This window comes from Erpetoichthys calabaricus, chromosome 1, assembly GCF_900747795.2.
Source record: "Erpetoichthys calabaricus chromosome 1, fErpCal1.3, whole genome shotgun sequence".
NCBI classification, from domain to species: Eukaryota; Metazoa; Chordata; class Cladistia; order Polypteriformes; family Polypteridae; genus Erpetoichthys; species Erpetoichthys calabaricus.
Window position 1 is genome coordinate 52,754,199 of NC_041394.2, and position 72,089 is coordinate 52,826,287.

The 72,089-nt window shown below is 37.8% G+C and overlaps 1 protein-coding gene across 1 annotated transcript; it reads left to right on the top strand.

The window, feature by feature from the left end:
• The first annotated feature begins 14,543 nt into the window (after positions 1-14,543).
• On the top strand, positions 14,544-51,597 carry chmp7 (charged multivesicular body protein 7). Its single transcript, XM_028799472.2, has 11 exons — positions 14,544-15,185; positions 18,362-18,638; positions 27,996-28,167; positions 32,454-32,639; positions 34,678-34,811; positions 34,959-35,007; positions 40,421-40,540; positions 45,093-45,191; positions 45,390-45,450; positions 48,162-48,392; positions 51,300-51,597. Exons 1-10 carry the CDS (start codon positions 15,095-15,097, stop codon positions 48,389-48,391), a joined length of 1,419 nt encoding a protein of 472 aa, XP_028655305.1. The 5' UTR covers positions 14,544-15,094; the 3' UTR covers position 48,392; positions 51,300-51,597.
• The last annotated feature ends 20,492 nt before the right edge of the window (positions 51,598-72,089 follow it).

Consider the following 72,089-nt stretch of genomic DNA (forward strand, 5'->3'; position numbering starts at 1 on the left):
TGTGAAAGAAATTAGTTTATTTAGCCCCAAACAGTATTACTAGGCTATAAGGCTTTTTGGAGTTTTTAAGGCTCTTGTAGAGTAGCTCAAAGTCTTTCCTTTAATGTAAGAATCTCTTCCAAATCTTTTTCTCTATGTGTTCAATTCAATTGTAAGCAAATTAGGCACCCGTCAAGTCACTTCTTTGGCTGCAGCTGGATAAAAACTGACAGCCTTTCTTCTGTTAGCTCCTTAATAAGATCCTGGTTGTTTATCTTTCCTGAGAAAATACACAGCCATTCTTTGGGCATTATGAGTTCCTTGTACTATCCCCAGATTTCTCTCTGTGCCAGTAGCCTAAACATCATGAGGAGGTGGAGTGAACTATGATGGTAACGCACACATTTTAGGAATGTGAGAACAAAAGAGTACTTTTCAGAAAATGCACTTGAACATGGCAAGAATGTAACCAAACTGGTAGTGGGTTAATATTGGCATGCGTACAGAGTCCAGTGAAATTCTTATGTGTTAATCAACATGCAACATGTTGCCACTCATCAGCACCATGATTAGGGAGTATAACAACCTTACCTTGAAACTTCTGTCTCCCTTACTTCAAAACTCTGTTTTCTTTACAGAAATTTCGGTAGGGTTTTGAGGCAGCAACGCTAGCTATGTGCCACTGTGCCACATCCTGTTCATCTGATGTAGGCAGCTCTTTGGACCGTCTCCTGCTTTGTTTGTCTTTAAAACTGATGTCACATTACACAACTTCTAGTTGGAAGGGATGTGAAACTTGTCGACTGCAATTGTTTATCTCCGTAGTATGTCAGATTACATGACTAGAAATTGCAGTTTATCTTACATTAGCTGAATGCATAATGACTTTCCAGTACAATATCACTTTTCCAAAGAATTACGAGCTCACCCTTTTCTCTGACAGACAGTAAAGTGCTGCCTGACTGAGCCGGAGTGAAGGATTTACAGGAACAGCAAGTTCAGCCTAAATCTCTGCCCTCCTTTTTTTCCAATCTGTCATGGTACGTAAAGCATTTGACATCAGACAGAGGAGATTCTCTTGTGTTTGTCAGGTCCAAACCAACTGCGTTCCTTAAGTTTTGTAGGCATGATATATGTATTGTAAGCATTCACTGGTTCTCAACTCTCACATACACAAGCCAACCCCTATGACTTAAGACAAAGTCAGACCTGTTAAGGAATAAGTTTGGTATTTTTCAAGTCAAAGATATTTCTTCACAAATAAGGTAAATATGCATTTCCCATGAAACATTGTGTTCTAAAGTTAAGCTTTTGTTTATAAATATCTGGCCAGCACTGGTGCTTTACAATGGATGCTAATAGGGCCCAACTGGAAAATAAAAGTTCAAAAACTAATTGATAAAGCAGCAAAAGTTTCAATGTAAGAAAACATCAACACAAGTCTGTGACAACAAAAGGGATCTGGAAATAATCATTTTATCACATATTCCTAGTACTATTTTTCTTGTGATAACAATCCGTTTCCTATTCGCTTCTGTGAGTTCTCACAAAGATACGGAAGTAAATCAAAACAAAAATCGCCATACGGTGTGAAAAGTCTGCTGTGATTTGGTCTTTCAAAGCGGAATCACATAGTGGGCGGTTCGAAGATTATTGCGGGAAAAGACAGACGCTGAGATGGCATGCACAGCTGGTCTTCTTTTGAAATAGCTGAAAATAGGTGTTTTTTGTTCAAAAATGACATTTAAATTATTTTACAAAGTGTATGTAATCACAAGACACAGATCAATATTAAACAACTGACTTGGACGCATTTGTTACGTTTTTAAGCTTTTGTTTTCTTGTGAAACTCCATTAGCCAATGTTGTAAAGTGCCGATTGGGGCAAAAAAAATGTAAATTTAGAGAAAACACTTAACTTTCATGTGGCAAACTGCGAATATCCCATGTTTGTGAAGGAATAAATGTGACTTGAAAAACAGCAAACTTACCCTTTAATCCGACATGTTTGATTTTGTTGGGTCAAGGTGCAGACTGGTTGGACTGTGTTGCTACGTATTGTCAGGCTATTATTCTTTATTCATTTTTTTACACTTTCCTCAGTAGTTTTTGGGAATTCTTGGTGGCTATTCTGGGGTTTATATAGTTGAGGAATTTGATTAAGGCATTTATTTAATCTTATCTTAGTTCCTGACTAAGTTTTAGTTCTTTAGCTTCTTATTGTGGTGCCAGTTTCTGACTTTCACATCTCCCATTTCTGAAACAATGTATCAGAAAACAATTTTTGTCTATTAAGCTTTTCAGTTATATTGTCTTTTGACTGTCTGCTCTAATAAGGATGGGTTCATTCTAATATCCAGTCTCGAGGTCGCTATTGACTTGGGATGAAATATCTGGTATCTCTCTATGCAACTTAATATAGGATAATCAACTGTAATGTCCCAAATATGGACTTACTCATTTTTAGATTAACATGTATTCAGCTACATACTTGATATGCTTTTCTATTTTCGTACACTTTAAAGCCTTTGTCTAACAAAGCATTGCCAGCATAACCTGATTAGTAATACAAGAGTAACCTTCTTGTATTGGTGTGCTCCGAAGATATCTTTGTTTAAATCATTTTCTTATACATTGTTGAAGTCTGCAGAACCTTTTTATGTAAGTTGAACCCGGGTCAAGATTTATTATTATCCCCATCAGCAACCTCTCAGAAGTATTCAGGAATGTCCTTGTGTGACATCATTAGTGTGGTCCTTCAAAAGGGCCATTTATGAACTGTTCCTGTATCCATGCTTTGCATAAAACTAAAAGACGTAATATGCACTTCTCTGTATTTTCATTCTCGGTTTTCTGACTTTCTTTGCAGTTTATTATTCTGGCTCTTTTCTCAAGTTTCTAGTTTGGTGAAATATCAGTTTGTCTTTTTGGTTTTGACCCATTTTGTTCTCGTTTCATCTCCTGTTCCTGAAATAAAATCATTTTGCTTGAGCAGAACACAGACTAAACATCTGGTGGTGATGGAACCATGCTGCAATTGCCTCCCACCCTCTAAGATTATGTAAAGGAATTTGGTGACTACAAAAGTAGTAGTGTAGTGTGACACAGCCTTAACGTGCCCAGGTTCTTCAAATTTCAACATGACAGCTTGAACAGCACATCCTGAAAATCTGGTCTGTTGTGCTATTGTTTCACTGAATGTAGCCTTGTTGATTCAAACCAATGATTTTCTGTCTGTTAAAGTGTCTTGGGTTAGCCATTTCCAAACCTTTACATGAAGCATCTCAGTATTTGTGGCTACCCTCTAATATTAGCTGGAGGGAGTTTGTGTGTTTTAATTGATTTGTGTTATTGTGGCACTGGAGACTGGTGATGTGTATGACGTTGATTGGACATGCAGAGACCAATTTCACATACTCTGCACACTTAACACTACTACTGCTCCTACTGCTAAGGTGAAATGAACATTCTTGGAAGGAGCTGAGGCAGCTGGCTGAAGTGTATGGGTGGACAGGGAAATAGTGGCGTACTTACTGTTTAAACCCATGTCCACAACAAATCAATTCTTTCTCCTCATCTTTCTTTAAGCATTCTCCAAGCTGATTATTATTTTACTAGTGTGACAGATGGCCAGCACTTCTGCTTTAGCACTCCAAGAGCCTGGGTTCAAATCCCAGCATTTGTTGTGACATTTACATTCTCTCCCCTATGTCTGCCTTCAGGTACTCCTAAACTGAGAGTGAGTGCGTCCTATGATGGCTGCTATCCTTCCCAGAGGTGGTTCCTGCCTTGCACCTTATGGTGCTGGGATGCCCTGAGACTCTGAATTGGATTAGGATGAAAATGAATGAATAGATGGATAATTTTATTAACCTACACTAATTTGCTGTGCTTTGACAGAATCGCGTGGAGATTTTGGTTAACCAGGGATGTGGACTTCCATTGTTATAGTGGCTTACAGCACGGCAGAAAACAATTCAACTGAAAAGCTAAAAAAAATGTGGTTCTTCTTTGATCGCGCACATTTTACGGTAAGACAACAGTTCAATTTAGGGGACATTCTTTCAAGATTCACATCAATTGTTTAAATGTCACAGAAATCCAAAATTACATGGTGAAGTAAATAAACAATAATTGTAGTGTAAAAGTGTGGGGAATCCCAAATTAGCTCTATTGTCTGTAACTAGAGACAACTGAGACGAAAATTACAGATGCAAAAGTTTGCTGAAAGAAAATGAAAAATTCTTTAGAAGATGCAGACTTTTCTGTGGTGCCTGGTAGGGCAAGTCAGAGAGGAACATTACAGAGCGTTGGCTTCCACCACTTCATCCCCTGACCAGGAGTTATTATCTGGTGTGCAGTCAGTCTTTATGCTTGATATTTGACATCATGCCTTATAATAAAAAGCAAATAACTTTACAAGAGGCTGCAAACCACAGGATGAGAGTGCATAAAGTTGAGACATTTGGACAGTAAATCCAAGAAAGCGTTGGAAGAAACTGAGTGAATACAAACATCCCCACCTAGCAGCATCCACTGAACTGGAGGAAGCAAGTTACCAAAATAGGCGGATGATCAAAAACATACCATAAATAAAAGGAGGGCTAGAATCTGAATTTTTGGTAACAAAGGAAGTACATTGATTTAAAAATCCAGAGAGTGAGTTTCTTTGAAAGATAAAAAAAACACCAGTGAGTAGGACAGTGAAGTCCATCAATAGTGGTAAGGTTCATTTAGATCAAGGGTCCTCAATCACAGTCCTGGAGGGCCGCAGTGGCTGCATGTTTTCCTTCCAACCACGTTCCTAATGAGTAGACAGTCCTTGTTGATAATGAAACTTGGTATTTCATTATTTGGCTTGTTAGTGCTTTCATTCATCCAAAAGAAATTTTAATTGCACTGTAGAGTTTCCTTCTCTGAGGACATTACGCACGTGTTTTGTGGACCAGAACAGGTTTAAATTTAGCGCTCCTTCCAATTCCCTTCTCATTTATTTCTAAATATTTTTTAAGACTTCATGGTGCATATGCACCGGTTTAAAAGGGATCATGTTACCTGGGCAGCTGCTGATTTATTGCTTATCTGCTTTTATTATTAAAATGGTTAAGAAAATGGACAAGAATTAAAACTTAAACTCAGCTGCTAAAAACTAAAATAGGCAATTAAGGGTTTTGAACTGTAACAGTCAAAATAACTAAAATTAAGCCAAAATAGTATTTCTTTAGTAGTAAATAAATGGGTTCTAATTAAGAAATTGGATGAAGTGAAGACCTGCAGCTGCTGCGGACCTCCAGGACTGTAATTGAGGACCTCTGATCTACAATGTAACTAAAATTTGTCTTTGAATGAATAAATGAAAGTGCTAACAAAGCATATTGTGAAATACCAAGTTTTATTATCAGCAAGGATTGAGTTCTAATTAGGAATCTGGCTGAAATGAAATCCTGTAGCCACTGATCCTCTCCAAGACCATAATTGAGGACCCCTGATTTAACACTATTAGAAATCTGTGGCTACCAGATGCTGGCCGCTTTATTTCTTTTCTCTTGGGTTTTTATAACTTGCGTCATCCACTGATTGGAGAAATATTTCCATGTTCACCAGCACCATATGTGGTTTCAGTCCAATTCGCAGCTTTCTTTCCCTCAGCTGACAGAGCGGCAATTTACTGAGAAAAGGTAAATGGCCTAACAGCTCCCCTTGGTGGCAGTTTGGAATATTGTAACTAATTTCTTAAACTACAAGACAGTTGGACATCCATAATGTTGGTGGCTTGTGGCTTTAATTTCAGGGCCATGCAGGTGATCATTCTTGTATTAATAGCATTTATGGTAATGAAATTCTGTGGATGTCTTGTCTTAGATTATTAAATAATTTTTTGGTGCACTTTATTCCATGGATATTCAATTTGTTTGTTTCAAATATTTCTTCTGGAATTATTTTCATTGCTTTTTAACTACTGTGTGATAGCACTGACTACGAAAAACATTGTATATAATAAAAATAACTCATTGATCAGAAGCCTGGATTGAATTATAGCCTAATTATAAATAATATTTTAAGAAAGATTGACACCTCTTTCCCAGTTTTGATGTTGAAGTTTGATCTCTACGTGCTGGGAACAAGGCAATGAAATAAATTAGGAGGTTATCAATCTACTGACAAATGCTCCGTATGGCTCAATTGTCCTGGTAAATAACTACCCTCACCTTGTTCATGGAGGTCAGGAGTCAGAGTTCAGGAAATTCTAACTGTCCCATAGTTGTAATGGAGTTTGGATTGGTTAGTTCTGCTGCCTCATGAACTCGGCATTCAAATACCATGCCTGCTGGTTGTTGATGTACAGCTTGCACATTCTTCCTATGACTATATGGGTGCTTCAGTTTTCTTTCCTTCTCCACCATTTTGACTTTGTTCCCCATCCAGGGTTTTCTCCTGCCTTGCACCCATTTCTGACAGGATATATTCTGGCCCCTGTGACCCCACGTTGGATTAAGCAGGTTTATAACTGTATACCTGTCTCTGTGGAGCTGCAGCTCAGTCATTTGTAGTAAAAAGATGGTTTGTTACGGTTATTTCTTCCTTATTGTCAACCACCCATCTCCCTAACTTGCTTATCCAGGGAAGGGGTGCAGGGCAGCTGGCGCCTCTACAGTCAAGCACTGAGCACAGGGCAGGAAGGGGTGCCAGTCCATTGCAGGGTGAACACACACACACACACACACACACACAGGCCAATTTAGCAACATTCCTTTTTCCTATTCCCCATATTCTCTATGTTTCATTCACAATTTTTCATTTCTAAATCCATGATGCTGCTTGTTTAGCTGAATCACAATCTTCCCACATTTCAAAATGTTGTGTACACTCCTGAACTAGAGTTCTTTTTCTTTGCCTTTCTTTATTTATGTGATTACAACAAATTTAATAACGATAGGCCATTTTGCACAGCAAGCCTCCCAGTCCTATTCACTTACTGTAGATTCTCCAAAATAACACTGAGTTGAGATTTGAGGGTTCCTAAACTCCAAAATTACGGTTTGTCTACTTTACCTTGAGACTGTGGCCTCTATTCCCACAGCTGACAAACCTTTCCCTCTTTCCAGTGTTTTGATATCTTCCTTGTGTCAACCAATGCTGTACCAACAGTCGTCTGAGAAGAACCCTAGAATAAGAGAGAGCTCATGAAGGTCAGAGAGTATTTCAGAGTCAAAAGGAGTGTGGCTATCAGCAACGTCACTAGGCTTTAGGCAGCTGTAGCCCCTCTGAAATTAACGCTTTCTACCTTTCCACCCCTATTCAGTGAACCCACACTTCAGTTTGATAATCTTTGAAGCTGCATTACACTGCATCTTTGTAAACGAAACTAGAGGACAAAGAACCATAGATCCTGGCTGTGAATTATTCAACAAGAACACAGACACTGATGCAAACTGGTCAAGAGTGGACTGCATTCAAACATTAGAAAGTTTTTCTTCACACATAGAACACAGATCAGTGGAATAAGATATCAAATTGGGCTGAATGGTTTTCACAAGTCAAAATTGTTCTAATGTTGTAAAACACAGAAAGGTTGACAAACTGTGGTAGACAGTAGTTTTCGGGGCTCTTCAAATCTCAAACTAGTGACATTTTTGAAACAACTTGGATATGAATTGAGAGGCTATGTCAATAGTGTTCTTAAGAAGGAGAAATGGTCTGGACCGCCATTATGAAAAGGTTCTTCTCTCAGTGTACTACTAGAACATCAGCCCATTCTTCTTGTTTAGTTGAATCCTAATTTTCCTTTTCTTACTAGTGCATGTTCTTCTTATGTCAATGTTTATTTTTAGGAGCATAAATTCCAAGGTATAAGTTCTTTCAAGATAGAATACAGGATGTGTTGCTTTACACAAATAGTTAATGAAATCTTGAGCTGATGTTGAAACACTGACAAAATTTAAAATGCATCTGAAAATGAGATACTGGGACAAATTAGCTATTAACTAATTAAACTTGCTTAATGGACTAAATGGTGGCTCTCATTTGTCACACTTCTTATTTTTTACTGCAGCCTCTTCCTCATTGGGCCGGAAATTGCAACTGGCAACAAACAAAATATGGCTGACTCTTCCATCTTGAACTTCTAGTAAGGTTCTCAATCAAAAGACACGTACAATGATACCTATTGGTTCAGTAGTCATATCTTTGGGCTGTAATGGAGTTTCAGACATGTAGATTCTTTTAAGGAGGGTAGGAATACATGTCCTCCACACAGAGTCATGGGTTTAAAATTGATGAGTTGTCTTTTCACAGAATCACCAGAGAGCCATACACTGGGCTCACTAAAGTAATGTGATGGCCAAAGACAGATGAATCATGGTGACCTTGGGGCAGAAGTGTTGTCAAACTGTGTGTCAAGAAGGCCTTAACAATGCATTCAACTTTTTATTGAACAACTGAACAGAGGAATAGAGGAATAGTCTGTCTTTCTGAAGCTATGTGGTTCATGTAGCATATCGCTCACAGTGAGATGATGGCTTGTTAACAAGGATGTGGGAGCCCCAAAGGAACAAAGACAAGGGACAGGCTATGACATTAGCTACACCTGTGTTTTCTGTATTTGACAGAGTGGAGTCCTTAATCACAGATTAACACAGGATAAAAACTCACAGAGGTGGAACTATACTTAAAAGAACCCATTAGCAATGACTGCCATTGCTGTCTCGTCATCCTCCACTGCAGGTCCCCTTTAGTAATCTGTGCTGTTTATCTATTCCCTGATTATAACTGGCCACTAGATTCACTCAGGGAGATGACACAGCAGAAGGTACAGACCAGGCAATATTTTTGAATGAAATGCTTCCAGAATATGGTGTGAGGCACATTTGAATGCAACAAATAGGTAAAGGTTATCTCTACGCTGAGAAAAATGAAAGACAATTAAGAGAATAACCTGCTATTCTTTAATTTGTAGATAACCTTTACCTATTTTTTCTTTGTAGATACACAGTAGTAGAGCTTTTCTCTAAATGATTATAAATGTCAGCCACCTTGACTGACTGTAACAGTCAGTTTGACCATACAACAATATGTCTGAGGGATTTTGTCACCCATTACATGACTACTCATGGCAGGCCTGACAGTAACATTTTTAACAAGACAACATTTAATCACAGTTTTGCTTGAGATGTGACCTTAGCACTCTTCCATGTCACTGTAGGTATGATATTCTGGGATGTCATGCACATATAACTCCAACCCCTTGGTGGTCTGTTGCTTATCTGGTAGAGGACTTGCCTAAATTGTACCTGGATTGGCCACCGGATGCCATCTGACACTCTATGCTGTGTTTTTTACTAATCCTGTGGGCTTTATCTGACACTTACGACCACCTAAGTGTAGCTAAATCTTAAACAATATCTGGTTTTGCACTAAGATGTCACTTTTGTTGTAGTTTGATCACTCTTTTTGGGTGAAACATTTATTTTTTGTGAACTGTGCAATTGTTGAAGCATCTGATGATTACATATGTGGTAGGTAGGATGTTGTTTGTGATAGCTGCCTACCCAGTAAAGGTGGTGTCCATCATGGACTATTCATGTGGGGGCAAAACTATCCTTTACAGTCATTTTCTATAAATACCCCCAAAACAAGATATTATTTTACGAGCTCCCAGGTGACACCAGAACATTTAATAATTACAGTTTAAAGGGTACTTGGCCCAAACCATGCAGCTTTAGTTAAGGACACCAAGGACATTTTTATTCAGTTTGTGACAGTCTCTTGAATCATCTTATGCACACGCTGCACAGCATGCACAAACAGTAAGGGCAAGGACCACATCTGTTGTTTCTGAGCACTGAAACCCCCCAGTGCCATAATTTAATTGAGGATCATAAAGTTTTAACCTTCTTAATATTTCATTTTATGTATTTTTTAAAAATTGTATTCATTTTGGTGTCACACAGTAATGATGGAATTAGTTTTATCATTTTGAGCTTTGCTTGCTGTGACACCACACAAGTCATTTTTTGACTTTTGGTTTTGACTTTAAATTGGTCTTATCTTGTTGATCTGGTGGCTGATTTTATAGACTTCCGTGTATTGACGACTCCTCTGTTCTTGATGGTCCTTCCCATTTTGTCCTTATAGATTCTCAGCTTTATATAGGTAATGGCTGACCCCATGTTCTGACTTCCAAAGTTCATGCAAAAAGATTATTTTCCCTCAGGGATTAATACAGTATACCAAAAAAATAACCTTTCTGTCTATCTTTTAAGGAAAGAGAGAGAAACTGCCACAGTAGTTATATGCCATTCCAGCAACTTCTTCTGCTCATTCAGCAACAGGTGGGTGCACAATGGTATTGCTGCTGGTACAGGCAGCTATCTGTTTGCAGTTTGTCTTAAGAACTCGGTGAAACTGGGGGGCAAATGGTCCAGTGCAACATTCTACCAGCTCACCAGGTCTGCACTAGCAGAATAGTTCTGCTAGAATAGTATAATGTTTCTGTGCAATCAAGTCCAGCTCATGAGGTACAAATAACCAGCAGATGAAAAGAAAAGAAAATGCTTGGTTGGGCTCCCTGGTGGACACTGCGTACAAATTAATCAGATTATTTCAGTGATTCAAGATGGTAGCCATTTACAGACAACGTCATTGAGCCAATATGGACATGATACATGTTACATGCCTTCAGAAGACCTTTATATTATTGAACCTGCTTACTTTAGTTTAGGGTCATGAGAGTCACAGCTCACCATGGCAATGCTGGGGAAAAAGGCAGGAATTAGCCCTGGGCATGGTGCCAGCCTGTCACACAGCACCACATTCTTATTTTTATCCTGTACCTCAGGAGACTTATAATTGTGTACACTTGTGTTTTAAAATTGAAGGAAAGGATGGTTAAGTAAAATCACAATGGTCTCACAGTAATGAAACTGAACCAGCAACCATGTGCTTCAAAGTTCAGTGTTTTTTCTGATACACCTTTAGGAGCAATTGATTGAAACATCTTCCATTTGACCTAATATGTTCCAGTAATACCTTCCAGCACAAGGGTACATGGGAGACTTGGAAGTCAGCTGGAAGAAGGTTCTATGGTCTGATTTGTCCAAAATGTAGCTTTCGGCTATCAGACTAAAGTACCATTTTTGAACACTGCACATTATCAAAAACACACAACCCCCATCGGGAAGCTTGGTGGAGGAAGCATCATGTTGTAGAGATGCTTTTCTGCAGAGGGCTCTGGAAGGCTATGAGGATACATCGCCAGGTTTCACACAGTGAGGAAACTGAACCAGCAACATTGTGCTTCAGCTTTCACTCTTTTTCTACTACACCTTTGGAAGGTATTGATTGAAACATCTCCCATTTGGCCTAAAATCTTCTAGTAATACCTTTCACCAAAACAATATTGAAATGCCTAGAAAAATCTGTTGTGTGCAAGCAGTAGCAGACCACACCTGCTAGGACAGAACCTTTTAGGATCATCTGAGCATTTAACTGAATCAGTAGGTCTGAAACTTTTGTATCAGATATTACATCTGTTCTATATGTTGGCTTACTACTGCTTGGTGTGTGCTATTCACATTGTGTCATGCATCATGCCTTAGAGTATGAATTCATGAGGAGCATGCTCTGTACAAACAAATCCATTATAAATGGATGTTCTTGGTGTAGAGAAATTCATTTACATTAAGTCAACTTGGCAAATGATCTCACAACAATCAGCCACAGTAATCACACTACAACGATAAAGTTAGGAAGTAATTATAGTTTTTCTAAAATAACACCTCCACTATTTCTCAGCCCGAAATAAACATTGCATTGTGAATGATTGATTAATGATTTGCGATTCCATTTCCTTTTCTACTTTATATATTTGTTTAGTGTGACATATACTACATAATGCATTCAGTTGCTTAATTTGTACAGAAACATTTTTCATTTTAATATTGTTTGCACAATTTAATTTACTGTACTACCTAGGAGGTAGTACATAGTGTAATTGTTTTTGTAATTTTCAATCATTTAGACACAATTGCATTGGAAATAAGTAGATAGCTTTATCAAACGTTGTACTCAGAACATAGTATATCGAGGAAGTAATTGGTTAATCCTAAAAATAAAAGCACACAGTGACTTTGATAAATGTAAAATCGGAGCACATGGGACAGCATTCAGAAAATGGTCCATGCCCCAGCCGGTGGGTAATTCTAGGCAATTAGCTCATACCTCTGAAGTATATAACTTCAGAATCAGCTCACTTTATGAGTGCTAGGAACTTAACTAGTATATAAGGTAATTCAGAGGATGTACAGTAAAATATAATGGAGATAAGTTAGGTAACAAGAGTTAAGTACCAAGAGAGGGTAATAGAGAAAGCAGCCTTCACAATATCATTTCTGAACAATAAAAACATTGTTGTAAATTGCCACCTGCCTGGTAGAGTTCATGCTAAATAAAGCTGTAACAATAATATCTTTATTGAAAGGGATATGTAAATGTATGAAGCACCACAAAACAGTCATAAGAAAATAAGTTGCAGAAGCTCCAGAACTAAAATCATTGGATTCTGCTTAATAGGGAGTCACATAAGCTGATACCACAGCACCACAGTATAAAGTAGGAAGTAATTTTTTTGAATTGCTGAGCAGGCCTTTAGTACCTTTAGTGGGTGAGGAGCTCATCTAGTGAATGAAAGATGTGTTCTGGTTTAACTCATTTCAGTTTATTATACCCTATAGTACAATGTCAGTACACTATATAACAACTTAGTGCAGCAGACACAGGTCAAATAATATTACAATGGCAGTAAACAATTCAAACAATATCAGTAAATATACAGATTAATAATTTAAATATTAATTCACATTATTGCTTGCTGTGATAGGTTCCAGCTTCCTCACAACCCTGCTCAGGGTAAGGTGAGATTTTGAAAACGGATGGATGAATGAAGTATATATTAATATTAATATTAATATTAATCTGTCTTTCCAGCAATCCATTACCTGATATGCTTAGTTTGGGAGGCACAAGCTCATCTTTCTGAGTTGGGTGCAAGGCGAAAACTAAATACAACAAATAACATCCAAGGAATACAGGTTACTGTGCTGCAGAATAGATAGATAGATAGATAGATAGATAGATAGATAGATAGATAGATAGATAGATAGATAGATAGATAGATAGATAGATAGATAGATAGAACAAACGAACAAACAAACTTTACTTATCCCCAGGGGGAAATGTGGCTTTTTACAGAAGCTCTTAAAATAAACAAATACATAAAGCAAGAAAATTTAAAAAAAAAGTTCTAACTTAGCTGTCACATTTACAGTAAGGCATTCTGTAAGTAGGGTTGTCAAACGTCCCTTATAATAATTTTGTCCCCTGTCTGGTACTGACCTTTCTGGGACACCCAAATGTCCTGTATTTAGTTCATTTTCAAAATTCGTAATAAAAATACATTTTTACTACCTTTTTACGGTACTTAGTTGTAACTTTATAAGTAATTATACTTTCTTTTCTCAGATTCTCTTGATGAAAATAACCCAAATGTAACAAGGAAACTAGTGTTTTCTGCCTGTTTGCAACTTGTTCAGCTGCTATGGTTGGCTGAGGACAGCGACACTCTTACTGTTTTGCCCTACAGCAGCGCTGCTGTGCAGTTCTGTATCAGCATTGCATCATATAGTGTCGACAAAGTGTGTTGTTACTACTTGAAACGGTCCACTTTTTTTTCTAACTGCCTGTATTAAATAATAATATTTCTCTGTTAACTGTATTAAATAAATATTTTCAAATGATTTCACTTTTACAGATTTTTTTAGCATGTATTAAATAATTTTCAAATGATTTTACTTTTGTTTTCCTCATATCCCATTAAAAGCCTTGCTTTATGTTTTAAACTTATTTCTTTACTTTTATATAATATATTGGTCTGGGTGTGTAGGGGGCATGTATAAATTTATATATATATATATATATATATATATATATATATATATATATATATATATATATATATATATAGAGAGAGAGAGAGAGAGATTTTAATTTTATTTCTAATTTTCTAATCTGGTAACCCTATCTGTAAGGCATTTAAAGTATGAGCAAGCTTAAAATCATTTTTATTGCATGGGCGTGCAGTAATGCTGCATGAAGAAATGAGCTCTTCCTTACTTATTTTTTTTTTACTTATTAAAAAAGAAGCATAAAGAATACTTTGGCGTATCGTTACATTTATACATTTTTCCATTCTCGGAGATAACTTATAAACAAAATTTAAGTGAACACTATAAAAAATCATAACCTTCAGAATACTAACCCTGGGAATTAGCTCTCGTAACTGAATAGCTGCTTGTCAAAATAACACACGGCTGCGCATAGCGTTTCTATGTTCGTGGCGGAGCACATTTTTTAAAGGGCGGGGCCTAAATACTCTTTAGCTTTCTATTGGTTGTTCGCTTCCGTATGGTGTTTCAAAGAGCTCGTGATCATCCGTCATTCTAGCAGTTGATTGGTTCTTCTTACGCTTCCAGTTTACATACTTGCAGGGCTTTAAGTTTATCTATTTAATTCTTGAAAAATAAGTTGAATGATCCAGTGGTCTTATTGGGATAGGTAAATTGCGCGTATGTCGTAAGTAAAGAATGCACGTCTACTTACTGCCTTTGCAATTTTAGGCTTTTTAGTCACAAAGGGGAGGAGTTTTACCATTTTAATGTCCAGTTTCATTGGCTGTTGTATCCGCCAGTTATGCGGAACTGCAGTTTTACACCTTCTGATGTTGAAACGTTTTGTTTTTCGGGTGCACATAATGTAGTTTATTTTATGTATGTTTTTTTATTAAACATGCGAATCTTTTTACTATTTTACTAAAATAGTCGCTCACTTAACAGTTTAGTTTCGGTAAACGACTAAAAACCAAAAACCGAGCCCCATCGCAAGAGGTGAGGTGAAGGAAAAGCGAGACTCCCGAATGTAAACAAGAAATGGCCTTAAAGAAAAGACCTGTCAACAATGCATAGCTTTCGGGAACAGACAACTCGCATTCGGTGTCTTACTGTAACGTAAAAGGCAACTTTCAGCTGCCGGACCACATCTTTCTTTTCAAGGAGGATTTCAGAATGCAGAGGTCAGAGTTCAAGCCCCCGGCACAATCGCCTCCTCGCCTTGGCCCTGCCGGGCAGACTGGGACGAACACTTCGATCGAGAAAGGTAATCTAGTAGCTTCATGACACTTGTAAATGCATGCCGGTTATGATGTTGAAATAAACATGACCAATGTGGTACAGTATTTGTATTAAGTGTCCTTTAAGGAAAGCATTTCTTTTATTTGTATATTTTTTCTTATTTATTGTTAATGTACATCAAAAGGAAAACCGAAAGAAAGACAAGACCCTTAGCTCCCGGAATTATCATTTGAAAAGGCAGTATGACCTCCCCCCCCCCCCCCTTTTTTTTTTATCTTAAGGCTGTTTAAAGTGTTTCTCCGTGGGTTACATACATAACTATTAGGTTTTGTCATCTTCGCGTCAAGTGATTTTGGATTATATTAAACTATTAGGTTTTGTCATCTTCGCGTCAAGTGATTTTGGATTATATTAATTATAAATGGCTTAAATAAATTACGTAATTTCTTTGTCGCAACAACCAATAACTGAAAGACAATCTATTGCTTGCCAGGCAACATTGTTAGTAATTTGTCTAGATGTTACAGTCACATATGCAAATACGAACAAAAACAATCGACATCATCGCAGTTTTGTACAAGTCAGATGCAAACAAGACCATTGTGCACAGAAACAAGCAAAAAAAAAAATACAAAAGTGGTACATTGTGTAGATTTTAACACCTACCCCATATAATGTAGTCTTTAGAAGTAGACCTTATTTTGGCTGGATGGAGGTGTTTGTAGATCTGAGGGGATGAAGATGAATCAGTTGTTATTGAGCAGAGTGACCACGGAAGAAAGATATAAAGTGGTTTTTGCCCTGAGTGACCAGTAACACTTTTGCAATGAAAATAGTTGAAGTAAATAGTTAACCGTGTGAGTGTGGTCCTTAATGTGAACACCCATAAAGTAGTATAACCTGTATTTCATATTGAATGTTTTAATACCTTGTCAGCAAAATACTTGCTAGTAAAATCATACATCAGTTTTAACACCCACATAGTCCATGCATTAGTAAGTTCAAGGTGCTTTTTTAATTACTCGGCTGCCTATATTCAAAACTGAAATTTGGAAAGTGCTGACAAATCGTCATGGATGGCCTAGTGCAGGAATTCCCAAGTTTGATACATAGAACTTTTATTTTTTCATTATTTGGCATTTTATTCAAGCTTAATAATACATTTTAAATATATTATTATAAATAAGAAAACCCTCTCAGATATACACCAGAATGACTGAAATGAAAGAAAAGTTCTGACTTTGCAGTTGCAGTCACAATGAGGCATTTTCACAAATCACTGGATCATTCTTGTGTCTATCAACCCAATTCTTTAGTTGGCCTTTTTTCTTTTCTTATTCTGCATTCAGAAAAGTGAAGTATGATATTTGCATTAAAAAAATGGAAAACTTTTTTTATAGTTTAAAACACCATTTTTATTTCATTTCACCTTATTTGTATGGAGTTTGCTCCTTCAGTTTTATCCAGATACTGACAATTAGTGCAGACACAGGTGCAAATGACACTGAATGTTACAACAGAGCTGCTACTTCAATGTTTCATTCATTTGTGTGCTAATTAGACATACTGTACGTGACTTAATTAAAGCCGATGTTACATTATTCAAATTTTTGTTGTGGGTTATGCAAGATTTGCTGACCGCAATCATTGATTGCATTGCTCCACCATATCAGATTACATGACTGAAGATTGCTATGCATGTCTGACCCTAGTGCTGCTATTCCAGCACTTTCCTGCTTGGCCCTTTTTCTGACACCCAATTGCGTGCTGCATGATGGAGCCGGTGCTGTGCAAAGAGTTAACATGTACGGAGAGTTCAGCAGCAATCTTGGCTCCCTCCCCATCACCCCAAACCCCCCCAACCCCCCCAATTCTAGTATGGTATAAAAAACACGAAACATTAGACAGACAAGCTTCTTTTATGTTTGGAGAGGTCCACAACACCCATGCAGCTTGACAGAGCCAGTGCTGTATGATGGGTTAAGAGCTGGGGTTCATTCAAAGTCAATTTCAGCCCTTTCTTCCATTCTGTTAGTATGTAAAACACAAGACATCAGACAAACAGACTTTTCTTTTGTTTGTGAGGTCAAAACACGTGTTCCTTATTACTTAATGCTACATTTTATGCATTGTACTTTTGAATAAGCATTCATTGGCTGTCAGTTCTCATGTACGCAGAGTCAGCCCCCTCGACTAAAGACAAAACGTCTTTAACGTATATGAAAGTGAACCAGCCAGTAAAGTAACTTGCAAAAAGTACAAGAAGCATTATGTGTTTTGCCAGACAACTTTCTCTCACTTCTCTCAGAAGTGACACTTTGAGATGACAAGTAACACTCAATGTTTCAGTTTGCTGTGGTATGTATATGGACTGAGTACAATACACTTTATTTGATATGACACCTTTCTGCAGTGAACATCATCCTAAAGTTCCTTTAATTTGTTTTTCATGTTTTTAATATTTAGAGCACAGACATATTAAATGTGGAAATTTAACTGATAATCTTGTGGCTTACGAGTCTAATGCTGAAGAAAGTAGACCATACTATCTGCCTGTAGGTGGTCCACATTCTAAATGAGTAGGTTTTTGGTTTATAGCAGTGTGGTCAGTGTTTATAAAATGGCTGATTGACTTTTTGTCTATAACGGTTATTAAACTAAGCACTTACCAAGTATATAGTAATAATAATAAGCCACTTGTTAGATTTTAATTCTTAAAATCAAAATATATTTTAGAAAGAAAAGTCAAACATTGAAGATTTCATTAATTGAAATATTGGGCCAACATTCCTTATGTCACTTTGCAAGTTCTGGCCTAATTATTAAATGTTGGAATGTCTGGAAGCATTAAAATTGTACTGTGCAGTCTCGCCAGATTATTGATTCTGGGACCCTGAGCAAAACACTTAACATGCTTTTTCTAAATGTGTACATATAAAGTAAAATTCATTATTGAAATTATTATATAATGTAAAGTTTAAATGATATTATTTACAGGTTTTGTGTTATTGAACATAATTACAGTAGATTATGCTCTTGTATAGTACTATGTGGTTCACATTATGGCCATTGTGCTAATCTGTTGACTTGTCTTTTTTATTTTGCATTATTTTTTAAAAATTAATTTTATATGCATCATCATTGTCAACCTCTCCTGGACTTTTTTCACCAAAACTTTTTTTTTTGTAACGTTTCTGACAGAAGTGGGGAAAAGTCCCGTAAAGAGTGACAAAACAGAGTTCCCTCCTGAGTGGGAAGATGATGAACGAATGGGATACCTTTTCTCGGCATTCAAGCAGACCAGGGAGGTCAACAGCTTGGACTGGGATGGCAAGATGGAGTTCTGGTGCCCATTAATTGTGAACACCTGCCGGCAGCGAGGTGTTGTCAGTATCTCACTTGGAGAGCTCAATGACATATTCCGCCGTAAAGGAACTTCTCCACTAGGCTTGGGCACGATTTTGCAGGACATGATAAGGTATGCATTTCCAACTCGCACACTTAATTTTATCTCCTGTTTATTTTGTTAGGCCCCTTTAAGTAGGAGTGGGTGGTATAGCCAAAAATTAATATCGTAGTATAAATGAAAACTTTGATGATATCATTGGATACCATTTTAATGTATTTGTACACATTTTTTTGAATGAAGTTTATTTTTATAAGAAATGTATTAAAGATTAATTGTGAAAACATGTGAGCCTCACATGGTTCTGGTAGCAGGTATTCATCTCTTTGGCTTGAACCAATAAAAGTACAGTTTCTTTGTCACTCATGCAAATACAATATGAGACACAACTTTTTCCTGTCCTCTTTCACTGTTTCAAATCGCCAGCTTTAAGCATACATACATTTTCAAACTCATTTAATCTAATGCACAGTTTCTGTGGGCTGGAGGGGGCATCAATTCACCAATGCTGAAACCCAGATCAGTCTGGGTGATATTCTTAAAGAGGTAAGTTCACATATTACACACAGTACTAGTATTTTCAGTCAAAGCACTCAATTTACTTCTAAGATGACATAACTTTCCAGTAATTTAACAAAAAATGTATTTTTACAGTATTACGATGCCATGTTGCAACTAATTACTTAAAATGTTCAGGTTTTCTCTTATTTAATACATTTTATCCATAAAGAGTTGGTCAGCCTCCTCTTTTCATAGAAGACACTAGCTACCTTCATTTGGTAAATGACCAAGTGCAGCAGAAAGACTGAAATGTTCTGTTTTTAGAAGAATGTTTTGAACAGTGTTTGTTTTGATGTCTTTGTAATAAAAAATGACCAGTTGGTAGAGAAGTAATAAAGTCTCTCGTCTATAATTCGACTTACCAGTGCGGATGATATCGGGACAAAAACAAAACACTAAGACTGACACTTGATTGTAAGTATTTTTTGTTTGCTTTTTTTGTCTTTTTATAAAATTCAGCTGTTGAAACTAAAACAGGTATTGCTCAGACAGCACATGGCTTCTCTCTCTGGTAGTGATGAATCATTTGTAAAGTAATTTCTCTTCTTGAATGGCCCCTGTTGGTGAAGTCAGGGATCACGTTTTTATTTAAGGTGTGATCAATGGTTTTCCTGCCTTTTTAAAATCATTTTTTTAGAATTGATTGTTGGGAAAAAAAAATGATGGGCACATTCTGAAGCCCATCAAAGTCACTGTGATTTTTTTTTTTTTTTTTTCCTTCTTCATGTCATTTTATATCACCCATGTAACCAGTTACATTTTTTTTTATATAAATGAGTGGTGTGGTTATTAGCTGCTGCGTGTGGTACGGGGCATGGAATGGCGTAGTAGGGTTGGTCAGGAATGCTTTGGGGGTTTATTTCCCATGCTGACTTTATTTTTTTATTATTTTTTTTTAATATGTATTGCTTTCTTTTTGACTGTGTTAAATAAAACAAAAAATCTGGACACGATAAAAATGAGACAGGGTGATTTATTCTACCAAACTTGTTTAATTGGTAGCTGCATTAGCTGAAAATTGTTGAGATTTTTACTTTAAATGCCTGACTTGCAAGATAATGGGTAATAAAAACAAATAAGGTTACCATATTGCCATTTTGCTGTACCTGCAAATTGGGGACAAAAGCCAAACTGAGTTTTATTTAATTACTTATGTTATAGCAGGTATCATGTGCTGCAGTACATATGAAATCTCACACACCCAATCTATCATCCACAAACTGCAATAAAATATACATATTGCAGTGTGTGTGTGTGTATACTGTATGTATGTATGAATTAATATATATAGTGCTATGTAAAAGTTTGGGCACTCCTGATAAAATCACTGTATCAATTTACAGCTTGCTAAGCTTTTGAGGCAGCAAGTTCATTTTAACATATTTTATACCTTATGGAAACAGCAACATTTCAGTAGTGAAATATTTTTTATTGGACCAACAGAACCAATTTTAATGCGCATTTAAACAAAAATAGGCAGGTGCATAAATTTGGGCACCCCAAAGGAATAATCCCATCAATATTTAGTAAAGCCTCCTTTTGCTGAAATAACAGCCTGTAGATGCCTCCTATAGCCGCTGACAAGTCCTTAAATTCTGGCTGGTGATATTTTGGACCATTCTTCCATACAAAATGCCTCCAGTTCAGTCAGGTTTGATGGCTTCCGAGCGTGGACAGCCTGCTTCAAATCAATCTATACATTTTCAATGATGTTCAAGTCTGGGGACTGGGATGGCCATGCTAGAACATTGTACTTGTGCCTCAGCATGAATTCTTTGGTAGTTTTTGAACTGTGACTTGGATCATTGTTGTGCCGAAACATCCAACACCAACGTAATTTTGTGACTGACTCTTGAACATTCTTGTCACAAATCTGCTGATACTGGGAGGAATTTATGCGGTCCTCAGCTTTAACAAATTCCAGTACCTGTGCTGGCCACACTGCCCATAACATGATGGACCTTCCACCAAATTTTACAATAGGCAGCAAGTTCTTCTCCTGGAATGCTGTGTGTTTTTTTTTTTGTTTTTTTTGCCATGCATAGCACCTCTGGTTGTGACCAAATAACTCTACCTTGGTCTCATCTGTCCACAGTATTTTTTTCCAAAATGTTTCTGGTTTGTCCAGATGCACTTTTGCATCCCTCCATGCGACTTTTCTTGTGGCGAGTACTTAGAAAAGTCTTTTTGCGCATCACCCTTCCACCGAGCTGTTCTCGGTGCAAAGTGCGCTGGACTGTGGGATGAAGTACAGTGACACCATCAGCAGCCAGATGTTCTTGTAGCTCTCTGGTTGTGTTCTATGGTTTGTCTGTGATCATTCTAACCAGCCTTCAGTTGTGCCTTTCAGATATTTTTCTTGGCCTACCACATCTTTCCTTCACAAGGGCTGTTCCTGTGGCCTTCCATTTCCTAACTATATTTCTGACTGTGGAGACAGACGGACCAAACCTTTGTGAGAATTTCTGGTACCCTTCTCCTAATTCATAACAATGAATTATCATAGTTTTTAGGTTAGTAGAGAGTTCTTTGAAGGTTGCCATGTTGCCACTCTCTAAGAGAGAACCAAGGACAAGCACAACTAACAATTACCTATGTTAAATAACCTTTTTCATGATCGGTTGCATCTCTTTTTGTAGTTTATGGTCTAATGAGCTAATCAAAGCAATTTTGTGCTACAACCTGTCAGTTTTAAATGACTACAGGTCTTCAAATTAATGCAATTTAAAAGGGTGCTCAAACTTTATTACATCCCATTTCTTACATATTATTTCATACAACTCAATAATGCTACACTGAGAATTTTGGTCTCGTAAACATCCCCTTGACTACATTTTTCTAGTAAAAAATGTCATATTGCTGTGATCTTCTCTTATGAAGACCAAACAAATTATCATGCAACCTCCGAGGGGTTTCCAATCTTAATAATATAAAATATGCATTTGTCTGATCACAATCTGATATTTGGGTGGTCACTTACCAGGTAATGCTTGTGGTTTGTCAGCCAGCCTCTCAGTTGTGAGAAGCAGATCATAGACATGATATATAGTACCTTCCAAATAATATGAAGAGTACACAACATGTGTTTCGCCCTTATTGAGACTCATCAGGTGTATGCATTTTTGCTTCCCCTTGCGGGGATTGAACCTTGAACGTTAGCTCCCGAGGCAAAGCCTTTGACCTTACACGTTGCGCCATGGCATCCTACTTGACAGGGTGTAGATCGGAGTATTACATGCATAGGTCTGGTCACAATCTGATATTTCTGATAGGAGAAACATATAATTGATTGATGACTGAATGTAATGTGTTTCAGATAAGCAAATCTGTCTGGGTTTTGAATGTGCATTACAATAAAACAGGCATTGCTCAGGCATTCCAATAAAACATGTATCGCTCAGGCAATACATACAGTAGCTTCTCTCTGTGGTAGTGATGAATCATTTGTATAAAGGCACAATCCTGTTTTTGTAAAGGGTTTTTGTTTTCCAGTATCAAATTTGTTTGAAAGCTGCTTCTTTTATGTAGCTCTGCACAAGTCATAAGCACTTCATGCTTGGCACATACTGTAAGCAAAACAGTAAAATTATATACACAGTTAGGTCCATAAATATTTGGACAGAGACAAACTTTTTTCTAATTTTGGTTCTATACATTACCACAATGAATTTTAAATGAAACAACTCAGATGCAGTTGAAGTGCAGACTTTCAGCTTTAATTCAGTGGGGTGAACAAACCGATTGCATAAAAGTGTGAGGTAACTAAAGCATTTTTTTAACACAATCCCTTCAACTGGAAATAAAATGTTCATTTCTAATACTTGGTTGAAAACCCTTTGCTGGCAATGACAGCCTGAAGTCTTGAACTCATGGACATCACCAGATGCTGGGTTTCCTCCTTTTTAATGCTCTGCCAGACCTTTACTGCAGTGGCTTTCAGTTGCTGTTTGTGGGCCTTTCTGTCTGAAGTTTAGTCTTCAACAAGTGAAATGCATGCTCAATTGGGTTAACATTAGGTAACTGACTTGGCCATTCAAAATGCTTTAGTTGCCTCACATTTTTATGCAATCGTTTTGTTCACCCCACTGAATTAAAGCTGAAAGTCTGCGCTTAAACTGCATCTGAGTTGTTTCATTTAAAATTCATTGTGGTAATGTACAGAACCAAAATCAGAAAAAAGTTGTCTCTGTCCAAATATTTATGGCCTTAACTGTATATGTGTATATACAGGTGCTGGTCATAAAATTAGAATATCATGACAAAGTTGATTTATTTCAGTAATTCCATTCAAAAAGTGAAACTTGTATATTAGATTCATTCATTACACGCAGACTGATGTATTTCAAATGTCTATTTCTTTTAATGTTGATGATTATAACTGACAACTAATGGAAGTTTCAAATTCAGTATCTCGGAAAATTAGAATATTCTGAAAAGGTTCAATATTGAAGACACCTGGTGCCACACTCTAATCAGCTAATTAACTCAAAACACCTGCAAAAGCCTTTAAATGGTCTCTCAGTCTAGTTCTGTAGGCTACACAATCATGGGGAAGACTGCTGACTTGACAGTTGTCCAAAAGATGACCATTGACACCTTGCACAAGGAGGGCAAGACGCAAAAGGGCATTGCTAAAGAGGCTGGCTGTTCACAGAGCTCTGTGTCCAAGCACATTAATAGAGAGGCGAAGGGAAGGACAAGATGTGGTAGAAAAAAAGTGTACAAGCAATAGGGATAAGCGCATCCTGGAGAGGATTGTGAAACAAAATCCATTCAAAAATGTGGGGGAGACTCACAAAGAGTGGACTGCAGCTGGAGTCAGTGCTTCAAGAACCACCACGCACAGACGTATGCAAGACATGGGTTTCAGCTGTCGCATTCCTTGTGTCAAGCCACTCTTGAACAAGAAACAGCGTCAGAAGCGTCTCGCCTCTGGACTGCTGCTGAGTGGTCCAAAGTTATGTTCTCTGATGAAAGTAAATTTTTGATTTCCTTTGGAAATCAAGATCCCAGAGTCTGGAGGAAGAGAGGAGAGGCACAGAATCCACGTTGCATGAGGTCCAGTGTAAAGTTTCCACAGTCAGTGATGGTTTGGGGTGCCATGTCATCTGCTGGTGTTGGTCCATTGTGTTTTCTGAGGTCCAAGGTCAACGCAGCCATCTACCAGGAAGTTTTAGAGCTCTTCATGCTTCCTGCTGCTGACGAACTTTATGGAGATTTCATTTTCCAACAGGACCTGGCACCTGCACACAGTGCCAAAGCTACCAGTACCTGGTTTAAGGACCATGGTATCCCTGTTCTTGATTGGCCAGCAAACTCGCCTGACCTTAACCCCATAGAAAATCTATGGGGTATTGTGAAGAGGAAGATGCAATATGCCAGACCCAGCAATTCAGAAGAGCTGAAGGCCACTATCAGAGCAACATGGGCTCTCATAACACCTGAGCAGTGCCACAGACTGATCGACTCCATGCCACGCCGCATTGCTGCCAGTAATCCAGGCCAAAGGAGCCCCAACTAAATATTGAGTGCTGTACATGCTCATACTTTTCATGTTCATACCTTTCAGTTGGCCAACATTTCTAAAAATCCTTTTTTTTGCATTGGTCTTAATTGATATTCTAATTTTCCCAGATACTGAATTTGGGACTTTCATTGGTCGTCAATTATAATCATCAACATTAAAAGAAATAAACGTTTGAAATACATCAGTCTGTGTGTAATGAATGAATCTAATATACAAGTTTCACTTTTTGAATGGAATTACTGAAATAAATCAACTTTGTCATGATATTCTAATTTTATGACCAGCACCTGTATATGTGTGTGTGTGTGTGTGTGTGTATGTATATATCTATATTTATATATATATATATATATATATATATATAATCGAGAGAGATATACATGCTGAGTATATTGGGAGAATGATGCCAAGGATAGAGCTGCCAGGCAAGAGAAAAAGAGGAAGGCCTAAGAGAATGTTTATGGATGTGGTGAAAGTGGACATGTAGGTGATGGATGTAAAAGAGCAAGATGCAGAGGACAGAAAGATATGGAAGAAGATGATCCACTGTGGCGACCCCTAACGGAAGCAGCCGAACGAAGATTATATACACAGTATAGATAAAATCCACTTTAAAATTCACACTAATCCGAGACAGAGGCTGCATGCCAAGGGGAGAGGAAGTGTGACATCAGGAGTAGGTAGCTAGCCAGGGCCCTCCTCACTGTCTTGTTTCACTGCTGTGCGGGGTATGGCTAGTACTTTTTTACGTGAAAAAAGTTTACTTGAGGTTTTTGCAAATGTATTAAAAATAAAAAAACTGAGAAATCACATGTACATAAGTATTAACAGCATTTGCTCAATACTTTGTCAATGCACCTTTGGCAGCAATTACAGCCTCAAGTTTTTTTTAATATGATGCCACAAGCTTGGCACACCTATCCTTGACCAGTTTCGCCCATTCCTCTTTGCAGCACCTCTCAAGCTCCATCAGGTTGGATGGGAAGCGTCGGTGCACAGCCATTTTAAGATCTCTCCTGAGATGTTCAATCGGATTTAAGTCTGGGCTCTGGCTGGCCCACTCAAGGATATTCACAGAGTTGTCCTGAAGCCACTCCTTTGATATTTTGGCTGTGTGCTTAGGGTCGTTGTCCTGCTGAAAGATGAACCGTCGCCCCAGTCTGAGGTCAGGAGCGCTCTGGAGTAGGTTTTCATCCAGGATGTATCTGTACGTTTCTGCAGTCATCTTTCCCTTTATCCTGACTAGTCTCCCAGTTCCTGCCGCTGAAAAACATCCCCACAGCATGATGCTGCCACCACCATGCTTCACTGTAGGGATGGTATTGGCCTGGTAATGAGTGTTGCCTGGTTTCCTCCAAACGTGACGCCTGGCATTCACACCAAAGAGTTCAATCTTTGTCTCATCATACCAGAGAATTTTCTTTCTCATAGTCTGAGAGTCCTTCAGGTGCCTTTTGGCAAACTCCAGGCGGGCTGCCATGTGCCTTTTACTAAGGAGTGGCTTCCGTCTGGCCACTCTACCATACAGGCCTGATTGGTGGATTGCTGCAGAGATGGTTGTCCTTCTGGAAGGTTCTCCTCTTTCCACAGAGGACCTCTGGAGCTCTGACAGAGTGACCATCGGGTTCTTAGTCACCTCCCTGACTAAGGCCCTTCTCCCCTGATCGCTCAGTTTAGATGGCCGGCCAGCTCTAGGAAGAGTGGTGGTGGTTTTGAACTTCTTCCACTTACGGATGATGGAGGCGACTGTGCTCATTGGGACCTTCAAAGCAGCAGAATTTTTTCTGTAACCTTCTCCAGATTTGTGCCTCGAGACAATCCTGTCTCGGAGGTCTACAGACAATTCCTTTGACTTCATGCTTGGTTTGTGCTCTGACATGAACTGTCAACTGTGGGACCTTTATATAGACAGGTGTGTGCCTTTCCAAATCATGTCCAGTCAACTGAATTTACCACAGGTGGACTCCAATTAAGCTGCAGAAACATCTCAAGGATGGTCAGGGGAAACAGGATGCACCTGAGCTCAATTTTGTACATGTGCTTTCTCAATTTTTTTTATTTTTAATAAATTTGCAAAAATCTCAAAATTTGTTCACGTTATCATTATGGGGTGTTGTGTATAGAATTCTGAGGATAAAAATGAATTTAATCCATTTTGGAATAAGGCTGTAACATAACAAAATGTGGAAAAAGTGATGTGCTGTGAATACTTTCTGGATGCACTGTATATACAGTATATCTACAATATATCTGAATACACTTTGGAATGAAGTATCTTTCCATAATTAAGGTAGGGATGGAGGAGCTTTGAGTAGAACCCCAGTTTCTCTGCAATAAAATTGACGTTTTTACATGTGCATTTCTGCTGTCCATTTTTATTTAAAACAGTATAATGTAAATAAGCCCTCAGCAGGGGTTGTGCATCAAGCTGTCTAACAGCTTTTGCTCCATGCTGATTAGAATACTAAAGAGAATCACCATGCTTTATGGGAAATTATTTTTAGTACCACATAGCACTAAAGATAAGTTACATCTAATATTTATGAAGCAAGCTGAATTTTGATGTTGACATTTGCCATTTGTTTGAGGAGTAGATGTATTATTCCCTCCCCAACCCCTAAGAGTTATATTTTCAATCCGTTAACAAAGAAAGGTGATGAGAAGTAAAGGATTTAAGTTTCCTCTGTGATTTTTTTTTTTCTAGTAGTCTTATACAGTACAAATCCGTGCATATTTTTTATTGTCGTAGCAGACCATTAAGAACTATACTAGTTGTGCTGTGTTTTCTTACTGTCCACCCTCACAGTGGAACAAATCATTAGCCAAACACTTTACAAGAGGATTTAATATAAATTGGAAGGGCTATCTGCACACTAGGAGCTGTTATTTGTATGAAAGGAAGAATTTACTGCAATAAACCTAACCCGGCCAGTAAAGCTTCAACAAGAGTACAATCAAAATGAAAAGTTTCATTCATTAATATATTGATGCAACTGTTCATTTCAAAATGAGAATATTAACACCTATGTGCAGTCCTTCAATATAATTACATCTCTTCCTGGTGATGCATGAAGACACTAAAATCATATCCAAGTTTACAGATTTCCTATTGCAGGGCACTCTTTTCCAGATGTCTTTGTTTTTCTTGATATTTTTCATCTTTGTATTGGAATTTTTCCATGGACCTTTTCTGTAGTTCTCCTATGTCTAAAGAACTATTTATTAGCATTGGTGTCCCCATTTCTGCAGGCTTATGTGAATGTTAAGTTTTTTTGCTTCTTTGGGGCATCATCTCCGGTGGACTAGAATGTTCCTAATTTGCTGTTTCCTATTTAATGCAGACGTGGAAAGCTTCAGAAAGAGTCAGAATTTGCAGCAAATGTAGATGCAGGATGGATTTCTTGGGGTGTGGGCTTGCTACTTGTCAAACCACTAAAGTGGACATTGTCAACCATCTTGGGGAGTAACCGTGTGCCCTTGGAGGAGACTTATGTGATGATTGATCTTGTCAAGGTATGCATAGAACTTAGATAACTTTATGTTGTTTTATTTTTGGGGTATATGTAGCTTTTTAACGGTGAATGTTATAAACTGTCCAGGGAAGAAATGGCAGTACCTGCATTTTTATCACTCCTGTCTGTCTGTCTGTCTAGTTTTAAATTCTGTGTACTTGTATGGGCAAATGATCTACATACACATAAATGTAGTAACTTGACAGAATTGATTTCTTCATTTTCCATACATTGAAAATGTCCCCTTGATGTTAACACAGAATGTTAATCTGACTCGGAATTCTATGCAATTAAGGTTATCCCGGGTCAGATTTGGTGTGATGATAATGATTTGCTTTTACTGTGTTAACCCTGAATAACTCTGTATTCTACTTCCATCTAGTGGATAAAATAATGTCATGTCATCCAAAACATAATGAATATTTCTATACATTTTGCCACTCTGAGGTAAAGCATCAATATTCATGAGTTGGGTGGAGCCTTCAACTAAAACACAATGGCATGTAAACGATAAGCTGTAAAGCCAGCTTTAGAATAAACCAAATCCAAACTTTTTGTTAAATCAAGTGATAGTGATGACAATCTGAATTGGCCATCAGGCATTGATACAGATAGTGAAACTAATGCATATGATACCATACGACCAAACTGGCATGATATGCCTGTTGAATTCAGTTATGTAAAGCTGCAGTGGGATTCAAGTAGCTGTGTGGCAAAAAGACAAAATAATTATGATCAAGTAGAAAGATAAAAAAGACATTACAATACGATACAATACAATTTATTTTTGTATAGCCCAAAATCACACAAGAAATGTCGCAATGGGTTTTAACAGGCCCTGCCTCTTGACAGTCCCCCAGCCTTGACTCTCTAAGAAGACAAGGAAAAACCCCCAAAAAAACCTAGTAGGGAAAAATGGAAGAAACCTTGGGAAAGGCAGTTCAAAGAGAGACCCCTTTCCAGGTAGGTTGGGCGTGCAGTGGGTGTCAAAAGAAGGGGGTCAATACAATACAATACACAGAACAGAACAAATCCTCAATACAGTATACAAATAAAAATTTTAGAAGTATGGAGCAGAATTTAACAGTAGATGATATCACATAAGAAGATTTGGATATACAGTGATCCCTCGCTATATCGCGCGTCGCCTTTCGCGGCTTCACTCTATCGCGGATTTTATATGTAAGCATATTTAAATATATATCGCGGATTTTTTGCTGGTTCGCGGATTTCTGCGGACAATGGGTCTTTTAATTTCTGGTACATGCTTCCTCAGTTGGTTTGCCCAGTTGATTTCATACAAGGGACGCTATTGGCAGATGGCTGAGAAGAAACCCAACTTACTTTTCTCTCTCTCTCGCGCTGACTTTCTTTGATCCTGACGTAGGGGGATTGAGCAGGGGGGCTGTTCGCACACCTAGACGGTACGGACGCTCGTCTAAAAATGCTCAAAGATTATCTTCACGTTGCTACCTTCTGTGCAGCTGCTTCGTGAAGCGACATGCTGCAGCTCGAAGGGCACGTATTGATTTTTGCTTGTTTGTTTTTCTCTGTCTCTCTCTGTCTCTTTGTCTGCTCCTGACGGAGGGGGTGTGAGCTGCCGCCTTCAACAGCTTTGTGCCGCAGTGCTTCGCATACTTAAAAGCCAAACAGCCCTATTGATTTGTTTGCTTTCCTCTCTCTTTCTGACATTCTGTGCTCCTGATGCGCACTCCTTTGAAGAGGAAGATATGTTTGCATTCTTTTAATTGTGAGACGGAACTGTCATCTCTGTCTTGTCATGGAGCACAGTTTAAACTTTTGAAAAAGAGACAAATGTTTGTTTGCAGTGTTTGAATGACGTTCCTGTCTCTCTACAACCTCCTGTGTTTCTGCGCAAATCTGTGACCCAAGCATGACAATATAAAAATAACCATATAAACATATGGTTTCTACGTCGTGGATTTTCTTATTTCGCGGTTGGCTCTGGAACGCAACCCCCGTGATGGAGGAGGGATTACTGTATTTAGTGTCCTGGAGACCTCCTCCATCAAGCTGCCTCCCCCATTTGGTCATTCCATGGCTGAAACAGCGCTGTGCCAGCCAATCTGATGAAAGGACTCCTCCTTCCCACGATTTCTGTGATCCACCATCAGGGATGACTTTACCTTAGGCAGGCAAAACAACTTGACAGGTGGGCCGTGGCACCAAGTGCCACATTTGAGTACCGAGAAGAGAAACAGAATAGGTGAGGATTAGTATCCAATTATAACTATCATGTTACTTATGTTTTAGTGCTAATGATTAACAACAGAGGTGCAGTCTGTACAGTTAATCAGCAGCTCTAGTCAGAATATGCTAAACTGAAGTAGTGAGTCTTCAGCTGGGATTTAAAAGCTGAGATCGAAGGGGCATCTCTTATAGTGGCAGGCAGACCATTCCACAGTTTAGGGGCCCTGTAACTAAAAGCTCGACCTCCCGTTGTTAGTTTTATTAATCCTTGGAATCATAAGCAGACCGGCATCTTGAGATCTTAATGTGCGCTGTGGTTTGTAAGTCATGATAAGTTCCAACAAGTAAGCCGGAACTTGGCCATTTAATGCTTTATATGTTAAAAGGAGGATTTTGAAATCTGCCCTAAACTTAACCGGGAGCCAGTGTAAGGATTTAAGAACTGGAATTATGTGTTCGTATTTTCTTGTTCTTGTAATAATTCTTGCAGCCACATTTTGGATTAACTGGAGGCTGTATAGAGAACAGTTTAAACATCCAATGAACACTGCATTGCAGTAGTCAATCCTACTAGAGATAAATGTATGAATTATTTTCTCAGAATCCTGTTTATCTAGAAAGCGCCTTAATTTCCTAACATTTTTAAGATGGAAGAAACATGATTTGGACAACTTTGTAATGTGCGTTTTAAATGACATGCTAGAGTCAAGGATAGCTCCTAGATTGCAAGCTGATTCAGTATAATTAATGGGGATTCCAACTGCGTTAAATGATGACAAAATATTGTTATGATCAGTGTCATTCCCTCCAACAATTAACATCTCTGTTTTATCTGTATTTAAAGACAAGTAGTTCTCATTAGCCCCCTAAGGTACTGTTCACAATGCAGCAACTGTAGTTTGTGTCAGGTGAAATGTGTAAGTCGCTAAGCTTTATGCTGTGGTAGCCTACAGCAACAGAAGTGGCGTGATGCTCATGCAGATCAGGCACTAACATTCTCTCATGCTTAAACAACAGAAAAAATATAATTAAAGTGCGCAAAGAAAAACTTCTACCATCCCGATTACGACATTGGGCTGTGTGTTGCCGACTGTTTTTAAAAAATATCACATGAAGGATGTGTACTAAATCTGTATCAAAAGATCTATCATTCTTTTCCTTCTGTATGCATGTTGACATTTTGTTATTTACATGTTTGTTACACATGGGGAAAAAAAAATTTTTTTTACCAACAATGAAAAAATCAGCTTTTTCAAGGGGTACAAATAATACTAAGGAAGCCACCAACTAAAACATTCCGACCAAAATAATCATACAAACAAATTGCAGTTCTTGTATTTGTTTTCTTCTTAGAATCTAGCTTAATATCTTCAACTATCCTGTTTGCTTTGTGCTCCATATATGTGGTTTTTCGACCATCTACAGACAGGGTGAAATTTGGCATGTATTGTGGGATAAATTGTTATATCCTGATTTTAAGAGGACCATCTAATTGCTATGATATTCATCTATTCATTTTTATATTCATTCATTCGTTTTTAAAGCTTTTACCTTCAAAATCATGTGAAGTGTCAGAACAATGCTATTTAGTGATCCTACAGTACTATCCTTGAAAGGCTTGAATTGCTGATGCCTGTAAAAATGCAGCTGCTTAACCCCAGGTTTACAATTTTTGCTCAAATAGTAAATGCTAATTTCAACCAGCTCCACTGTATTGTACTGTTTGTGGAACTTTTTCATTGTGTGCTTGGATGCCCTGGGAAGAATTCTGTTATGTTTTATCTATTAAGTAGTTAAAGGATGTACAGGATCACTCTTTGACACTATACTGTGCTTTTCTAAAAGAGGAGGCTCACTCCATTTTCCAAATTTCCCATGATTTTCTTTCATCTGTAGGAAAGAGGAAATTACTGTTTTCAGGTTAAATTATTTATAAGTATTTTGTGGGCTATCGGTGCATTTTTTAATAAATAAGGTAGTGTTTATAATGATGTAAGTAGAATGGTGAAATGTCTACTTAGTATCTTCACAGCTAAGAGGCAGATTGATATAGTGGACTTGTTTGTTGTTTGCCAGGAAAAAGCTTCTAAACTCCTTCAAGTTTACCGCAGCTCTCCAGCCGCACAGCAGGCACTGGTTCCTTTCCAGGAATTGCGGGCCATTGCTGCTGACATCTGCCCAGATGAAAACACGCTTTGCCTGGCACTGTTGCAATTGCAGAGAGAAAAGCAAGTCAATGTGACGTTACATGATGGAGAAAAGGTGAGGTCCTATGATAAATATAAGCTGTTTTAGGCCAACCACCTCAGTAAAGAGAAACATCTGAGATCAAGATAGACGTTTTTTTTTTTTTTTAAGAAAAACACTGATAAATAACAGCTTTGCTAAAATAGTCTTTTAGGTATACTTGCTTTTAAGTAGCCTGTAAATGTGTATATTTCTTTTCTAAGATCTATTGGATAGATTTGTCTATTTATGCCTACTAGATTGCCATAACGTCTGTCTACTATTTTATTTATTTCATCAGGTAGCACCATTTTCTCTGTTGTACATCGTCATGAAGTGTTAGTGTAGTTACTTATTTATATTGATAAGCAGTTATTTTAGTTTGAAAGGGTGTAAAAGTGCACCATATAATTTAACGAACCTTCCAATAATTCTGTCATGAGAATATTTTTTCACTTTAAGCAGAGGTTTAAAATGACCATTCTTTGACATTCTAATTCAAAAGATGTGATTTATTTTTCTTACCATGCTTGAATATTTTAAATTGAAGTCTTTTTATCTGCTACAAAAGAGAAACATAAATATTTTTTGTTTTTCTGTTTGTTAGGATCCAGTTTCCATACCGCAGTAAGTGTTATATTTGTGACAGAGAAAATGATTAAGTTTAGTTTTGAAAAAGAAAGTCTCCAATAAGTAAATGTTCAGTGTAGCGGTGGTTGAAAAGTAATGGGCTAGATTTAGAGTGATACTTCATACAATCCAGGCACATTTAATATGAAGAAGCAGAAGCATATGCAATAGCTTGAAAAAAAGCATCCTGGAGAAAAGGCATCACTGTAATATTTTGGTGAATAATGGCTAGCATTAACTGCTTGGCTTACAAATGAATGACAGTAACAGGTTAATGTAACAGATGGGGCCCACCCTAGAAACTAAAGGCCCTTTATCTTCATATGTAAAAGTTTAATTAATGAAAGTAATTGTAAAAGACAAGATACGAAAGCAACTATTCAGGAGGTATTGATGGTGAATAGGTAATGACGTAAAATTGACGTCAATTCAGACAAATTGGATGATGACATTCAGTGGTCATCAGTGCTGGGACACAGCTCTGTTTAATTTAAGTCAGTGACTTAGATAAAATGCACCAAAGAAGTTGGTAAAATTTGTAGATGACACAGCTAAATCACTGTAGATAGAGAAAATGAACACGTTATGTTACAAATTAAGTTTGAAGTTTTCCATGTGATTTTTGTATTCCTGTAATCTAAACAAATTGTTATTAATATTTCTGAAAGGCCTAATGCTGCTATCTTGCAAAGATAAACAAAGTAAAATTAATTAATGGTTTCCTTTTAGGTACACAGTAGGCCTTGATAAATTAAATTGCTGCATAATCTGGGCCTATTGATTGCAAAATTTAGAAACCTCTTGGCTTCTTGAAAGGAAACTGAAAACATGGTCCTTTACAAGTTTAGTGCAGTAGACCCATATATGAATGTCTAACCTTTCTCTTTAAGCATAAGCAGCAGCACAAATAGTGAATGTCATTGACCATAACTGTTCCACTGCGTCTGGCAAAGATTAGATGCAGTGTTCTCCAACAGTGATGCTTTCTGAATGACTCGGAGACACCCTTATGTGCTTGACAGATTGCAAATAGAACTGTGGGTGGCTTGCACGAGCTACCAGTTGGCATTATGCAGAACCCAGCATTTCCTTTAAGTTCAGGGAAAGGTTCCATTGGTAGTCTGCTAGGTGAGACTTGCTTTACTTGTGTTTTGGTAAGTCTGTGGCACCTGAAGCATTGTAGAGGATTTTGAAGTGTATGTAACGCCGGTGAATTTTCTAAAAAACCTAAAGAAATGGTTGTTTTTAAAAATGAAACAAGCATGCATGTGCAAAACTACAATTTTCTTTTTCTCCAAGTATAAAAGGTTTCATCAAAATTGTTTTCTAGTGATATTAGGTAGGACATATTGACAACATACTGTATGCCCACAACTGCAAGAAAAAATGGCAAGTAAAACATGTAAAGTAGAAATTCAGCTCAGCCCATTTATTCTTTCTTCAGATTGTAAAGTTTACTCAGCCTGGGCAGAGCCGTGTATCTCCAGTAGGCGATGTTGATCTTGGTATATATCAGCTTCAGAAAAGCGAAAAACTTTTGGAAGAAAAAATTGAAGCATTGGCCAGTGAGGCAGAAAGGTAGGACTTCTGTGATTTGGAGTGAACTTTGACAATTACAAGAAAGCTTGTTAACCACCCCAAGTTGTCTATAGTATGACTAATGCAAATATCATGCAAGTTGTGTATTTTGTAACCCCTGTTCTTGCTGCTGTGTTCTTGGTACAGGTGTAAAGAAGAAGCCAGGGGTTTGCTGCATGAGGACAAGAAAACGCAGGTATGCAGGAGATGGGAATACTGAGTAAAATCATGAAATACTGATAATTGTATATTTAATGGGAATATAAAGCAAAATCCATTCATACAGATTATATTTAAACCTAGTCTAATGTATTTAATCATACATTTTATTCGGTGTAAAACAAGGTTATTATAGTTAACGAAAACTACAATCAAAACTGAAACTATTATTAAGAAAAACATTTTCGTAAACTCAAATAAAATAATTAACAAAACCGAAATGAAAAACTAAAACTAAATGAAACTATTAAAGTAGCTGGAAAGACTTACTGAAATAAAATAATAATTTACTAAAATATTTTTAGTTTTCGTTTTTAGAATGAATATTCTTGCCGTTAGTTTTTAACCCTTGTAAGTTTTAACTCTAAAATAGAAATTCATCCACCACGAGCTCCCCACACATATTCATCCAGTGAACGGCAGGTGTACACACAGCATTTGTGGTGACAGAGCAAGCTGACTGCGGGTTCGTAAAGCGTGTGAAATAGAAAGCGAATTACGTGCCACCTTTCTTTGCGCTTGTTGTATATCAAGATTTAATTCAAACGGCTGAAATCAGAATGTGCTGGTTAACAAAACATTTATTATATGGACAGAAAAATTACGAGTGAGTAACGTTTCAGTTTATTTCTCAGGTGACTGCTTTTTGTTGACAGCAATTCACCTGTCACTTCGTATATGAAAAAGTAAAAACGATTTGTCCTTTGCGAAGTATAGATAAAGTATAGTAATCATGAAAAAAATTTGACCTCAATATTTTGATGAATCTTGATATTATAGACCTCCCAGAGTCCAAAAATACTGTTTTTTGGAATTGTGTGTGTGTGCGAGCGTGCACACGTGTCTGTGTGTGTGTAAACATGATAAGTCAAAAACGCAACCGGATAGATGGATGAAATTCGGCATGTGGTTGTTACACCACAATTGTAGATCTGTATTAACTTTTGGGCCAAATTCATCACCCAGAAGTGATACTTTACCTGAACACATACTCGATTTTTTTTTTTTTTTTTTTTTTAATTCATTCAGCTGCAGAGTCCGATTTATTCAGCTTTTATTATTTGTATAATAATTGTTCTATATATTATTAATTTCATTTGATTTGTTGTTGATGGTTTCTTAATGTACATAATATAAAAATATAATCATTGTCTTGCGCGGTTTACTCCTCAAATATCCATCCCCATATCTGAGTATACAAGAAAGTCGAGGGGAGGCCACTCCTGGTTTTGGAAAATAAAACTGCACTGATCGAGAGACTGACAAGGTCATCATATAAGATCAGCATATTGTTACTGACCAATCACTTTTTCTTTTAAAAACATCATTTAACAATGAAGTGATGCAAACAAAGGTAGGTAGGCGAAGAGAGTCTGCCAAGTGATGAAAAACTAAACATACTAATGGGTTTTTGTATTTATTCTAAATTTATTAATTTGTCTTTTTTAGTTCATATTCACAACTAAAAATACCTGATATTGTGAAAGTAATCCATTAGCAGAATTATATTTTAAAATACTTGTCTCCTTTTTTTCAATATTTTTCTCTCGCTGTCAAAATAGATAGTTGAAATATCATATTCTTCTTGTTCTTAACATCAGCCTTATCATACATATTGCATACCAGGTATTTTTCCTGCCTTACATCCAAACCTGCTTGGGTAGGCTCCAGGTTTCCTGTAATCCTACTCGGATTAAACTGGTTTAGATAATGTATATACTGTTCTTAATCTCAGATGCGGTTTCTGTTGTTTTATGCCTGTCTGTACTCCTTTTACTTGCTATTGCTCTGCTCATTATGGGTTTACTGTCCTTTATGTTAGGCTATTCAAGTCTCACTGCCCCTAACATTGACACTGCATGCTAGTTGTTCTTTGTTTCCCTCAATACATCTAGGTGGGGTATACACACTGATTCATGTCTAAGAGCCCTGTTCTTCCTAAGCCCCCATGATTTTCATGAGAAAATATTTTAAAAATTATGAAATTGTGTAAAATTGTTCATATTTAGTATCTAGTTTTGATTATGCTTGTTTTTATCAGACAAAAACAAAGCCAGATAGTAAACCATGTAGTGTAGTAAGCTTCCACTAACATTAAACTTGTATCCAAAGCTGTTAAGTGTACAGTTCTGTCTGATTGTGACACAAAACTAAACTCCATAGGAGGTCCATGCCACAATTACTAAAACTAAAACTGAAACTAATAGATATAAAAATAAAATAGAAATGTTTTTGTGAAATAAAAACTAAACTAAAACTAAATATACACAATGAAGTACAACTAAACTGAATTTCCAAGTAAGGTCATAAAAAATATAGAAAAAAAAACATATATAAAAAGGCAAAACTATAATAACCTTGGTGTAAATGAATAAAATAGAAAAGGAAAATGTATTTTATATTTGTATTGTTCTTGCAGTAGTTTTGCGCTTAGCATTTGACACGTCTTTCTTAACTTTGATTGTCATTTTAATATGTAGCGTTAGGCTCATATAAATGTCACTTGAAACCAGAGTCATTCAACTTCTACATGTCAAGTTTTACCAGCCAGGTATGCACATATCCCTCATCATTTTTTTTAATACTCCATGCAGTTCTACAAATGACCACCAGATGGTGAACTGCTTTGTGTGCAAACCAAACTCCATTTGGTAACTTCCAAATATAGTTGCATATTCCTGCTGCTCAAAAACTGCAATCTTTTGCAAATATAATTGGATAATGTTGCTATTTGTTAACACTTTTTTGTTTTTACAAAAATAAGCATTGCCTACACATTTGTTTATTGTCTGGACATGTAGAAGGACCCCCGCAATCCACTTAAGATTTGCGGTGAGAGGATGTATGTAGATATTCATTTGAGTTTTATTACTACGGATAATATTTTTAAAATAGAACTACGACTAATTTCTAGCTTGGTTGCTATTTATTGTTTGTGTGATTTAATTGCTATGTGTGAACCTGCATGGTATTTGCCCTGTGCTCTATGTTGTAGACATAGGCTTGAAAAAATTTTCCGTGCTTGTTGCTGTTAGCCTGATCTACACATATAGTTCTGCTGTGTAGGAATACATAGAGAAGTACATTAAACTGTACAGTACTTTTTGAGTTAATGATACCAGTTTTGCTATAAAGTATGTGATGCAAAATATGCTTCTACAAATATGTAAGTACACTGTATATAAAATTTATTTTCCATTCTTTTAAAAGCTTACTGTGTGAATAAAAGTAAACAAGGATAAGTAGAATTTACTGCAAAAATGTGCTTCCAAGGTTTGGAACAAGGATAGGTGTCCGAATCAGTGAGAGGAAAATAGCCATGTAGTACCACATCAGGGTTCTTAATATACTGCAGCTATGACAATGACAAACCATTAACTGGATGGCCATTGAAATGTGGCTTGTGCAGTTGTTAGTGCTGCTGCACCCCCAGCCGTAGTTCCAGAATGCTGCGGTGAAGTCCCTACTTGACCACTGCCGATATGGTGACAGTGTGTGTGTGTGTTTATCTGCGTTTTTTTTATTATTTTGGTACTGAGTTTACTGTGGACTAATGTTCAGCTTTTAAAAATTTATAATGTGTATTTATCCTCCGGTCAAAGTTGAAGAAAGTTAAAGATTGCTTATTAAGAGTTGGGGGTCTTAATTTTAGATCCGTTTTGAGTGTTTGATTGAGAGGTGTGATGGTGCAATGATTAGTAATACTGCTGTCTGACTGATCCGCTATCCTGGGTGCAGTCCTGCAATTCATTATTGCCCTGAACCACTACAATAAGGAACTATACCAATGTAATAATGCAATGCTAACCTCTATTAAGCATCAAATACAGAAAGAGTTATAAAGGCACAAGTTGCAAATTCTTGTGCACTCTAACTTAAACAAAACCAAACTTTCAGAAAGGTATTTTCAGGGTACTACACCAGTCCCATGTTCTATGTACCTAGTAGTCCTCATCTTCAAAATATACACTCCTCTCTCTCTCTCTCTCTCTCTCTCTCTCTCTCTATCTATCTATCTATCTATCTATCTATCTATCTATCTATCTATCTATCTATCTATCTATCTATCTATCTATCTATCTATCTATCTATCTATCTATCTATCTATCTATCTATCTATCTATCTATCTATCTATCTATCTATCTATCTATCTATCTAATCCTGCACAGGGATAATATGACATTGACTCTGTCACAGTAATGCTGTATTTTCAAAGGGTTTTCAGGTGAGCACAGGTGGTAGCTTACATTATAACAGACTAAACTATCACCATGGCCAGGGTCGTTTCTTACCTTTTGTTCAGTGCTGCTGGTATAACTGAACAGCTGTACTTCTTGTGAAATATCATAAGTGGTAACTCAGAAACCTCCCAAAGCAATTTAATACAGCAAATTACCAGTGACTTTTATCAAAAAGGTTTTTTTTTTTTTTTTTTAACAATATCTGATGACAGGTTCCTAATAATTCAGTTTGATCACTTCCACCATTTTCCAGTAGAAAGGTGTTTTGCAAGAAGTAAGCTAGGTACCACATGACTTTTTTTTTTTTTTACGGCGGTTCAATTTAAGTTAATGCTGCAGTGTTGGACAGTTTGATGTAATTAAGTCAAATTTGTCAATTAATCAAGCATGTACATTATTTGGAGTGCCTGGGGAGAAATCCACTTTAGACACAAGATGAATGTACAAATGTCACAAAGCCAGCAGGGCTTAATAATATTCTATCACTCTTAAAACGTTTGTCATGCTTCTACTGTTTGTAAATGTAAGTATACCTGTATTGTGCAAATGTGACTGTATATGTTAGGGGTAGTCCCTTTAATACTTAATTTCAGTTCAATTTATTTTTTTCAAGGCGCCCTTCAGGCTCAGAGTGCTTGCACAAATTTACAGCAATAAATGCAGTAATTACACAGTTGACAAAATGAATCAAAAGAAGTCCATTGATGTCCATATTTTCTATTTTAACAATAATAATTGTCATTTTACATTTTATATAGCAATCTTCTTACTCTTCGTACACTGCTGCCACCCTATTAATCATTATCAAAACTCACATACAGAGGCTACAAATAAACCAGAACACAAAATAAAAAAAAGCAGAAACCTCTGTAAAGGATGAAAATTCTAGACTTCAGGGTACAGTGATTATGGTTACTGTTTTTTCAGTATTTTTACAGCCTGATCCACATTACTGTCAGAATTGTGTCTTATGAATGGAGTAGTTCAGAAGTACAAAGACAGGCATGATTAAGTGTTTTATGAGGTGCATTTTAGAATTGTACAGCGTATTTAGCCTTTCTGAGACTAGTGTTTAATTTGTATTGTCTTTCCCTCAATTTGATTTAACCATTTGCCTTGTATTGTTTTGTTTTCTTGTTTCTTCCTAGGCCTTGCGCTGCCTGCGTGCTAAGAAACGTATTGAAAAGCGTTCTGACAGTCTGTATGCACAGCTGGACACAATACACGGTATCTTAGAAAAGATTGCCAATTCACACACAGACCGAATGGTAAGTCCTTGCTTCCTAAATACCCTCAGAATTAAATTGCAGGTTAGCTGGGGTGGAAAACTTCTTTTGTGTTTGAAACCTATTTTCTCATCCTTTGAATTACCAGATTCTGAAGTCAAAGTAATTTCAAAGTTGAAATGAAAGCCTGCTGTATTTATCAGTTGCCACCTATACTCAACCTGTTTTATGTCCCACTGTAGAATGGACTGTTATGCAATTTGCGCTGCTCCATTAGTGAATTTCCTGGTTTGGAATAAGAATCTTTTCTTTCTACATTGATTGCCTTTTTTAAATTCTGTTTTTAATATTACATGCACAATATACACTCACAAGCCACTTTATTAGGTACACCTTGCTAGTACTTGCTAGTATCCTTTTTTGCCTTGTTTGCATAGATTCATCAAGGTGCTGGAAACGTTTCTCAGGGATTTTGGTCCATATTGACATGATAGCATCACGCAGCTGCTGCAGATTTGTCGGCTGCACATCCATGATGCAAATCTCCTATTCAACCACATCCCAAAGTGGTTCATTGGATTGAGATCTGGTGACTGTGGAGGCCATTTGAGTACAGTGAACTCAATGTCATGTTCAAGAAACCCGTTTGAGATGATTTGAGTTTTGTGACATGGCGAGCAACCCTCCAGGAAGTAACCATTAGAAGATGGGTACACTGCGGTCATAAAGGGGATGGGCATGGTCAGCAACAATTCTCTGGTAGGCTGTGGCATTTAAACAATGCTCAATTGGAACAAATGTTCCCAAAGTGTGCCAAGAAAATATCCCCCACACCATTACGCCACCACCAAAAGCCTGAACTGTTGATACAAGGCAGGTTGGATCCATGGTCTCATGTTTTTGATGCCAAATTCTGACCCTACCATCTGAATGACGCAGCAGAAATCAAGACGCATTAGACCAGGCAGCTTTTTTCTAATCTTCTGTTGTCCAGTTTTGGTGAGCCTGTGTGAATTGTAGCCTCAGCTACATGTTCTTAGCTGGCAAGAGTGGCAGTCAATTTAGTCTTCTTCTTCAAGGTTCAATGTGTTGTGTGTTCAGAGATGACTCTTCATATATCGGTTGTAATGCGTGTTTTATTTGAGTTACTGTTACCTTCCTATCAGCTTGAACCAATCTGGCAATTCGTGTCTGATCTCTGGCATCAACAAGGCATTTTCGTCCAGAGAACTGGTGCTCACTGGATATTTTCCCTTTTCAGACCATTCTGTGTAAACCCTAGAGATGGTTGCGCATGAAAATCCAAGTAGATCAGGTTCTGAAATACTCAGGCCAGCTCATCTGGCACCAACAACCATGCCGTGTTCAAAGTCACATAAATCACCTTTCTTTCCCATTCTGATGCTTGGTTTGAACTTCAGCAGGTTGTCTTGTCCTGACGGTGTCTACATGCCTAAATGCATTAAGTTGCTGCCATGTGATTGCTTCATTAGATATTTGTGTTTAGCGGTTGTACAGGTGTACCTTATAAAGTGGCCAGTGAGTGTAGTTCGAATTGTCTTCAAGTGTTTTATTCTTTAGCTTGTCGATGACCAAATATGCTATTTTGTGACTTAACCCTGTGGCAACAGAAAAACCATGAACAAGTACAAATTGTAGCAGATTAGGATTGCTGATCACTCTACATAAGGTCATACAACACATCTTGACTTCTTTAGAAGAAGGGATAAGAAAAGTTAAATTTCCTACACACAAAATAGATCAAAATCAAAAAAGTCAAACATCACATGAGAACAGTGATATACTAAAGGTTAGTTTCCTGTTTGTCAGTATTAGCCTTGAGATATGGAGGACAGTCTGTGTCCATCCTTTTTTTGATGTTCCTATTAAAATGTTAATATTTAAAAAAATTGAAGACCTAATTTTCAATTTCAGATGCACTTCTCTGTAAAAATGATAAAAATGGCAGACTCTAGCAATTGTTTAACATTATTCAGGAAGATCTTTGATCTGAAAATGAAAAACTTTAAAGTTGAAACAATATAAAGGAAATCTTTTCCAAATGTGTAATCTTTTTTTACATTTGTTGTTTTAGATTTAGGAATAATAATTGTTCTAAAAGCGCTGTTAAAATATGTAGCAAATGATTGGTGAGCAGCAGTCCGGTCACACTGACCTTTATTGCAGTTTTGTTAAGGTGATGTCTCATTACACAACTTCTAGTTGGAAGGGATGTCAGACTTGACAGTTGCTAATCTCGCCACTTGAAGGTCAGCTGAAGTAGACATCGCAGGTTTTGTCACATTACGCACACGTGTGATGACTTTCCAGTGCAGTTTCACATTTCCAAAATATTGCCCCTTTTTCAATAGTGTTGCAGCCAGACTGAGCATGTGCCAGTGCGAAGGGTTTACAAATGTGTGTAACAATTTATGATTTTTCTATTATATTGTAATATGTTAAACATGAGACAGAGAAGTCTGTTTTGTGTTTGCAAAGTCTAAAACACCCAGATTTCTTTTTTTCTTGTCGCTTCATCATATGCATTGTACTTGAGGTGAGCACTAATTGGTTGTCAGCTTTTATGCACACAGACCTGCCCATACGACTTAAATTAAAATCAAACTTGTTTGATTGTATTGGGGTGAGTTGCAGACTGGTTGGACTGAGTAACGGGGTATGTCACACTACTTGATGGCTGGTCACTGGGGTGTGCCACAACTGCCCCAGGCTCATTAAGATTATGTAAATGAAGTCTGTGACTGATAAATAACTGGAACAGTCATGCAGTAGAGTGTGACAACGGTAACCTCTGATAGATTGTACCCATTCTCTCGGTCCAAAGTTTCACATGTCTCCACATTCAAAGGGCAGATTTCAAAGACTGAATAGTGATGCATATAGTGCTGTTAATTTCCAATGCAGTTAGCATTTTGAATTTTAAAGAACAAAGATAGATGTTACTTAAATGCTTGTCTCACAGTTCTTTGAGAAATTTGCCAATTCCAAACTGACCTGACTTAATATTGTGTATTAATTAAAGTGAAAACTATGAATCTGTTTAGTATTTACATTTGCTTGATACTGAAGAGCTCTTCTACACCTACAAACCCAACTTCACATTGAGCTGTGAGGGCATCTCCTTACATTTGTTCCCATGAGGCTGTAAACATTTTCCAGACACCTGATTGTGCACTTGCATAAATCTTGGTCTGAAGCCTTCTCAGACTTCAAATCTCTTCAGATGATGTAATAATGGACTTGTATGTTTTAAGATGATGTCATGCTTTTGATATAGGAACAGTTTGTGACAAAATTGGACAGTAGCAGTAAATATCATTTTTGGAAACTTTTTAACTGGTCATAATCTAGATAGGTAAAGTAATGGTGCTTTGCAATTGGAAGCAATATTGTCTTACTTTCACCTTCTCTTCATCTTTCTCATATTCTGATGCAATCCTCACGCTATTCAGTATTCTCACAATCTAAAAGTTCTACTTTCATTATCTTTGTTCAGGGAAAAACGCAAATTCAAAAATACATTTTGATATTTTCTGTTTAGAATGATACATGCAGCCTGGCTCGTTAATTTGTTCTCACATTGTTTAAGTCGTATAAACACCCTGCTTAGCAAAATTTTGTGTATTGATTTGTTACAATGGATTTGGAATCTAAACTCAATCAATTATAGCTCTGCAATCTTTCTAAGAAGTCGACCTAGCGTAGTCCACTAAATCAAATTCGTTTAAATACTTGTATTGTTGTATTTCTCACGTGTACTACTAAATTTTGATTGCATATTTGAGTAGAATGTCTTGCATTGGAATTAGTTTCTTCATCTTAAACATCAGCCAATATTTGCACTTACAAAAAACTGAAGCTGCATCAAATCTAAATTGTGAATAAAATAAAGAGCCAATTATGGGATGACTTGGGGCTGAGCCAATACGTCTGCAGTGAATCCAAGCCACTGGCACCAGTATCATTGTTTGGTTAATGCACCGAGACATGAAGTCTTGTCATTTCCGGTGCTGTATAGATTTTATGTCTACATACCGTATATACTCGCGTTTAAGTTCTCGCACATATAAGTCGGAACTTGATTTCCAGTATTTTATAATGTCAGTCGTATAAATCGATTGCAAAAAACTCACACTATTGGTCCAAGAGATTATGCTATGCTAACGTCCATCTGAGAGAATAACCACAGAGCACAGTGCCTTTTTTTATGTATTGTGCCTACATGACCACACAGTAATACCCAAACTATTCCAAAGTGATGTTTGCACTGTTTCATGTTTTTTGGATCTCACACCCTCCTACATCCCTTATCTACGATATAGCGTTCGATCAGAAGAAAATATGAACCTGGTTTTAAATTAAAAGTCATTGAAGTGGCAAAGAAAATTTGACGTGTCTGAGAAACTAGTGCAAAATTGGAGGAAGCAAGAAGATGTTAAAAAAAAAAAAAATATGAAGTATCATATTTTTGAATGGGCATATAAGTCGGGGTCTGATTTTATGGGTTTGAAGACACGACTTACAGTATACTCGAGAATATATGGTATTTAAATTTTAGGATTTCTGTTTTTAGGTAATTCAGGCCTATCAGACTGGTGTTGCCACCCTGAAACAATCACTGAAAGATGTTACAGTGGAAAAGGCAGAAAATCTTGTCGATCAGATCCAGGAGGTAAGTGGTCTTTTTTTTTACTTTCTTCTCTATTAATCTTTTGTATTAATGACTTTGCAGATTTGCTTTTTTTGGTTCTAAAAGCCTTTGCATTTTAACTTGCTGTTTTATCTGAGATAAAAGTAGCTGTCATTTCAGATGAACTTATATTAATAAATCAGAAAATGAAAGATTTCATTAATTTGATTTTTATCAAAGCTTTCCGAGATGCAGGACGAAGTGAATCAGACTCTTTCAGGATTCAGCCTTGATTCTACAGGTATGTCTTGCTTAATGTGTTCATCATTTTGACGTATTTTGAAATTTTCTATTAGCTGGGGTTTTATATTATATAGGGATTTACAATATTTTCATGGCAGACTTTGTGCCTATCAGCAAGCAAGTTGCTTTTTGTATTTTCTTAAACTAATGAAGTAAAAAAATCTATATACTGTATGTATTTATAGGTTTTATTTATTTCTTCAACACCAACAACAACATATATTTATATAGCACGTTTTCATACAAATGATGTAGCTCAAAGTGCTTTACAAGATGAAGAAAAATATAAAAAAAACATGAAAGGATGTCCTCTTGACACCTTCAGCCAAGTGAAACTTACAATACTTGTGTTGATTCTGATCTTTTAGTTGTTCCGCACTTCGCTTTTTTTTTAAAAAATTTTTAACTTTTGAGAATAGATAGATTGGTAATTGGGGTGGGGGACTTTCAGTAGTGATTCATTTGCCTATTCAGCAACACATTGATTTTAATCTCTACGTTTCACTGGCTGCTCCTTTATTCTTTATTATTTATGTGAGTGTAGTTATGATTTTCAGGTTGAAGAATATTCCAAATAACTTTTTAAACTTGTTCACACCATACCTAAAGCAGTTCATGGGTAAATGTAACCTCATTTGACAAATGGCAAACACATTGTTCTTTGTTATTATTTCTTAAAATAATAATAATAAAAAAACAGCCAATATTTAATTTTTTTTTCAGAGGAAAGCAAATATCAGGAATGTACATCCCTTGATTCACTTATAGCTGAAAGGAATACTTCACCCAATGTGATATATTTTTATATGTTATTCCATGTAGATTGTAGTAATGGGCAAGTAAAATTTTATGTATTCATGTTTTTTTATTTTTTTTTATGTTTGTAAAACAGAGATATTGAAATTTCTGATTATTAAAGGTGTCTAGGGTAACCAAAAATATTGATGGAAAAAAAACTGTTACTCGTGTTGCATACTCCACATGTCAAGTCATCTTGGTATATGTTCCAATGTTCCGAACACATGCATTTTTTTTGTAAAATATTATTAAATAAACCAGTTCAGGAAAACCTCTTGTGAACAAAAATGGAACGTGCTAAAATACAAGCAAGCATTTAAATTGAAGTCCCACCTGCTGTCATTACATTTATATTCATACTGTTGAGCCACAACTGGAGTACTTTGGGATTATTTAGTGACGGTCTATGAAACTGTAAAGTGACCTTCTGCCTACAGAGCAGCATTTCAGATATGCACAAGTTGAAAACGAATTTTCTTCCTGATGAGGTTTTCACTCGCTTTTCTTTATCTAATTTAATCTTAAGTTGCACATGTCTCTTGTGTACTTTGCAATGTTTATACTCTGTGGAGCTTAATTTTAGCCAATGAATATGCCATTACTGGACTGCACTCGACCAGTGAATGAGTGGGACAGGCGGGTCTGCAATTCATAAGCTTGAACCTGTGTGAAAGCGTTACCTTAACGTGTACTACTGTGATTTTCCAGGACTATTTTTTTTTAAATAATATTTTAGCAAAGAAATACATGACTTTTGCTGGTTGTGATCATATAAGTACATAATTTGACACGTCAATCATGTGAGTTTTCTTGAGCATCAGTACATGGAGTTAATAAAGATAAAAATACCATTTTTGGGTGGGATATTCCTTTAAATTTAATATTGTTTCAAGAGGTAATCTTTGTGGTCCATTATTTAGGAACAATTGTTGTGAACTGGAACAAAATTAACTAGTCCATTTCTTTGGTGTTAGTAAGGTGTGTGTGTGTGATATATATATATATATATATATATATATATATAATATATATATATATATAATTTTTTTTTTTTAGTTTGTGTAACTGTGCTCTTCTAGTTGGCCTGTTTGAACATAATCAGTATTTAAATATGTGTCTTTCAATACTTAAGCACTGCTTGCCAGGAAATGTTCTGAAATCATTGAATGAATATATGAATTGAAATCTTTAGTCAGAAATGCTGACACAGATACCTTATTTGTTTAAAGGTTAAGTGTAAATGTCTCTGGAAACTAAATTTATGCACACTACCTGGTTAATCCTTTGTATTTTGTGAGTTACATCTGCTTATCTATACAATTGTGGAGCTCTGCATGTTTTGTGAATGGTGAGCATGACCACACTCTTCAGTTTGCCTCTGGTTTAGTGACTGGCAAAGTGGAATGTAACAGAGAACTTCACTGGCAGCATGTGGAACTGGATTTTATTTTATTCTATTTTATTATTTTCAATATTTTATCTTGGTCTGTACTCCTTAACATGGTCACTTTTTGCAGATCCCTTTAGTGGAAAAGAATGGCACGTTCTAAATTGTTTTTAGATAGATAGATTCATAGGCTTTATGACTTCCTTTTTTTAAGATGCTCATTGTGCATAGGCATAAATCAGTTTTTACCCAGTATTTGTGAGTAAAACACAACCAAGATGCTCCAAAGCATTGGCTGCTGAAGGAGTCATAATTGAAGTTAACGACAAGACTAATTTTAATAAATAAAAAATGTATTGGTTCTAATGCATCAGTACAATGCAAAAATGATCAAATAGTCCATAATTATATATTGAGTATGCTGCCATGTAGTCATTGATACTATAATTTTGAGAAGTGAATTTCTTCCATGTTAATGACTATGGTTTCTGAACTCTAAATCTCTGATCCATCCATTTCCGCAGTTGATGACATGGATCTGGAGGCAGAACTGGCCATATTGATGCAAGACTCCACCCCTGATGGGCCTTCTGCTCTGCCTGATGTGCCAGATAAACCTGTGTCTTCAAACCCGGCCAGAGTGAAGTCAGAGGAGGGCTTAGTGGCCTCACTTCCTGCTGTGCCCAACACAGACCTAGGAATCACTGAAGAAGAGCTGGAACAGGAGCTTAACAGACTGACTTTAGTGGAGTAAGGCAAGTGTGTCTGTCTGTCACTTCCATTTCCTGTTATTTAATTCTCTGTCACGCAAAGCTTTACCATATTCTCCTTATCTGTGAAGCTAAGAATATTTCTAATTTCAAAATCGGCAAAGATCAGATTTTTTTTTTTTTTTTTATCAGAATCACACTGCATTTTGAGATCAAACAGCCAAAAATCATTAAATCAGTTCAATTAAACTCATCTTGAGGCTCTGTATTCCATTCTTTGCAATGATGTGATTTTGTTATCTACGCTACTTGTATGTGCACATCCTAGCACTGATGACAATAGCTCACATTTACAGTGCATCCGGAAAGTATTCACAGTGCATCACTTTTTCCACATTTTGTTATGTTACAGCCTTATTCCAAAATGGATTAAATTCATTTTTTTCCTCAGAATTCTACACACAACACCCCATAATGACAACGTGAAAAAAGTTTACTTGAGGTTTTTGCAAATTTAAATAAAAAATAAAAAAAACTGAGAAATCACATGTACATAAGTATTCACAGCCTTTGCTCAATACTTTGTCAATGCACTTTTGGCAACAATTACAACCTCAAGTCTTTTTGAATATGATGCCACAAGCTTGGCACACCTATCCTTGGCCAGTTTCACCCATTCCTCTTTGCAGCACCTCTCAAGCTCCATCAGGTTGGATGGGAAGCGTCGGTACACAGCCATTTTAAGATCTCTCCAGAGATGTTCAATCAGATTAAAGTCTAGGCTCTGGCTGGGCCACTCAAGGACATTCACAGAGTTGTCCTGAAGCCACTCCTTTGATATCTTGGCTGTGTGCTTAGGGTCGTTGTCCTGCTGAAAGATGAACCGTCGCCCCAGTCTGAGGTCAAGAGCGCTCTGGAGCAGGTTTTCATCCAGGATGTGTCTGTACATTTCTGCAGTCATCTTTCCCTTTATCCTGACTAGTCTCCCAGTCCCTGCCGCTGAAAAACATCCCCACAGCATGATGCTGCCACCACCATGCTTCACTGTAGGGATGGTATTGGCCTGGTGATGAATGGTGCCTGGTTTCCTCCAAACGTGACGCCTGACATTCACACCAAAGAGTTCAATCTTTGTCTCATCAGACCAGAGAATTTTCTTTCTCATGGTCTGAGAGTCCTTCAGGTGCCTTTTGGCAAACTCCAGGCAGGCTGCCATGTGCCTTTTACTAAAGAGTGGCTTCCGTCAGGCCACTCTACCATACAGGCCTGATTGGTGGATTGCTGCAGAGATGGTTGTCCTTCTGGAAGGTTCTCCTCTCTCCACAGAGGACCTCTGAGAGAGTGACCATCGGGTTCTTGGTCACCTCCCTGACTAAGGCCCTTCTCCCCCGATTGCTCAGTTTAGATGGCCGGCCAGCTCTAGGAAGAGTCCTGGTGGTTTTGAACTTCTTCCACTTACGGATGATGGAGGCCACTGTGCTCATTGGGACCTTCAAAGCAGCAGAAATTTTTCTGTAACCTTCCCCAGATTTGTGACTCGAGACAATCCTGTCTCGGAGGTCTACAGACAATTCCTTTGACTTCATGCTTGGTTTGTGCTCTGACATGAACTGTCAGCTGTGGGACCTTATATAGACAGGTGTGTGCCTTTCCAAATCATGTCCAATCAACTGAATTTACCACAGGTGGACTCCAGTTAAGCTGCAGAAACGTCTCAAGGATGATCAGGGGAAACAGGATGCACCTGAGCTCAATTTTGAGCTTCATGGCAAAGGATGTGAATACTTATGTACATGTGCTTTCTCAATTTTTTTATTTTTAATAAATTTGCAAAAACCTCAAGTAAACTTTTTTCACGTTGTCATTATGGGGTGCTGTGTGTAGAATTCTAAGGAAAAATATGAATTTAATCCATTTTGGAATAAGGCTGTAACATAACAAAATGTGGAAAAAGTGATGCACTATATATGCACGCTGCATCAGATAAAGTAGTTTTGAACTTGTCACATATATTTTTATATATCCATCCATCCATTTTCCAACCTGCTGAATCCGAACACAGGGTCATGGGGGTCTGCTGGAGCCAATCCCAGCCAACACAGGGCACAAGGCAGGAACCAATCCCAGGCAGGGTGCCAACCCAACACAGGACACACACAAACACACCAAGCACACACTAGGGCCAATTTAGAATCACCAATCCACCGAACCTGCATGTCTTTTGACTGTGGGAGGAAACCGGAGTGCCCGTAGGAAACCCATGCAGACACAGGGAGAACATGCAAACTCCACACAGGGAGGACCCGGGAAGCGAACCCAGGTCTCCCAACTGCGAGGCAGCAGTGCCACCCACTGCGCCATCGTGCCGCCCAAATTTTTATATATATATGTAAATATATATACTATGTATGTGTGTGTTATATATATATATATATATATATATATATATATATATATATAATGGTTGAAATAGTTTACTGTCAAATAATGCAAAGAGTACGCAACACGTGTTTCGCCCTAATTCTGGGCTCATCAGGCGTACACACTCTACTGCACTCCCTCTCGGGAATCGAACCTCGGACGTCCGCGCCAGAGGCGATGCCCCTAACGTTGCGCCACGGCATGTGGTTCGTTTATTTGACAGCATGTAGATCGGGGTAATTACATTCACGGCATTCGTAGTCTGTGTCACAATCTGATTGTATGGGTGGTTACCTACCAGGTAACGCTTATATATTTTTTTTTTTTCCTCAAATCACTTTCTTCCAAAAACTTAACATCAATGTTAAATAAACATTTTTAATAGACTGATCACAGTCTCTCATTACTGTGTGTCTTAACAGTACAATCAAAAACAGTTTTATTGTTGTGCCCTCTGTAAATTATTCTCAGTTACTGATTTTCCTCTCTTTAAATAAGAGTAAAACTGATGTTACTTTTCTCCTTCACTAGGTGTTAGACTGACATCTGACATCTTATCAGTGAAAAGCAGAAGTCACCTAGTTTGGCTGCTGATAAGGTTGAAAAATACAGTCCTGGTAAATCTAAGTATTGTTATTACGATTCCTTTCATCTTACAATAAAAAATTTGTAAAGTCATTGTGTTTTTGCCCTTTTATAAAAAAAAAATTCTTGTACAAGAACATTTTTCTGTAACTGTTAAAGTGGCCTTTACTTTTTTAAATTATGTAATACACCATTGCTGTTAAGCCCTTACTTGTATTAAATATGATAATACTATGATTTCAAACCGCTCCCGTTTTCTTTTTAATTAAAAAACCTTTACAAATCTTTTTTTTTTTTTTGTGTGTAACTTTATTAAGGTAAAAATTCTGAATTAAAGTATGCAGAATCAAACTAATAATTATAGTTGTTTGACTTTCTCGTCACCTTTATATTTGAAAGGTCTTGCTTTAAATTGTTTTACTTTGACATGTGTATGTCAGTGTGCTGTGCCATCCATTATTAGTGAATAGTACTTGAGACCTTATGAACGATGACCCTGTCTAGAAGATTGTTCTGCTTTAAATATTTCCAGTTCATATTGCTCAGCAAATGACTTCCAAAATCTGTACATCACAGGTTTGCAATACTGTAATAACGGTCATTTTTTGGTTTCTGTCATTTTGTCAGTGCTTGACAAACTCGCACTCTTTTGCAGTCTTGTTCAAAACTGGTCGGAGGTCAGATCTCTACTCTTCCACTTCCACTTGAATTCAAAAAGGCGTTCTATTCAGCCATCCACCTTAATTAGTGATGGGTCGGATGGGGAAAAGAAAGAAGTGGGTGCGACAGGTTTAAAACTATACCATTAAACAGCGGGTGTTCTTGTACTTGGGCAGCACTGCTGCCAAGTTAGCTTTGACCTCTTTAAATTCTGGAAACCATCTTTTTACAGCCTGTCCCTTGCATCGTGGCAGGTTGGGTCATCAGGTGCTCCAATATCAGGAAGGCGGAGTCTGCTGAGGTTAGTTTTTATTAGTGTTATTTATTGTATCAATTTCTTAAGCATTTCCTCAAAAATGTGCACGGTTTTGAGTTCATCTCCATTTAGTTGATCTTTTATGGTGGAATTACAACAGTGGTAGGTCCACTGAGAAGTGTATCTGGATGAAATCCCATCATTGGTTAGTAAGTGTGCAAAACTTTTTTCTCTTTATGAGGCGACAAATATAGCTAAAATGACTTTTAAGAATTATATTTTTTTGCTATGTATGTACATTTTTTATTTTTTGTATTAGCTCAACAGGATTTTGACAAATGTCTCAATAGACTAACAAATCTGTTTTGCATAGTATCAAACTGTGATTCTAACAGACTTTTGTTGTTGTTCATGATGATACCAGACATGGATTCCTAGGGGAATATTATAGTAAAGAGCCTGCTATCGCGTCCTGTGGGTGCCATATTTCACTTAAGAAGTTAAATGGCAGGAGGTTAATGTGGTTTTGGCTTCTCATCTCTTAAACAGTCTAATTTCTGACATGCTGTCTTACTTTTAGAAATAAGAATTCATCTTCCATGAAATATTGAAATCTTGGACCCTTACTTGCTTGTTACCTGTCAATTCAAGTGGATTTTTATAGAAAATTAATTTTCACAGTAGACTTTGCTTCCTGCAAAGCCTTTATGGAAATTAAGGTACAAACAAAAATATAAAAAGGTTATGGAGAGAAAAAAGCTTCATCTCTCTGTGTATTTTTCTGAACCTGCAATTTGCAACTACATAGTCAAACAGAAGGCATTCGAGGCTATTCGGCCAGTAGTTGACAGACGGCAGAACGCACACTCACAGTGTACTCGGCCAGGCCAAGTCCAGTCCTGGTGGGCCGCAGTGGCTGCAGGTTTCTGTTCCAGCCCAGCTGCTTAATTAGAAATTGATTGTTGCTGATAACATCTCATTGTTCTCTCATTTTATGGCTTCTTAGTGTCTTCTATCTGCCATGTAAGGCCATTTTATTTTGTAGGTTTCTCTGCTGAGATCTTATCCAAATGATTTGTGGCCTGGAGCAGTTTAGTAATTCTTAGGCTTCCACTCTTTTCTCTTCCCTTTTTTATCCAAATACTTTATTAAAGCAGATAATTCATGATGAACTCACCTAGGCATTCAAGACCAGATTAGATGGCGAGCTGCCTGCTCCTTTTGTCATTTGACAGCTGTTTAAGGAAACAAGAAGCAGTTAAAACGGAGAAATTCGGCTGTTTAAGACTGAAAGAAGCAAATAACTGCTGTGAATTTTAGCAAGTGAGTTAACTAAAATAAAGAACAAACCTCTGATTCTTGCTCTTAAGCTGTGATCCTCCTGCTGGTTTTTCCCCGTCTCACATTCTAAAAATACTCATTTAGACGTAAACTGCCAGACACTGGTGGCTGGGAAAAAGAATCAGAAGGGGTGGCCAGAACTTGAGGCCAACCAGTCCAAGTGTGATTTTCTTTTCTTACAAATACCTTCACTTAGAAGGCAGTTAGCTGGGATATCAGAGGATCTGTACAGCCAACGTTTTAATTAAACGACAGCCTTTTCTTTGACAGGGAATTTCATCTGACCTCTTCTCAGACTCTGTGGTGATGAAAGAGTCCATAGATTTGTTTTGCTGTTCAAAATGTAGAGCAACTGCCTTTTAAAAGAGTGAAGTAAAGGCCCAGTCCACCTTCTCAGGAGGGATTTATTTTTAGGCTCCAGCTGACTTTTTCCCCCCTCCAGCCCCTTCTTCTCAGCTTCTTGGAAAAAAAAAAAAGACTGTCATTTTAAATTAGGTCTTCACCTCCTCTAAGAGACTTTTTGTTGGGATGAGTGAAAGAGCATGTGGAGTTGAGTTTTCCATGATTTTGAAGCATGGAATTTACAGCCCATTTCATACATTGGGATCTTGCCTATTACTGTGTTTGTATAGGGTATCTCATGAATAGTTGTTTTTAAACATAAAAACAGACTATTCTCAACATGTAAATAAAAGGATTTGCAACCCAGTTATCAGTTGTTTTCTTTGGTTTTCAGCTGGCGATGGATAAAAAGGGAAGAAATGAATTCAGAACCAGATTTTAATATTTAGGCTCCTGTGTTTTGATGCCTTCTGTCTTTTTAGACCTCCTTTAATTGCATTTCTTTAACGGACTTCACTTGACAGACAAAGTATGTCCTCTGTTGGTTGTTTTCAAGTGTTGGTCAGAATGTAAGTTTATTTGCGTGGTTTTGACACAACCCAGACAATTAAAAATTAAGCACATATATCACGAGTACAATTAAGTGTTTTGAATCCAGTGCTTTGCACAAACATCAAACTATTTCAGAGCTGACAAAGACCTTCAGTTAGTATTTGTTCTCAAGCTATTAGAACTTGAAAAAACATTGTGCAGAATAAGCGAAACACATTTTGCTTTCATCACCTTGTCAAGCCTTTCTTGCTTTGCAATGCAATTGCATTTCAAGTTGTATACAACTAACTCAACTGCATCAATGGAATTTTATTCCTTTCATTTTCAGCTTTACAAAAATTCCATTAATGTTAAGCCAGCTATTTTGTCAGTTCAAACAACTTCAGAACTAAAGATGATTACCTTTTGTTTTGGAGGTGAATGAAAGTTACCCCATTTTAGAAGGGGACAAGGAAAGAAGTTTTGGTGTTTAGATTGGAATGGGGGGACAGGTAGGTCAGGTATGCTAAGAAAATTCACATTTGCAGGAGGATGAAAAAGGTAAGCAAATGTTTACTCAACTTCACCAACAACGAGGTTAGTTTTAAACTCCTACAAAGTAACCTGTGCCAGCACTTTCACACTGTAGCATGGCAAGTCCCTTTATTAGCCATCTTTAATGGCCTTCTATTGAGCTTTGTTCGTGGATTGTCTGAACCAGACTATTGTAATCCTGAGTTGTGGGGCCCGTGCCTATCCTAGCACCAGTGGGCATAGGGCAGGACCCTTTGAAGGCCAAGTCACGTCAGACAACTCTTCAGAGATTTTCAGTTATAGCCTTTGTTTATGTAATGTTAGCGAGTCAGAAGCACTCACTAACCCAGAAAATGGACAGCAGGGTCACAAAGTTATGTTAGAAATCCTAATCAGAGCTATTGTATGTCATAAATATCTAAGAGGTCCCAAGCTATCATATAAAGAGATGTGTTTTCAGTGGCTACTGGAAATCAGCAAACCATTCTGATGGTCAGAGCACATTAGTCCATAGCATGGGAGGAAGAAAGGAGAATAAATTATCAAATGTATTGTATTTGATGAGAGCTGGCACATGAGGTAGGCATGCTGAATGAAAATGGAGAGTACACGAAGGAACATACAAAAAATGAAGTAACTCATTGCAGCAAGGAGTAGGATCCCATCAGCAATGAGAACTGAGCGAAGGGAGCAAAGTTCAGCAATGGAATAGATGAGCTACAGTCTCCTGGATGAATCAAAGATCACGTTCCCGTTGGAGTTCTGAACGTAATAATACATTTTATTTATATAGTGCCTTTCCCATGCTCAAGGCACTTACAGAATATAAGAAAGAATGGTAGGGTATACAGTATATAGCATTGTACAAACCAGATAAATAAAGAAGATTATGAAAGTGAATTCACAGAAAAAAAGCCTAACAGACAACGTAATTGATGGTCTAGCACACACACACACACACACACACAGGTTACATGAGCATCTTAACATAGAGGTAAAGAGAGAGAAGAGTAATAAAGTCCAGCAGAGCTAAAAGCCTTCCTGAACAGATGAGTTTTGAGTTGTTTTTTAAAAGAATTCATGGAGTCAGCTGACCTGATTAATTTTGGTAGGTCATTCCAGAGTCTGGGCGCTATACAGCTGAAGGCCATGTCACCCATGGAGTGTAGATTAGTGTGGGGTACAACAAGATGGCCAGAATCAGAGGACCTTAGTGGGCGGGCAGGAACATAGTGATGGAGAAGGTCACTGCTGTAGTTTGGCACAAGGTTATTTAAGGCTTTGTAGGTTATTAGTAGGATTTTATATTCGATTCTGTAAGTCACAGGGAGCCAGTGAAGGCGGAGCAGGATGGGCGTGATGTGGTACAAGGACTTTTCTTACCTGCACATGTCCCACAGACTAGTGACAGCACTAGAATACAAACAACAGATGATAATAAATACAACAGCACACATTGAAATCTTTAATAATACAGTTAATCATTCTAAGTCAGCATGTGAAATATATGAACTGAACTTAACCGATTCTGTTGCCATTGATATTCTGACTTGACTTCACACCCTCTGTAGTGCTATCAGGCTGTTAATTAAGCGGGTGCCATACCAGGATGTTCTGCAGCTACTACTTATGGATACCAGTGTGCAACAAATAAGTTGGTGACTACAGATGGAGACATCTGGTTCATCTCAGACACCCAAGGAAGGAAAAGGTATTGAAGAGCCCTCTAGACAAGAGACAATATGTGTTGTGTACACTTAAAGACATCTGTGAGGGTTGGTGACCCTAGAAAATTTAAAATCAGACAGCAGATGCAGGTAAATCTGTCAGCGGGAAATTGTTGTAGTCCAGTCTTTTTGAGAAAATAAATGTCAGAGTAAGGAGTTCAAGAGGCACAGAGGGAAGAGATGACCAAACTGATGCAGTAAAGCGTTAGGGCTTGAAGACGTTTTCCAGAGTCATGTTGTGGTTTTTACAAGAATGTGAAAGTGACAAGGTGACACTATCAGAGAAACCTGGACAAGAAACTCTGTGGTAGGATGAGTGTGAGGAAACTGGTCCTTCATCCTTGAGGAGACACCTGAGGAGTGCAGAGCAAAACATGGAACTACAGGAGAGAAATGAAAGGAAGATCTGTTTGTTATGTACATAGAAAATGATGTAGTCCTTGGGGCAGGAATATGGAAAGCAACAAATATTTGCTTGAGATTTGTAAGTCATGGTACATTTTTGTGTCAGATGATAGATATGATGATGTAAGCAAAACTGACAGTTTAAATTGCACATAATAACTGTTTGGTTTAAAATGCTGCAAGTCCAGGTTAGAGGTAAGGTGTAACTGTTCACTGCCTCCAGCCAACTCGTCCATTGCTTTATTTATTCATTGATCTGCATGTAAGGCAGCAAGAGGACATTCCATAATGCCCCATTCCCAATAACACATTTCAACCCAGGGAACTGGCAGGAGTAAAAGTTTGCTGTAAACCATGTATTACCAACATAAAAAAAAGAAAAAATGTTTCCTTCATTTCCTAATCTGTACAGAATCTTTCATAATTTTCTTTAATAAAATTGGAATCTGAAAAATGTACAAATGAGCTTTCCACAGAGAGGATTTATATTCCTGAAGGAGAGGTGCTGTTAGTAGAGGCAGCAGCAGTTCACACTGCTACATGAAATGAAAGACAAAGTGTTTATTCAAAACAATATAAACTTCAAAAGTATAGCTCTGTGATTAGTGTTTTATATCCACAGGCACTGGCACCCATGTGCAGGTTTGTGTGTCATGCCGATGCTTCAGATAGTCGACACACGCATCTTTGCATATAGGAGGTTATGGAAGTACAGATGCTGTGCCATTTTAATGATTAAGGGTGGGATTTACTGCACTTGCTATGTCCTTTCACACATGCTGCAAACTGCTGCAACTTCATGAAGACTTGCAACATCTGTGACAACGCATCTGTAAAATAGCGTTTTAAAAAATCTGCAACCCAGATAATAAATACACTAAATATAAAAAAAATTGTAGCCATTCACTTAGCACATCCTGTATGATTATTTAGGTACCATAAGAATATAAGGCAGTATAAAAGTCCAGAATGCTGTTTGTACTTGAAAATCACCATTACATACGTTGCAGTATGATAGGCTTACAAGATAACCTGGGAAGAAAGGCAACCTCACTCCAGGATAACAAAGTAAGAATTATAAAAACCAGTTCAAGCAGTTGAATTATTTCATCTTAAGCATAACTATGAGACAAAACAGTAGATGTACTATAAACAGAATGTAGTGAGAATTATAGCAAAATGACACCTTTTATTGGCTAACTAAAAAGATTACAATATGCAAGCTTTCGATGCAACTCAGGCCCCTTCTTCAGGCCAGATGTTAGTTAGCCAATAAGAGGTGTCATTTTGCTATAATTCCCACTACACTCATAATGGCTAACACGGTACAACACCCTATTATTATAAGCAGAATATGAAAGACTGATACCAAAGCAGTAATGTAACACCAGTTCTTCTGTAAGATTATGTAAGCACAGCTTGGTGTCACTCTGATGATGGAGCCATGAACGTGAACATGGACGTTGACATTAGCCAAGGGAACAGAAGCTCACAGATCCTTAGATGATGTTGCAGGTTTCACGGTAATTACATATTTTGGCAAGATGTGTCTGCTGGGAAGGCTGACTGCTGTTTCAAGCTTTCTTCATTTGGACATTGTGTACGCACATCAGTCTTACTGGTCTAGTAGTGCTGTAGCCTTTCCAGACTGACAGACGTCAACAACTGTTTTTTCTGGAGGTTTTCAGTGTGGCACGATGTACCCCTAGAATCTGACTGGCTAGACATCTTCACTCTCATAGTAAAAGTCATACTTACATATGGACATGGACTGATGTCCTATATCAGTTTTTGCAGTTTTATTATTTCAGTTACAAACTCATTTATTTAGGTTAAACAATTTTTGAGTTCATCCATCCATCCATCCATTTTCCAACCCGCTGACTCTGAATACAGGGTCACGGGGGTCTGCTGGAGCTAATCCCAGCCAACACAGGGCGTAAGGCAGGAACAAATCCTGGGCAGAGCGCCAAACCAACACACACACCGAGCACACACCAAGCACACACTAGTGACAACTTAGGATCACCAACCCACCTAACCTGCATGTCTTTGGACTGTGGGAGGAAACCTACGCAGACACGGGGACAACATGCAAACTCCACGCAGGGAGGACCCGGGAAGTGAACCCAGGCCTCCTTACTGCAGCACTACCACTGCGCCAACGTGCCGCCCATTTTTTGAGTTCATTACACATGATAATTACATACGGTATGATCTTCCTTTGCTCACAAAACAAATGAAAGAATCACAGAACTATGGTGTCATTTTCTTTCTCCTCTCCTCTGTTTACAACTACATCCAACAAAAAAGTTTAGACCAAATCCACTGTGAAAAGTATGGAAAAGGCCAATACTTTATTATAACACTGTACTGTTATTGTAAATAATTCTTAAAAATAAATTGTTAAGGACTTTCCAGTCAAGTGAATCAGCTACCCCCTGCCACATATCTTTTATGATAACAAAATGAAACTCGCACCTTGTTAAAAAAAAGTCTGAAAGTTTCCATTAAGACAAATGGGCCTTCTTTAAACACAAACTAGTCATAAAGTACAAAATTCACTGAACTGATCAGCAGCTTAATTTAAAGTCGTCCTACTCTCTCTAAAACAGGCATCTTGTCTGCAATACACAAAGCATGCTGCTCATCCATAATTTAAATAATTACTGCCGGCAAATCAATCCAGCATTTTGTTTTTCCCTAGAAACGCGCACACATATCTGATCTAATAAAAAAGAAGCTAAAATACACTCAGCTTCGTTTTATACTGCTGACTTACTGTGACATCCCAAAAACCAGTTGTAAATATAATATACTCAAGTCAGCTTCATTATGCCAAACTGATAATGGGCTACTAGAGCCTGTGCCAACTAGTCAGGAAATTGTTTTTTTTGTAAAGCTATAATGGATTTGACTATCTCGCATGGTAGCCTTACCTCCACTACACAGATTAAAGAACTCTGACTGCAGCCATTATTGAGCTGTGCAGACTGTAGCCACCTTCAGTCCTCCACACTGGTCAACTGTCGGTAGCATGATGGCTTCTTGATATCATCCATTCATGCATTTTAGGACTGTGGCTGTAATGGCCTGTGTTCAAACACACAGAAAAACTGTAACTGTGACTCTAAGATGTTAGGCTAAAATTACCTTGCAGGGTACCTAACTTCCACAAGATGAATGAAGAGGGATGAACTGAAAATAATGGAATAAATGAGAGTGTTCTTTTCAGTGGATCAGTTAAGTCAAATTGCTTCAATGAATCCAAACGTTAATTTCAAGAATTTTTTTTCTTGTATTAAGTGATGCTAACATGTACTGTTAACTCAAAAAATGAAGGCAAAGCCAACAGCAACAGTGGAACAAACGTACACAAAGAAATGCCTAGTGAAATGTGCATATTGGCTTTTAGCTCTGTTTCCACAAGTTGTTCCAAACGGATCAATTCTCCTAGTCGAGTTGTGGTCAAACTGCTCAGGTGCACTGCAGGCTATGCCACTATTTATGTCATGTGAACAATACATGAGGTACTATATGAAACCAGTCAGTTAGTGCGGGAAACAGGGGGTTTACTCGAGTCAAATCTGAACCCAAAATGAAGACAAAGTATATAAAAACTTCTTATAAACATAAAGGGAGGTTTTATGTATTACAAAGGAATGACAGAAATAGAAGTTTGCAAATGATCCTATACTGGGTGGAGTGGTGAGTAATGTACAGTACAATCAGTCTAGTTATAACAGAGGAGCGAGACAGAATGCAGAAAGACGTGGGTTAGTTTGGGGCAAATGAGACTTAATGTTAACAAATGTAAAGTGTTACAAATCTCTCTATTATAAAGAAAAATCCTGGGAGGGAGACTAGAGAGACAAGACGTGATCTTCTTGGAAGACAATTTGACGTCCCGCCAAGAGAATTTGATGTCCCGCGAGACAAGGCAGTGAGACAACGTTTAAAACAAGTTCACGGACATCTAACCTAGCAGTTGTTGGAATGCTTTTGGCAGACACACTTCATGTGCTTCCAGCTCTTAAAACAATGACAAGTGACAAGCAGAACACGCAGCTTGCCAGCAGCAGCAGTAGGAAGCCAGTAGATGATCCGACCACTTCTCCTTAGCATGCGTTCAGTCCCCCCCTTCACAACGCGAGCGGCAGAGACACGAAGTGGCAAAAGGACAGCTGCTGTACAGGCTTTTAAATGATTGACGTGCAGCGCGACAAAAAGAACACACAGCTCACCAGCAGCAGCAGCAGAAAGACAGCAGATGATCCGACGGCATCTCCTTAGCCTGCGTTCAGCCGCCCCCCCTTCAAAACACGACCAGCATTATATGTCCTGTGAGAAACATTTAACCACGCCCGGGGCCGGAAATAAAGGACAAGTACTGTTTTTACAAAAGTGTTAAAGTAAAAGTGAAAATAATGCATATGTAACAATTCCCATGAAAGTAACAATCTCTTTAAATTGTATATCCGGTAAACCAAATCCGGGGGTGGGCGAGGCCCCCTAGCAGTAAATAAAAATAGTAAATCTCAATGCACAATAGGAGGTTTCAAAGTACCCCATATGAGATGTACCCAGGAATTGCAGTGGCCTCATCACCACCACCACTATCTACATGTGGACAAAAACATCTAATAAGATGTTAGATTACTTAGTGTGATGTGTGGAGTACAAGTCAGGGGACTTTTGCTTTCTGTTCTGGTCTACATACTACAAAAAAAAAACAGAAACAATATGGCACTAGAGAAAGAGTGACTTGGCTGAACCCAGCACTGAGAGATAAGAGTTATGACAAAATGCTTTTTCATTTGAAGCAAACAGTTACATGATTGAAGTGTTCACAGTTATGAAGGGAGTTAGTACACTGGATCAGATGTTAACTTGTTAATGGCAAATTTCAAACAAATGTTAGCAACTTTTCCTTCACACAGAGAATCCTAGACACTTTGAATAAGTTACCTATGAGCATGGTGGAATGGTACATTAGGGGCCTTCAAACTATGATTTGATGTTATCTTGGAAAAATTAGACAAATAGGATTAGTAAGCTACAGGGGATGCACAAACCAGTGTGTTTCTTCGTGCCTGTTCCAAGCCCAGATAAATGGGGAGGGTTACGTCAGGAAGGTGTAAAATTTTGCCAAATCAATATGCAGACAACAATACCAATTGTTCTATCATGGTGTGGATGTGAGGAGAAATGGGGTAGGGGTTATTTTGAAGGAACAGTATGTCAAGAGTGTTTTGGAGGTGAAAAGAGTGTAAGGCAGAGTAATGATTATGAAGCTAGAAATTGGAGGTGTGATGATGAATGTTGTTAGTGCATATGCACTGCAGGCTGGGTGTGCAATGGGTGAGAAAGAAGATTTTTGGAGTGAGTTGGATGAAGTGATGAACAGTGAACCCAAGGGACAGAAAGTGGTGATTGGAGCAGATTTCAATGGGCATGTTGGTGAAGGGAACAGTGGAGACGAGGAGGTGATGGGTAGGTATGGTATCAAGGAGAGGAATGAAGAAGGTCAGAGGATAGTGGATTTTGCCAAAAGGATGGACATGGCTGTGGTGAATACGTATTTTAAGAAGAGGGAGGAACATAGGGTTATGTACAAGAGTGGAGGAAGATGCACACAGGTAGATTACATCCTATGCAGAAGAGTTGATCTGAAGACTGCAAAGTGGTGGCAGGGGAAAGTGTAGTTAAGCAGCATAGGATGGTGGTCTGTAGGATGACATTGGAGATCAAGAAGAGGAAGAGAATGAGGGCAGAGCCAAGGATCAAATGGTGGAAGTTGAAAAAGGAAGACTGCAAGGTTGAGTTTAGGGAGGAGGTGAGACAGACACTGGGTGGCATTGAAGAGTTACCAGACAGCTGGGAAACTACACCAGATGTAGTAAGGGTGACAGCAAGAAGGGTGCTTGGCGTGACATCTGGAAAGAGGAAGGAGGAAAACGAAATCTGGTGGTGGAATGAGGAAATAAAGGAGAGTACACAGAGGAAGAGGATGGCAAAGAAGACATGGGATAGTCAGAGAGATGCAGAAAGTAGACAAGACTACAAGGAGATAAGGAGCAAGGTGAAGAGAGAGGTGGTGAAGGCTAAAGAAAAGGCGTATGATGAGTTGTATGAGAGGTTGGACAATAAGGAGGGAGAAAAGGACCTGTACCGATTGGCTAGAGAGAGGGACCGAGCTGGGAAAGATGTGCAGCAGGTTAGGGTGATAAAGGATAAAGATGGAAACGTACTCACAAGCGAGGAGAGTGTGTTGAGCAGATGGAAAGAGTACTTTGAAAGGCTGATGAATTTAGAGAACAAGAGAGGGAAGAGGTTGGATGATATGGAGATAGTGAATCAGGAAGTGCAACGGATTAGCAAGGAGGAAGTAAGGACAGCTATGAAGAGGATGAAAAATGGAAAGGCCGTTGGTCCAGATGACATACCTATGGAAGCATGGAGGTGTTTAGGAGAGATGGCAGTGGAGTTTTTAACCAGATTGTTTAATGGATTCTTGGAAAGTGAGAGGATGCCTGAGGAGTGGAGAAGAAGTGTACTGGTGCCGATATTTAAGAATAAGGGGGATGTGCAGGACTGCAGTAACTACAGGGGAATAAAATTAATGAGCCACAGCATGAAGTTATGGGAAAGAGTAGTGGGAGCTAGGTTAAGAAGTGAGGTGATGATTAGTGAGCAGCAGTATGGTTTCATGTCAAGAAAGAGCACCACAGATGCAATATTTGCTCTGAGGATGTTGATGGAGAAATTTAGAGAAGGCCAGAAGGAGTTGCATTGTGTCTTTCTAGACCTGGAGAAAGCATATGACAGGGTGCCTCGAGAGGAGCTGTGGTATTCTATGAGGAAGTCGGGAGTCGCAGAGAAGTACGTAGAGTTGTACAGGATATGTACGAGGGAAGTGTGACAGTGGTGAGGTCTGCGGTAGGAATGACAGATGCATTCAAGTTGGAGGTGGGATTACATCAGGGATCAGCTCTGAGCCCTTTCTTATTTGCAATGGTGATGGACAGGTTGACAGATTAGACAGGAGTCCCCGTGGACTATGATGTTTGCTGATGACACTGTGGTCTGTAGCGATAGTATGGAGCAGGTTGAGGACACCCTGGAGAGGTGGAGATATGCTCTAGAGAGGACAGGAATGAAGGTCAGTAGGAACAAGTGGAAGAGAGCTGAAAAAGAGAGTACAGGCAGGGTGGAATGGGTGGAGAAGGGTGTCAGGAGTAATTTGTGACAGACAGGTATCAGCAAAAGTGAAAGGGAAGGTCTACAGGACGGTAGTGAGACCAGCTATGTTATATGGCTTGGAGACGTGGCACTGACCAGAAAGCAGGAGACAGAGCTGGAGGTAGCAGAGTTAAAGATGCTAAGATTTGCACTGGGTGTGACGAGGATGAATAGGATTAGAAATGAGTACATTAGAGGGTCAGCTCAAGTTGGACGGTTGGGAGACAAAGTCAGAGAGGCGAGATTGCATTGGTTTGGACATGTGCAGAGGAGAGATGATGGGTATATTGGGAAGAAGTATGCTAAGGATAGAGCTGCCAGGGAAAAGGAAAAGAGGAAGGCCTAAGCGAAGGTTTATGGATGTGGTGAGAGAGGACATGCAGGTGATGGGTGTAACAGAGCAAGATGCAGAGGACAGAAAGATATGGAAGAAGATGATCCGCTGTGGCAACCCCTAACAGGAGCAGCCGAAAGAAGAAGAAGAAGCTTGTGTGGCTGAATGTCCTGCTCCAGTGTTCAACCCTGATACCTCTTCAATTGTGACTCCTTGCTCCTGTGAGTGTACAAGTTTGTCCCATCAGCACTTCCTGTCAGTCCAGACACAGAGAAAGAATGTATTCTCTTGTTCTACTCGCCAGAAAGGGTATAACATTCTCTTCCTCTTAATAGTTGTTACGTTTGAGGTTTCCAAAACTTTCTTTACTGCTTCCTTGTACATTTGTAGACTGGGATATCCTATCAAGAGTTTGGACTATATTTCTCTCTATTAAAAAAAAAAAAATCCTGGAAAGAAAAAGCAGGGCAACGAGACGTGATCTTCTCAGAAGTTCTCTGAAGACCCGCAAGACAAAAAAGACTAACCATGGAGCATCTCGCAGGGACCGTAAACATGAGACTTGGTGCCAAGAGATTGTCCCAGGGCCGTCTCACAGGGTTGTGGAACATGAGATTCTTGCAAGACACGCCCTTCTTATCAAATAAGAGCACGGCCAGCAAAACACTCAGACATGTACAGTAATCCCTCGCTATATCGTGCTTCGACTTTCATGGCTTCACTCTATCGTGGATTTTATATGTAGGCATACCTAAACATATAACCTGGATTTTTTGCTGCTTCGCAGGTTTCTGCGGACTATGGGTCTTTTTACTTCTGGTACATGCTTCCTCAGTTGGTTTGCCCAGTTGATTTCATACAAGGGACACTATTGGCTAAGAAGCTACCCAATCAGAGCACGCAGTTAAGCTCCTGTGTGCTGATTGGCTCAGCGACGAAGCGCCAAATTCAATTCCGCTGCATTAACCAGGAAGTCTCGTCTCGCTCATTCAGCATCAACGTGCTCCTGCTACTGCTTCAGGGGCCGTGCCCAAGCGCCAACGGAAGATGCTAATGATTGCCGAAAAGGTAAAAGTTTTGAATATGTTGAAGAAAGGGAACAGCTACACTGCTGCAGAACGCCATTACGGCATCAATGGGTCCACAATTCTTTTTATTTAAAAAGGAGGAAAAGAATATAAGATCTACGGCCGCAGTGTCCTTTAACCAGGGTGCAAAACGAGTTGTAAGTGGATATAATAAGGCGGAAGTCCAGATGGAATCTGCTTTAGGGATTTGGATTGAAGACTGCCGGAAGAAGAAGAACAATGGTGGTGCTACACAATCGCCTGAAGAGGCTCCTTTAGAAAAGCTGTAACGCTCTCCTTTGTTGTGCAGTAAAATTAAACTCATCGTTACCGGACAAGTCGTCGTGTCATTGTTGGTGAGTAACCATAATTAATTTTCTACGTACAGTACTTATTACATGTACATAGTTTAGTGTCACTGTACACACATTTTACTGTATACAATTTTTCTTGCATTGTACATATTTATTGCTGGTGGCCTGTCTGTTGTAATGGCTGTAACATACAGTATGTGATATCGGAGACGCTCGATATCTTTAAAATAATATTTAGGTTTTACTGTATATAAACAGTGTGTTTACATACATAATTTCAACGAATCTTACCTAATATCTAAGAGAATACAAAGGGTTTATGCTGTATAATTGTGCGGGAAATGTTTATAATAGTGTGGGCGAGTTTATAAGGGCTTAAAATATATAAAAATAACCATATGAACATATGTTTTTTACTTCGCGAATTTTCACCTTTCGCAGGGGGTTCTGGAACGCAGCCCCCGTGATCGAGGAGGGATTACTGTAAATGCACGTAGCACACACAGAACCTGTGCTCTCAGCACATATAAAGCGTATAAGGACAATATGTTCTAGATGAAACGTCAACGACTAAAAGCAAAGAAGAAAGAGCAGTGCAGAGAAAAGAGACCCAAAAGCATTGGAAAGAAAAAAAGGCAGATAAGAGATTATGAAAGCTGTGGAATTCGAAAGGCTCAAACAAACGATGGTGCGATACACATGCAGAGAAAGGTACAGAATATGAAAGCAGTAAAATTCTAAAGTTGAAGCCTTTTTTGTTTTAAGTGACTGTTAGGTCTGATTGAGGGAGGGCAGAGTACAGCATGGAAGACTGATAGCGGGGTATTGATTGATGCGGTAAGGGGGGGGCGAGACCCAGGGGAGGAGGGATTGGAGAGGGTGCTAGAAAGTTGTTTTTGGGGTTACAAAGTCGGCGATTGTTCAGGTAGAACTTCTGCGACACTTTATTACGTCAGTTGCTACAGTATAAAAAAAAGATAGTAAAGATCGCATTAGCGCAAACAGAAGTTAATTAATCATCAGAACAAGGTGTAACTGAAAAAACAGTAGGACAAATTGAGGTCAGAAATAAAAGGCAAACAACTTCATAAACACATTCACAAACGTTGGCGCTATACACATGCAGACAAGATTATGAAAGCAGTGGAATTCAAAAGGCTCAAAAAAAAAAAAACATATGCACAATACAAATGTGGAGAAAGTTAAAGAATATGAAAGTAGGAAAATTAGAAAGTATAAAAAAAAGAAAGTAAAGTTCGCAGTAGTGCAAACAAATGGAAATTATTACTCAAAAAAGGGAAAATAATCACCACGGACCAGGTGTCATTGAAAAAAAAGCAGGACAAAGCAAGGTCAGAAATAAAAGACAGAGTAGAAAACAAAGTAAAATGTTATAAAGAGGTTGGTTAAAAAAAGGTGGCCAAACACATGCAGAGCAGGTTAGAGATAATAAAAACTGGAATTCAAAAGACTGAAAAAAAACATAGGCACGAAACATGTGCAGAGCAAGATACAGAATATGAAAGCAGAAAAAAATGACAATGTCAAAAAAAGAAAGTAAACATCGCATTAGTGCAAAAAAAGAGATTATTACTCGGAGAAATAACTAAAAGGTGAATAGAGATCGAATATATGGACATAGGTGATATGTCAGAAGTATGTAAATATTGTAAGGCTTTGAAGTTTAAGACAGAGAATTACAAAAACGGGGTTTACCTCACATGCATTTATTGGTTACTTTGCAAAAAAATGTATTAACTGCTGATGATGTGGATCGTTTTGTCTGTGCTGAAATTCCAAACGGAGAAACCTATCCTGAATTATGGTACAAAGTCACTAAACACATGTCTCACTGACCTCATTTAAAAGATTCAGCATATTGGGACTCGAAAGATTCCAAATATTGTTTGTACATAAGTTCTGAAATAAAAGTGAAACTAATGAAATAGCAACAATTCAAAGAAAAAAAAAATCTTAAAAGTGTGTATGCGGAAAACCAAACATGGGGGTTGGCGAGCGAAGCGAGCAGAGGGCGAAGCCCCCAGTTTCCAAAATAATTTACATTCACTGTACTTAAATTAACCTTGGCATAGAAGACCACTTTAGCTGACACATAAAAATATGCAGAAAGAACACAAATGAGTTGCTGAGATTTGCTGTGGGAGCTGGGGGACTCTCTGGGTCTTGCTTCCCTCACCTTGTCAGACACGAGCATCTTTAATTTACACTAGTTCTTAGTAAACATAATACATAGCATGCTGGGAAATTGGTGAGCAAAGGAAGGGGTTTGTTCCGGGAAAGGATTTACAAATCCACATATAACCATCAACCTAATAATTATAATAATTATAGTGCAAAATATAATTATAGTGCAAAATATTATATTATTGAACAAAATATTATTACTGTTTAGTTTCCTACACTATACTAAGACCCTTTCATTTATGAAATGCTTCCTTTTAACCTTATTTTGTAATAGAGTAAGTATTGCAGGAGCCATAGCTTAAAAGTTTTAACAGCTTACCATTTGACAACATATAATCTATTTCTCCCTTTTAAACAGTTCCTTATTTTATAGTACTGCAAGGGCTTTAGTGTATTGCAAAATATTTTAATGAAAAAATGAACACAGAAAGCCATCCATGAAACATGGAAACCAGTCATCCATACATCCATTCTTAAACCTAATTCAGGATTACAGGGGTAACAGAGCAGGACTTGACCTCATACCTGAAAAACAGGTTCAGAGCATTTGATTCATATTTGTCCAGAACATTGTACCAGTTGCTTTCTTAAAGTCTAACATGAGACTACTTTACTGCTTCTCCTAGTTTTAATACATAGAGCATTTTAATTTAAACTTTTCTGGATTTATGGGGTTTAATGAAATATTCATGGAAATTGCTTGGAAAGTAATTAATGGAAAGCTTATTACTTATAATTAATCAATCTTTATTATCAGGCCATCATAAGAAGTTACACAATAAAAAGAAAAAACTTTCAAAGTAACAAGATAAAATAGAGGCTCATTAAATATACAGTCTGACAAATCACAAGGTATTACACTTTGAAGAGGTAAACATGAATTAATTAGCAGAATGTGATGACAAAGTTGAGTGATGATGAAGATCACTACAGTTTGTACAGAAAGTTCAAATTAGACAATAAAGCTGCAAGTAAAGCTGATTAAATACAAGACATTACATCGTGATCTGAAAGTGAATACACCTTCTCGGACAGACCTGGTGAAACATGAAGCTGGGCTGAAAGGAAGGAGACACACTTGAGGTTAACAGAAAGGCGTTGAGTACAAGAAAATGATGTGGAACGCGTGTACAAATGCGCAAAAAGCATTAAGAAAACCACTTGCCAGATGAACTGTTTTGACTTATGCACTAATCTGACTTTTTCTTATAGTCAGTCCACAAGCTACTTCATTTACCCTGCAAAATCCAATGTGTTTGCATTTACTGATACAAAGCAACAACCTAATTTATGGTACAATCTCAAACAACAATTATTTCTCATACAAATGCACAATTATACTACAAGATTTAATTACATTACCACTGCCTCACACTTTGTTTCGAAGCATTCAAAGGTTTTAACTGTAATGTGATTATATAACACTCTTTAAAATCAAGAACTGTAGACAAGTCAATTATCTATATACAGTATAAAATTTTGAAGTGTGCTGTCCAGTGATAGATAGATAAGATCTTATAATCCCTCATTTTATACATAATAGTCTTGTCCCGAGTCACTTGTGCCAGTTTGTTTTTAATCTCTGTTCCAAATTTAAGGAATCAGAGTTGACTTGAAAGTTCACACATCAATCTGAATACAGGCATATCAGTATACAGAATAATGATTAGGATCAAAATAAAAAGTCATAATACTGCAAATAACAAAGGAAAAAATGTATGCTAATCAACAAATAGGGCAGATCATTTAGACCTTGGCATGATCCTGTGGCTAATGTGACTGTCTCACAGGTCCAGTGATCCAAGTTTGAATCCCAATTCTCTAAATGTTCTGTGTGGAATCTGCATGCTCTCCCTGTTTCTTTGTTGTTCTTCCTCCAGTTAACCCAGCTATCAATAAAATCCAACACGTGTGAAGGTTAGATTTACTGCTGAATCATAATGTTCCCAGTGTAAGTGTGAGTGTGCAAATGAATGGGCCCCGAGTCAGAGGGGCACTCTGTCCAGGCTGATTCCTGCCTTATGATTAATGTTTTTGGGGCAGGTTACAGCCCTGGTGACCCTGAACTGGATTAGATGGGTGTTGATAATATACATTAGTGTTGCATTATCACATTTACCACTCTCCCTACTCAATGTAATACTTGTCAAACATGCAACATTTTTTTTCTTTGTGATTATGCAACAATTATAGGCTGAGATGAAAAATTACAAGCATTCTCTATCAATATATGATGAACTATAGACTACAGAAGAAACATGTTGACATCACACTTCCTAAAAACAAACTGGGCTCTAATTTCCACACAGGATTATGAGAATCATGCTTTTATAATTAAATACAAAGCCTTGATAAAGTGTGAAAATCCTATTGTGCTTTCAAGACAATGAATAATGAAATAAAGGACTTTGGTTATTGTCAGTTTTTTTTTAATCTCATGTAAGCTAAGAAATAAAAAAATAAATGATTTGTGTAAAGTTTGACAGCATCTCAGGTGTGAGTTTCAACCAGGCATCTCCAGGTTGAACAAGTAAATTATAAACAACAGTGAGAAGCAACACTTTAAAAAAAATAAAGGAAGGCATGGCAGTCTTCACTTTCATTGGATAAGTGTAGTGAACAAGTTGCCACAGTTGTCCACCCCCCTCATACATTTTCTAATGGGCCTATCCAATTCAAGGTCACGGGTGTCAGCTCCTATCCATGAAGGGACCAAGCTTGACCTGAGCACCACTCTCACATGCACCCAAACTTAAATACTGCTAGGCCAATTTAGAGTTGTCGGATAAACCAACCTACTGTCATTGAGATTTCAGAGGAAATTTCATACAAGTAGGAAAAATCAAGACATAATTTTAAAAAAACAGCCGTAAGTGTTCATTACAAAATATCATTTATGGCTGTGTTTCAAAAATTCCACACTGGTTAGACATTCATGTGGCTCAGCTCTTGATTCTGCTTTGAAGCCTAAGGTCGACCACTATAAAAACATAAAGTACAATGTGTTACTGGTAATGCAGAATCACAGACACATATTTTATACTTTATTGCAGAAAATGAATTAGCAAACATTAATTTTGCAAAGCTTGTTGAGTTTTTGAACTCAAAGTAGTGTATTTTAATTATAACAACTGAAATGTGGCAAACTCAGTAAAATCATAAACAACAAATATTTGAAAGGTAGGACAGCAACTGGGATGCAGTCCTCAAAATCCAAGTACTACAGTTAAGGATTTCAGTCCAATTCAATGGCAAATAACGGATGAGTCAACAAGCATAAGCAGTAAAATGCTGAATCACTTCTAAGATGCACCTTGAAAACAAACACTGTTTCATAGGAATTCAGAAATAATGGATTGTTATGTTCAAATGAAGAGTCTGTATCCACAGACACCAATCAGCCACAACATTAAAATCACTGACAGGGGAAGTAAATAACATTATTATCTTGTTACAATGGCACCTGTAAAGGTGGGATATACTGTATTAGGCAGAAATTGAACAGTCAATTCTTGAATGAGATGCATTGGAAGCAGAAAAAATGGGCAAGCATAAGAATCTGGGCAACTCTGACAAGGGCCAAATTGTGATTGCTAGACAACTAGGTCAGAGCATCTTCAAAATGGCACGTGTTGTGAAGTGTTCTTAGAATGCAGTGGTTAGTATATACAAAAAGTGGTCCAAGGAAGGACAACCAGTGAACCAGCGACAGGATCATAGGTGCCCAATGCACATTGATGCATAGACAGCCAAGGCTAGTCCGTCTGGTCCAATCCCA

Bases quoted from the DNA above. Each gene is read 5' to 3' on its own strand.
- chmp7 (XM_028799472.2), top strand. From the start codon at position 15,095: ATGCAGAGGTCAGAGTTCAAGCCCCCGGCACAATCGCCTCCTCGCCTT. The intron at 32,640-34,677 runs GTGAGGTCCTAT...TTCTTTCTTCAG, and splicing joins CGTTACATGATGGAGAAAAG to ATTGTAAAGTTTACTCAGCC. The intron at 35,008-40,420 runs GTATGCAGGAGA...GTTTCTTCCTAG, and splicing joins ATGAGGACAAGAAAACGCAG to GCCTTGCGCTGCCTGCGTGC.